At 46.8% G+C, this 57,448-nt stretch overlaps 2 protein-coding genes across 6 annotated transcripts in view; both read right to left on the reverse strand.

The window, feature by feature from the left end:
- Positions 1-2,554, reverse strand: part of TCAF2 (TRPM8 channel associated factor 2) — an 18,348-nt gene extending 15,794 nt beyond the window's left edge. Inside the window, exons 1-2 of one of the 3 annotated variants that reach the window (XM_045857631.1) lie at positions 2,349-2,554; positions 1-117 (exon numbers count right to left, since the gene is read on the reverse strand). The exon at positions 1-117 is cut by the window's left edge and continues 519 nt beyond it. In XM_045857631.1, the coding sequence (XP_045713587.1) occupies positions 1-104 (104 nt within the window). In that variant the 5' untranslated portion in view covers positions 105-117; positions 2,349-2,554. Of the gene's footprint in view, positions 118-2,176; positions 2,328-2,348 lie in introns of those variants that run through there. The other 2 variants (XM_045857629.1, XM_045857632.1) reach the window with 2 other exon arrangements.
- An 8,220-nt stretch (positions 2,555-10,774) lies between these two features.
- On the reverse strand, positions 10,775-50,745 carry TCAF1 (TRPM8 channel associated factor 1). 3 transcript variants are annotated; one of them, XM_045857626.1, is made up of 9 exons: positions 50,617-50,745; positions 28,986-29,619; positions 20,976-21,970; positions 20,590-20,687; positions 19,337-19,550; positions 18,791-19,030; positions 17,640-17,977; positions 15,920-16,170; positions 10,775-13,323 (listed from the first exon to the last, which is right to left on the reverse strand). In XM_045857626.1, the coding sequence occupies exons 2-9, from the start codon at positions 29,603-29,605 to the stop codon at positions 13,314-13,316; spliced, it is 2,766 nt and encodes a 921-aa protein (XP_045713582.1). In that variant the 5' UTR covers positions 29,606-29,619; positions 50,617-50,745; the 3' UTR covers positions 10,775-13,313. The 3 variants fall into 3 exon arrangements, with proteins under 3 accessions (XP_045713582.1, XP_045713583.1, XP_045713584.1); XM_045857627.1 differs by lacking the exon at positions 50,617-50,745 and adding an exon at positions 38,075-38,221; XM_045857628.1 differs by lacking the exon at positions 50,617-50,745 and adding an exon at positions 35,951-36,080.
- Between the last annotated feature and the right edge of the window lie 6,703 nt (positions 50,746-57,448).

The raw sequence follows: 57,448 nt of genomic DNA on the forward strand, positions 1-57,448 counted from the left end.
TCTCCAGTAAGAAGCAGTTCGCACGGGATGGCACTTTGGGGGAAATGCCAGCTGGTCACTCCATGCATAAGGGCCTCGAAAGCAGCAGCGGGAGTCATCGCCATGGTTGGTCAGCTACTGCAGAGGACAGCAAAGATGCAGCGGGTCAGAGCAGGTGAAGCAGCGAGAGAAAGCACAAAGGACCGATGCATTCACCTGCTTCTTGGGTCCCCACTGTGAGCCAGCACTGGGGGTGCAGGGAGGAACAAAACAGACAGGGTCCCCACTTTCATGAATCAAGGATTTTAGAAGGGGAAGGACCACAAGTCAATAGGGAGGCAAGCAGATCGGTAACATGCAGCAATTATTGTAATAACTGTTATGATGGAAACCAAACAGTGATGTGCTATTGAGCGACTGGAACGCTACTGTAGCCTCGGTGACAGGAAAGGCGTATGTATATGAGACAGTGACATGGAAGCTGAAACCTGACAGAGGAGTTGAGACCCCACGTGTTGCAGGAGAAGGCGGTCCCACAGAGAGAAGTGACTGGGTGGCTGGGGAGGACAGGGCAGGGAGGGGCCGGACCTGAGTGGAGTGGGGAGGGGCCCCTCCTGCAGGGCCCGGGAGACCAGTGTGCCAGGAGCTGACACAGGAGTGTTTCGTTTTCCTGGACAGAAAGGTCAGGTGACCTTTCAGGAATTGCATTTGTTCTGGCAGCTTCCAGGAAGCGAGTGGGACACGCCTCCCAATTTATCCTGTCTAACCGGGGAGTTTGCCCCCTCCGTTTGGGCAGCAGCCTGTGCTTTCTGGCGCTCTTTCCAAATGCGCTGCTCCTAAAACAGCTCATCACCCCCTCAAAGCAGCTCCTCTTGGAGAAATTAGTTAAGCCTCCGTTTCCCTATTTGTGAAGAACATCATACACCTCTCAGAGGGCTGTTTCTGAAGAGTAAGAGAATGCATGTGAAAACGCCTCGTCCTGGGCTGGGTGCACACAGTGGGCACTGAAAAAAATGTGTCTGTCCCTTGGCCGCCCGCTGCAGCTTCCCCGAGGGACAGGGGCGGTGTGGCAGATTCTCCGGGTGACAGTGCCCCGCCCACTCGGCCCACGTCTGACTTCAGTTGGCTGTCTGAGATGCTTCCTGCAGTCCTTGAGGGTCCTCAGAGGGACCGAGCTCCAGCTGCCCCCAGTGGAGAACAGCTCAGCAGTGCGCCCTTCACTGCCTTTCCCTCCTTCCCCGTCTCCTCCTCCCCACTTCCTGACTTTGAGTTCTGGGCTCACTTCCTAAAAAAAACTACCTGCACCCAGGCCCTTCTCCCAGGCTCCGCTCTGGGGAAGAATGTGAACTAAGACAGATGCCACAGCCCTCGGCCGCGCTGGCCACCTTCTTCCCTCTCTGCTGCTTCCGGGTGAAGCCAGCCAGCCACCTCATTTGTTCCTCTTCCTTCTTTCTCAAGCCGTCCTCCGCACATCTCTCCCCAGAGCCCTCCAATTCCATCCACTGCCCATAGGGCAGAAAAGCTGATTGCCTCACTCTGCATCTTCAGGCCTCCAGGGTCCGGGCTCTCCAGTTTTCTGGACTTTTATTCCTGCTATGTGGGTTCTCCAAGAAATCTCTGGTTGGCTTGACCTGTATTTCCTGTAAAATTGCCCCCAGCCCCGTTTTAAAAACACCTACCAACTCCTCAGTATTGCTCCAAGGACAGTGCATTCACAGCCATTCCCCAGCTGGAGCTGGGAGCATTCGGGGTGTGACACCAGCCTTTGGGTTCAGGAGTGAGAAAGGCGGGAGAGAGGTCAGGTACCTGAGGTCGGGATCCTGCTAATTACCTCCGAGAGGACAGGGGAGGTCTTTCACTAATCTGGGCAGCCGAGTTTTACAGGAAAAACAAACACAAAACCAGAAGATGAACAATATGTTCTCGAGATTCTCACACCAACTCTCTAGACCTAACTGAGCATATACTGAATCTTAATCAAATTCTTGGCTTAACAAATTCAAGAGGCGAGACAAAAGTGTTTTGAGACACACAGGAATAGCGTCAGGCCGACAAAAGAAAAGAAATTAAGACCTGTGGTAAGAAGAGACAGACACCCTGATTGAGGGAAGGTTCTCGGGCTTGCGTCTGGCACCCAGGGGTGCACAGTGTGCCAGGGGCTCGGCCCACCCACCAGGAGCTCGGATTGAAAACTTACGCTTGGGTCTTCCGGTCCGAGGTGCAGGCTCCGGCTGGGGGCTAAAGCAGAGGTGGCCAGCGAGGCCGGATAGGCGGGACCGGGCGGGAAGCGCCCTGGAGCCACCTCCCCGAGGTCCCTCCCCTGCTGACTGCACTGGGGCGTTGCCACCGACGGGCAGTATCCCACTCACCTACGCCCCGGAAGCGTCCCCAAGTGCGAGAGGGTATTCTGCAAAGTTGCTCTCACACTGAGTGAGAAACGCACGCGCCAAGTCTCCAGGTAACCAGATTGGAGGCAAACGGTGCCCCAGCAACAACGTTAACTCGTGGCCAAGGGTGGAATCGGGAGGCTCAGCGTAGAATCGGCTCCCTCCCCTGCGGTCCCCCGGTGTGGCGCCCCAGATTCCCCCAGCTGCAACGTCACCGCTGCCCCGCAGCTCCTGCGTTGAGGGCCTGCCCCCTGGTGGTCACAACTGGTCATGCAGCCTGTGTTGGGAGCGGTTCGGGGTGGTTCAGGGAACTCAGCAGAGAGAACTGGGACTGGGATTGTACACCATCACGCCCAGGGATACTGCTGTTGGGAAGGAAACGTGCCTGTTACATCTCCGAACACACACGCCCGTGTCTGGCTGCAGACAGTACAGCTGACGCCATAGCGCTATAGCGTGGCTGCTGCTTGAAATTCACCTAGGAGGAAAATCAAGGCAGGAGAGCCCCAGGAGATTTGCTGCGAATCTGATTTTGCACAGCCTTGCACAGCAGATACGCTATTTTTTACTTCGATGCCCCTTTATTTTGTTTCGTTTTCAGGGAGAGAGCAAGGATACAGACAGTGGTAAGGAGGTGTTATGTATGACTTGAGGGTGATTATGGAGAAGGGAGACCCCTTTTTTCTAAAGCCCTCTTAGGGGCTACCTTTGGTTTTATTACATGTGAATCATTGCGCTGGTTATCAAGTTACCAGATGTACCTGTTTTTATAGGAAAGGTCTGTGCCTGTCTCTTCATCGGCATGGTTTAAAGGCACTGGCAGTTATTCCACAAACACTAGTGGACTCTTCACCCCTGCTGGCTCTTCTGTCTGGGTGCCTGTCCAGACTGGTCTCCTGACCCACTGCACTGGGGGCCCGTCTTCTCTGCAAAACAGAGCATCTCCCCCAGGGTCCTGCTGTCCAGTCGCTCTCCTTGTCGTGTTTTCATTTTCCATCTTCTGCTGATTAAACTCTCAGCAGAAGAGTTGGTTAAATTCCCTTCCTTGCCCAACCTCGCTATAGCTGGTGCCACTCCTCCCCCCCGGGGTCCACCCTCTCCCTTGCCAAGAGTGAAGTTCAGACCTCAGCAGTGCAGCTTCTGCTCTGCAGCTGTTTCCTTCTACGTCACCAGGGGGCTCCTTTCCAAGTCCACCCTCCCCCCTCACCTCCTCACCTGCAGCGCACACGCACACTTTGCTGCTGGTTCATTTGCAGTCTTTTCTCTCAGACTAACATGGTGGTGTACTATTACTGTATTTCTCTTTGGATCTTTACCAAAACATACAATACTTTCGGTATTTTGAAGTAGTTGTTTTTTTTTTTCTTTGAGAGTGGGGGCAACCATGAATGAAGTGCTGATTCTCTCTCTTTCTAGAAAAAATTTATTTATTTACTTTCAGAGAGAGGGGAAGGGAAGGGAAGGAGGAAGAGAGGGAGAGAACATCAATGCACAAGAGATACATGGATTGGTTGACTCTAGCTGTCTCCCAAGTGGGGACCTGGCCCAAACCCAGGCATGTGCCCTGACTGGGAATCAAACCGGAGACCCCTTAGTTGGCAGGCTGGCACTCAATCCGCTGAGCCACATTTTAATACATCTTGTAATGCTTCTTGTTATGGACCGATTGTGTACCCCTTTCCCCCAAATTCACATGTTGAAGTCCTGACCCCCAATACCTCAGAATGTGGAGAGGTCTTTTAAAAGGTGATTCAATTAAAAACGATACCAGTGAGGTGGGACCCTAATCCAATGACTGGTGTACCTATAATAAGAGGAAGAAATGCCCAGGATGCCGCACGCAGAGGAAAAGCCATGTGAGGACGGGGCAAAGTGACTCTTCCTAAGTCAAGGAGGGAAGCTTCAGGGAACTTGGACCTTGAACTTCCAGCCTTCGGAACTGTGAGAAAATTCATTTCTGTTATTTAAGCCAAAGACAACTCAAAGTTACCTAACCAGTAATTTAGCCACTATCATTGATAGTTTGAACTTAAGATGAAACATACAGTGGAACTTTCTAATGGTTAAATGGAATGAAATATATTTGCAAATACTAATGTTGAAATGTTTGCAAGTTTAATGTTTAAATTGTGTGGGTTAGTGTATATATGTGTAAGATTTTGTTAACATAGAAAAAGATTTTATACAGCCCATCTCCCTCTCTCTCTCTCTCCCTCCCTCTCTCCCTCCCTCTCTTTCTAAATGCATAGAAAATGTCTTGAAATGTTTTCAAGGATTTCAGAACTTGATAACCATGGTTATCTCTGGTAAGTGATTCCACTGTGTTTGCAAACAGAGAGTATACTTTTCCTTTTCATTTTATACTTAAATTCATGTTACTCATATCATTAAGAACAAAGAAAAATATGTATTTCTGGGAAGAAATGGTCACATACAACTTGGGCCATTGGAGGGCCATAATTAGACTTCTGAGAATTTTCAGTGGTTTGTGACGCCGGGGAGAAGTTAATAATATTGCTGGTTAAAATGACCAGAATTTGACTGTGGCTGCTACGATACAACTCCCGAGCAGCACACCTAAGGTGGCGGCATAGAGTCTGTCTGCACCCACGGGCAGATCCCGTGTCCCGGCCTCCGTGGGCTGCACGGTCTCTGCCACAGTCAGTCCTTCTCACCACCGAACCGTCTGCCTCCGGAAAATCTCTTGTGCTTTTCTTCTTCCATCTCCACACCCTGCTTTCTGCCAAACCTCGGGCGTTTCTCCTGCTGCAGCAGCTGCCCCTCCCTGAGCTCCCTGCACCCCCACCCCCAATACCATTCCTTACCCATTCTTCATGCTGCAGCTAGTGCTCGCTCTGGCGAGGGGAGCAGACGTAACAACAGCTGTATCAGCTCAATTGATGGAGATGCCAACATTGGTCGCAAAGTATGTTTGAGGGAATGGGACGGAAGAAACAATTTTCTCTAGTCAAGCTCTCAGAGAAGAAGTTACAGAGAAGGTGACACTGAAACTTAGCTTTGACAAAATCTATGTGACCTTTGTGGGCAGAGAGGGCATGACCCTGGAGGGCTGTGGCATCGTCACAGCTCGGCGGTTCGGGACTGAAAGGCTTGATTTGAGAAGACAGAGAGCTCCTGGTGACCGAAACTCATGAATAATACTCATGGGGTGCTGGCTCTGAGGGGGCCTCGGGCCCGGGTTTGAGGGCGCACTGAGGGGTCCGCGTGGTGGTCTGCCGTCTGGAGAAAGGCTCTTAAGAAGTGTCACGTGGGAAGTGACACTCTGTTCCCTACTCCACCCTTATTGTCCTTTCTAACCAAACCCCAGCTCTGCCCAGAGAATCCACCTCTCCCTACTGGATGCAGGCGGAAATGAAGCCACTTCCAGCTTCAAGGCTGGACAGGAATTGGCCTCGGCTGTGCATGCGAACGCACACCCTTTGCACGGCACTGACTGGTCTTTCTGGGCGACAATTCATAAACGTGCATAAATCATACGATGCTTGATAGTGCAGCCAATGCTTGATAGTGCAGCCGATGCAAGAGGCACACACAGATCAGGATTTTTATTGTAGATCCGTCCACTCTTGTCAGAGGGAGGAACATCCCTTCAGGCGTTCTCGCTACGCCAAATGCAGGGGTCCCTTCACAGCTACTTTCCAATTATGGGCTGACACGGAGAATCATGGGCCTCCTTCTTCGCTTATTTTTAGCTGGGAGTTAAGCCTTTGTGCCCCATGTGTTCTTTCCCCGAAGGCCTTCAAGGACCTGGAAGGGATTAGCCACACTCTAATTTAGGAAGCGAGACGGATGAACCCACCTGTGTGCATTTACTGGCATGAGGCCCTGGGGGGACTAAGTCACTATTTACGACGGCCCAGAGCAGGTGCCTACAGCTGTTTTCGGAGTGAGTGCTGTGGCGGTCGCAGGAATGGTGTGCCAGGATCTCCCACTGCAGGGGGTGGGTTTGCAACTGACAGACGGCCCCAGCTGGTGGCTCTGGAATCCTGGGTGCCAAGGCCAAGCTGCCCAGGGGCCCAGTGATTAAGTGTGATGAGGGTGCTAAGGTGGCCCATTCCTGGGAGACATGGGACTCTTCCAATGGGCGACTTTAGCTCAAGGACTCCCCATTGGCCTTGACCATGTTTCCTGAGGCCTGCACTGCAGTGTGAGCCTTTCCTTCCTTTGCTCGCTCCCTCAAAAGGGCTGAACCCATACCACAGCCTCACGGCTCCGCAGCTCGACTCTCCCAGTGATTTATCTCTTCTTGGTTTCTGCCTGTTGGAGGGCGGGGCTGACACAAGTACTGCTATAGTTATAGCTCCTGACATTAAAATGCTCGGGTGTGTATTTATTAAATGTGTGTTGTACTAGGAATACGGAGCAAAGTCATTAACCTGAGAATGTTTATGAACTATTCACTACACTTTTCATTCTCTAATATGTGTCTGATGGACCTTTATTCAAATTATAGCACGGGCCCTCTTTAAGGGCAAGTTCCCGTCTGCCTAGTTACGTAAAACAATGAAGCTGAAGTTTGCTGCTTCTCCTTCATTGGGACAGCTGGCCAGCCCTAATTCAGAGTTATAAAAACTTTCAGATTCTCCTTTGGCGTAGCTGCGAACTTAACCTGGGCCTGCGTTTTCTTCTTGGATCGTATGTATGGGCAACATACGTGCTAGGAGTCCACACCATTCCAGTCACGGAGAATGTCTGGGAACTTGTCACTGCCTCTCCAGAGAGGCCGTGCTGAAACTCTTCCTCCAAAATGGAATAAGGGCGGGGTCTTCTGATATTTCTAAACTCCTCCCACCCGCAGGTTACACACCAAGTTTGGTTTTGTACTGAAGACTTCAGTCGCCTGGAAGTCAGTGGAACTGACTTAGCCCAAGGCCGAGAGTGGGTGGTTTCCCTCTGGCTCTGAACAGTCAGACCCATTGGGTAGGCACACAGCAGGTCCAGCTTCCTTTGACAGCATCCACCCCAGTGTGGCTTTTATGCCTCACACTCAATCCTGTAAGGGTTGCAGATATCAAGATGCCAGAGGTGCTGGTGTTGGGGGCTGGGAGGTTAAATAAATGTCTGTATGACAGAATTGCTCCAGAGAAAGAATGTGTCCAAGTTCCTAGTCTTATGGCACCAGCAACATTTTTTTTTCCTGCAAATGTAAACAGTTCTTACCAAATTGACTTCTTCCAAAGTCCCTGGGACATTAAGGTCCTCCTTCCCTTTTCATTATCATCGAGAATTGTGATCCGAAGTGTCTTTTAATTGTAACTGAGGTCAAATGAACATCATTCAGCTTGGCGGGGGAGGGTGGGGAGGGTGTGAAATGAGGAGCCCAGAATAACCGAGTCTAGCTTTTCCACTGCTCCATGCATCCAAACGTAAGACTAAAACTTTCACTGCTATATAGGCAAGTTTATTCCATTGTTTCCAGATCAATTTTCTCCATATGAATTTGGTTCCAAATTCCACTTGTTACTGGACCCATCAGGCCACTGACTGGGACCCAGACTTTAGTATTTAAAAGTATAGAGTCGTGTCTCCACTTAATACCTTTGGCAGAGGCCATAGCCCCCTTTCTCCTTAGTCACAGAGAAATCTCAGAGGAGAGAAGCTATGAAATTCACTGTGACGTGTGCCTTGCTTGGCTTTGAAGTTTGAGGGCAGATGCTCCAAGGTCATGAGTTTCTTTTAGATCAGTAGCTCCTACCATGATGTGAAGGTCAGAAATCTGTGATCAAGACTTACATCTGAGCCCTGGCTGGTGTGGCTCAGTGGACTGAGTGCCAGCCTGCAAATCAAAGGGACGCTGGTTCGATTCCCAGTCAGGGCACACACCTGGGTTGTGGGACAGGTCCCCAGTAGGGGGCACATGAGAGCCAGCCACACATTGATGTTTCTTTCCCTTTCTTTCTCCCTCCTTTCCCCTCTCTAAAATAAAGAAATAAAATCTTAAAAAAAAAAAGACATTTGAGAAAGTAGCTCTTGATTGTTAGAGGAATGAAATGCATGTCTGTCTTGCTGCTTTCAATATGTTAATTATAATCATACTTTTCTTTGCATCGGATTATCTGCATGGTTTCTTCCATCATTTCTTTCAAGAACCTGCTCAAATGTCATATCACCAGTGAGGCTTTCCTAGACCTCACTATATGAAACAGGAAACATACCCATTGTGCAGCCCCCTCCCCTACCCCACCCTTACTTAGTTTTGTGTGACTTCACAGGACTTATCCTACCTGATGTGAGTTTATTTGTTCACTCTTGAGTGCAAACTGGAACATACGCACTATGAGGGCAGGAGATTTATTATGTTCATCTTGTATGTCCAGACTCTATAACAATAACTAGCATTGTTGTTGGCATTCAGTAAATGTTTGTTGAATGAATTTTTAGGTGAGCAAATAGATAGCAAGAACAAAAGGAGAAACTCTATGTAAAAAAAAACAAAAAAACTGGAGTTGCTTCTCCCATCTCTACTTACCTTGATGGAGGGTGAGGAAGGAATTCACGGTCTTTTTCCAGGTGTTTGGCTCACGTTTAGAGCACAGACACTTCACGGGTCACAGGTGTCGGCACGGGTATAGGCTGCTTTACCCACTTGGCTCTTGGACCACAGGTTGTGTTGAGGAAGGGGGAGGGTCCTCTCTCTGTCTGCAGGGCTTTTTCTGGCCCCCATGCTTGTTTTATTGTTGGGGACCGCCCTGCCTGGTATCAGAAGCAGCGCTCCTGCCAGGGAGATAAGCTTGTCTCCTTGGTGGTTTAGTTCCAAGGGTGTTCCCTCAGCCTTAGCCTTGGCAGGGGTTACAGCTTCTGATACCAGGCAGGGCAGTTCTCAACATTTTATATTGAACATTTGATCATTTTGCCTTCCCCCTCCCACCCTTCCGGCACTATCTCAGCTCTCAAATTACACTACATTAACTGTGGCAATCTGTGAAAATGAGTTTTATATCAACAAAGGTATTTCATGCAAAGTTTTTAGTACATACATGTATGTATTTTTAAAATAATTATATATGAGTTCCTGCATAGTGCAGTTGAACAAAAGGAACTTTCAGCGGCCCTCATGAGCTCATATCTGTATTAACATCACCGTTGATTCCTGATGCTCAACACGTCAGTGCACGGTTGTTTTGGAGCTGCTCTCTCATTTATTCTATATTTCTCATTTAATGAACCCTATGAAATCAACCCCTGACATGAGGCCAGAACAGCGGTAGTAGTTTAAACTGCCCTGGTTTTCCTATCAAAGCAATGCTGCTTCTTTGTAGCATTTAAATGCACAAGAGTCCCAAGTGCATGAGTAGTATTTCTGTAGCAATTCAAGAGGAACTGTTTGTGTTGCACGTGTACTTAGAAGATCTCTGACAAGTTGAGGACCACCCCCACCCTTCTCTACCACACTCGGAAGACAGACTCCAACAATGTGAGTCAAAGAAAGAAATCCTTTTCAAGGTGGAAGCCAAGGAGGGTCCAAAACTTTAAAGGAGTAAAGCACATGGGCGTGAAGTAGTCTCGAAAGAAGGCTGTTACTTTTGTCAGCAAAAATAGTCAGCATATAAGTTCACATCTGGTTAGCTGTTGCCATATTAAGTAAAAACATTAGGTGAGGCTGTGACCCCACGTGGGGACATTAGTTTAAGAATGAGTTTATCAGAGATTAATCTTATGAAGAGGAGATCGGAAAGAATTCCAATCAGTGCAACAGGTGAAGACTAGCTGTCAGGCTAATACTCACCAGAGAGCTGTAGTGGGCTGTGGGAGTCAGACCTCAGAAGACAGCAAACTAATGGAGAAGGAAGAGCCACCAAAGAATAGCAGGACACAAGGAACTTGAGAGCCTGCACATTTCTACTAGATAGTTGACCGCTTCTCCCAAACACAGGAAAAAATAGCTGAAAACAGATTATGATGTTCAGGCAAAGTGGCAAAGAACATACCAAGCAGACTGACAGATGGACAGAAATCTTCTGAGACCACCTGGCCTCATGGAAGACCAAAAGTTATTAAAACTGTCCAGTGAATTGGAGGGCAGGAAGGCCTAGAGCTCCCAAATGGCCTTGAAATGATATCAGCATAGGGACAAATATTATGTGGATGATGTGCATTCATTCACTCAACACACATGGAAAACCTGCTACGCAGTGAGCTTTACCACCAGACACACGGTGAGATCAGGGGCAGGCCTTGTTTCCTGGGGACCACCTGCAGAAGCAAGGTGAAGTGTGTGTGGATAGTGGGAGGAGGAGGTACCTGTGGTGAGACCTACAGTGTGATGGGGAGATCCGATGAGCCTGGTCACACCAAGGGGATCCAAACACGTAAGGACCTCAAAAGCCATTTTAAGGGTTTTTGGTTGGACGGTGTATTAGTCGATAGGAAGCCACTGAAGGATTTTTATTTGAGTTTATTAAAAACTTTTCCAAGTAATGCATGCACAAGGTAAAAAATTAAATAGTACAGAGAACTTGAAATGAAAAACACAGTTCCCCACCCCACCCTTTTTAACCCAATCCCATTCCCTAGAGGTGATGCGTGTAACAGTTTCTATATTTTAGATGTTCTGTTAACTAACTTCCTAACTTTAAATAATATGTTTGAACAATAATTTCTTGGCATATTAACTTTAGACAGTCTTTAATAATACACCATTACAAAAGATAAGGATTTAACTTACACTATCTCCTCCTTTCCTTTCCCCATCCTTCCCGAAAGTTTTGAGAGATGTCATTTTTAATACTTCTGTTGGTTTGACTTTTAGCTTTGAACAGCATACCCATCCTCCAGTTCTTGTTCCATTAACTGCAGACTTCCTTCTTCATCCCCACTTTAAATGCACAAGTAGCCCTACTCTTCCTTCTCCCTCTCTGCCCACAGCTGGTTCTCAACCTTTCTGCTCTCTTTTTCCTTAACTTGTCAGGATTAATTACTTTAATTTCTAATAAATTAAACCTTTCATGTTTTGTCTATAGGCTGATCAGAACACTCAGTGCCAATAAATAGCATCCACATTACTTTGGCTATGCAAATACTGTGTACTGAGGGCCAAGTAGAAACTAGAGCATTTTCTTCCATACACACCCAATATCAAGCCTGGGGCACTTGAAAGGAAATATACCTACCACCAACATCCAATCGAGTCTCTTCTTACATTCCATGAGTATTTTTGTTGTCTTTTCATGCATGGACTTACATTTTTTGACATATTTTTGTGTTGTTTTCTGTTGACTAAATAGTGTACCTTGTCCATATTCTCAAGCCTTCCAGCTTCTCAATGATACTATCTGTGGCACAGAATGTGTACCCCTCCCAGCGTGCCTGAGACTATGTACTCACAGCTGAACTAACTGGGTCAGTCTGCTGGGCGACTGTCACTCTAGAGTGAGACATCCTGTTGGATAAGTGTCACTGTGGAGTGACATATCCAGGGTGAGGTACATCGTTTCCTGGATTCTATTTCTTCTTCTTTCCTGGTTCTCATCCTCATTTTGCTGGGGAACTGCCTCAGTGAGGGTGCAAAGAAGCTAGACTTTCTGAAAACTTGCATGTCAGAAAATATCTTTGTTTTGACTTGACTGGAGAGTTTGGCTTGTTGTGGAATTCTGTCTGGGGATAACTTTTTAAACAAGCTATGTGAAGACATTGCTCCATTGGCTTCTAGCTTTCAGTGTTGCTAGTGAAAAATCTGCTGCCAGTCTATTTCTTATTCCTTTTCAGCTGAGCTAATACGATGACCCAATTTTATTTTCTCTCTGGGTACTTTTAATATCTTCCTTCTATCCTTAATTCCAAAATTACACAAGACTGTGTCTCAATGTAGGTTCATCGGGGGCCCCCTGGATCTGGAGACTTAGTTCTTTCTGGTTTTCAATCATTTTTTTCCCTTCACCTATATTTTTTTTGTTTTCTCTTCCAGAAATTCCTGATGGTTAGATACTGATTGTCTAGGTCTCTTTCCTTTCTTCATATTGTCTGCACTTTCTTTTTGCTCTATATCTAGGGAGATACCCTCAACTTATTTTCTAGCCTACCTATGGGGTATTTTCGACAATCTTACTTTACTTTCAAAGGGCTCCCCTTGTTCTCAGAGTTTTTCTTTTCTTTGTAATATCCTATTTTCATCTTACAAATATACTTCAGCTCTCTCTGAAGATACAGCTAGATTTTAAAGTTCCTTTCTCCATTTCAACTAAGTCTTCTCCAGAATTTATTGTAGTTTTCCAATCTCCTAATTCTAATTGATAATTCTAATTCTTTTTCTTACAGGTTTCCCCCCGGGTCCTCCCGCCACCCCCCAGTGCTCAATGTCTGGGAATTCCTAGCTGGCAATCTGCATTTGAGCATCAATATTAACTGTTGATTTTTATAGGAGTCGGTATAGGTTTCCTCTGCCACTGTATGATTTGGTGTGTTTTTCCATTAGGTCTCTCCTATGATTGCAAACACTTTGTTACTTGAGTAGGGGTTACTTCAACCATCAGAGAATTGGCTGATAGGCTAGGGGGCCACTTATTTCCACAAAAAGAGAAATTTCATCCTGGAGCACCAACTCCTCCCTCTCCCCGGGCAGTTTATTCAATTCCTTTATAGAAACCACAACAACAATAACAACAACAGCAACAACAGATTTTTCACTGGAACCAATAACTGACTGCCTGTATCCTATGCACAAGGGATGGGGTAGAGCGGGATGGGGTTCAATTCTACAACTGGTATAATTCTTTAGCAGATAGATTTTTCAGATACCTAAGTCTCTCTGGGTTAGGTTGTGCAGATCAGCTTACACTCTGTCTGAAAGGTACCTTCACTCTTTCATTCTTTTTCACGCTTCACCCACTTTCTCTCTTCCAGAAATTTGTCGAGGTCTTCTTCACTCATAACCAAATGCCTTCAGTTTTCTTTGCTGAGCTGTTTCTTTTGCATTTCTTGACTTCAGTTTCAGTGGGGCCTGGAGAAGGAGGGGAGGTAAACTTATATGGTCAGTTCATCGTCTTAAATGCAAAGTACTGCTAGAAGCTTTTCAACAGGGAGGTGCCATGGATAACTTTACATTTTTAAAACATCCCCAGGGCTATACTGCTGCAAATGGATCAAAGAGGGCAAGAATAGATACAAATATTATTCCAAATGACTGAGGATCTAATTTCCTTCGAGAACATGCAATGTCTGGGACTTCGGGGGTGGGTGTGCTCAGGCACTTGACCAAAATAACCCATTATGCAAAATCCAGTAAGCTAGTAGAATGCTTTCATGGTGCCCTAGAGGGAATGACTGGAACCTGAATGACCCAAAACCTGAAAGGACTCGAATGACTCTAACGGAATCATCCCAGCTCTGTCTAAAGGGAAGCTGTCAGGAGCCTACCTCAAGTTCTTCCTCTGAACTGGAATTTAGAATGAACAGAGAGGCTTTCTGTTCTGATAAAATTAGATGAGGGGTAAGGACAAGCAGCCAAAGTGCTGGCAAGTAGGAACATAAAGGCCCTTCTCTTCGCTCGTTGGTTTCTTCATTTACTCATTTATCTGGTTATCCAAAGAACTGTAGTTACTAACACCCCTACTGTAATCAGAGTGCCCAGGTTCAAGTCCCAGCTCTGCCCCTTGTCAGCGATGTAGCCTCAGGCACTTCACTTGCCCTCCATAAAATTCAGTCGGCTCATTGCCCAAAAGGGTGCCATAAGTTTCCAACTCATAAAATTATTGTGAAGATTAAATGAAACCGTCTATAAAAAGGAACCAGTCCAATGCTTGGCACGTACTCAACACCTCACTAATTGACAGCAATTATTTTAAAGGCTGAGTGAATATTCAACATCTATGTTTAAAGCACCTAGCTGAAAGATATTTTTGAAATAAGGGTAAATAATTCTATGATTGAGAAATGGAAGGACAAAAAAAACCCCAAAGAAAAACATTACCTCAGTCAAATCTTATTGTCTCTGCACTCACCCAATTTCCAATAATGCTGTATTAAAACAACTAACTAAAAAGAAGTGAACTGAAAGGGAAATGGCCAGGTGTACACAACATTAATCCTGGACCCCCACTCTTCCTTGAAACTACAAAGAAATGGGAGCTTCCGGAAACGATTAGAAGAAAATTTAAAATCTTTGAATGTGTTGTAATTAAATGAAATTTGAGTCATCTATATCTATATCTAGTTCTCCTGTTCCAAAGTAAAGATTTCTAAATGTGTGTCAACTTTCTCTGCCCAACGAGTAAGCAACTCTTGACAGCGGTATGAACACAGACACCGTCACTGAGCTGGATGCCCACTGTTTGCTAAGGACAAGCACCCTTGTGGAATTGTTCAGGGTTTTCCAGTGACCTGCACTCTTGATTTAATCAAAGGAGGAATTCTTCCTCAACGATGGAATTGAATAAAGAGACCAAACCCAGAGAAGCTTTGAAAACCCTGGGAATTTAGAGCCTTGCCTTTAGATCGTAAGGCGGCCTGCCAGGCCCCTGCCAGAGGCTGGTGTAGGGGGTATAGCATGGCACACGAGAGATGAACCGCATCTGTAAACGCTGTCTAAAAGTGAGGTCTAGCTCTCCAGCAGTGGTGAGTGAATTGGACATTAGCCATGGCAGCAGACGTTGTCTCTGTACCTACTCACTGCCAGCTACTGTTCCAGTTGCACTTAGAGACACGAAAATGTAATCATCACAATAATTCTATGAAACAGATCCCATTTTAGAGATGAGGAAACTGAGTCACAGAGAAGCTAAGGAACTCGCCCAGAGTCATAGAGCTAACAGGTGAGAGAACCAGGATTTGGACACGGGGAAGCAACCGAGAGAGGTGATGATCTTCACCGCTAGGCTGTGGGAAGCAGTCAGCTCACTGCCTTGGGGACCAGCATAAAATAAAGCAGCGCCTCAGGTGGCAGGCACTGTGTTCGCAAACCTCTCTGGAACTACCCAATGAGTTTCTGTGACAGCTCCATGGGGCAGGAAGTTTTATCCTTGCCACATACACAGAGAAATAGCAGTACTGAAACAAAACGGCATTCCTGACAGCGAACCCTAGCTATGGGCCCCCTTGCACCAGGTTGCTCTTCAAGCTCTTGGAAAATGACCCACGACATAAAATGTGTGAGTCATCGGGGAGCTCATGATAAATTTGTGTTTCAGTTGGGTCGTACGGTTGGGGTCTCTGGAACAACTCATCAAACACTGAAGCCTAGAGAGTCCTCAGGACGTCAGGGTGAGAAGCGCTCTCTATGGTCTACCAGCCGTGATGGTGAACCAAGGGCTGGCACAGACCCGAGGGCCGCAGCTCTCAGGACGGGCCCGAACAGGGTCGGGGGGGATCTGAGAGCTGAGGGCCGAGGAGCAAGACACACACAGCAGGCCTGCCCGACTGCACTTGCTTACTGTGTCCGTAACCCACTTTCTAGAGACAGAACTAGGCTATGAGATACAGGGGCCGTGAGCCCAGAGGACAAGGCTACAGCCCTAAGAGACAGAGGTCGAGGAGTGAATCCCCGTCTCTGCCTACCTCCCCAGACCTCTCTACCTGCCACCTCGCTGGGCACTCCTTACATCTGTGTGAGGAGGTACAATTTCATAATATTTTCCTTCCACTCGGGCAGATAGGCCAGGCTGGTAGCCACTTCCTTCTGGATCGGCCAGGCCCAGGCCTCGAAGAAGGGAGCCAGATTCTTCTGCACTTGGTGGGAGAACATCTTCACCCACAGATTCATTTTGTCAACGTTGTCGGTGGGCAAGTTGGTCTGGTTCCGGTACTCGGCGAAGAGACGGATGAACGGCTCCCAACCAAAGGCTTCCTGTAGCTGGAAAGAGAAAGAAGGGGCAGGATGGGACATCTGGTCTACCCCAAACCACTCTACTAAATGAACTTAATGCACTGAACCCCTTAAACATACTAGTTTCCCAGCTAAGACGGACCTGCTCTCCTGTTTGCCTGCTGGCCTCGTGCCCTACTCTCTCACATTCTGGTCTTAAGAAGGGCCTCTCAGCCAGCACAGTGCTCAGCACAAAGCAGACGCTCCATAAATGATGGCCATGGTAATAACTGCAGTGATTATTGCCAGTATTTACCACTAATATCACTATTCATGTATCTCACTAGACCGTGAAAGTGGCAACAAGATACTCCACAAGGATTTAAAATGGGCTGAAGTGAAAAAATTCTTATATCTTTCATAGTTGTAATGTTAAACCCAATATTTGGGGAACTCCTAGGCCCAACCTGACATAATCCTCACTAACCACAGGTCTCTGTCAGTTTGCAAGGTCCCTAAAATGGCCTTTGGGGAAAAAAGCGACTCCAGTAGAAGTAGAAGATGATATATATCATAGTCTAGGCAGCTAGAATTAAGAGTAAAAGATAATTTTAGGCCGTTGGAAATAGGCTGTGTTAGGTTGGGTTATAGAACTTTGGCATCAACAGGGACGTTATCGATTCCCTAGAACAGCCTCAGCTTTATTTCCCAAATGAGGAACTTCTGTCCCTGGGGTGAAGTGGCCCCAATGACAAGATTCGGTCGAGTCCCCTGGCAGTGCCACTGTCCTTCTCATGGCCGCGGGAATGGACACAGGGACTCACGCAGGTGGAAGAACTGGAATGCAGGGGGCCTGGCCTGTGGTTAAGTTCCAGGACCCCAGGGGATGACGCTCTACACAGTGAGCTGGGAACTAATGCAGTGACTCAGGAGAACTGAGGGTCTGAATGACAGGAGGCAAAGGCAACCTCCATGTCCAGGCTGGAGGTGGCGCCTGGATTGCCTGCAAGGTGGGGGAGCGGAGGCCCAGCCAAGTCACAATGAGAAGGTGGTGCACTCACCTGAGGAAAAGGCAATAGGCCCTATCCCGTATTGCGTGTGTGTGCGGGGGGTTGGGGGGCTGTTTGGGTTTAGGTAGCTGTTAAACAGCACAGTTTGGCTTCAGTCTCAGTTCTGTGTGGGTCCAACGCCAATGAGAACTACTGTACTCACAGCACTACTGTGCCTCTGCCAGGTTTTCACCGTTCCCGGTGCTTTCTGTCTATCCTCATGCACCTCTTCAAGATCGTGGGGTGAGGGTGGGGTGGGGCCGGGGTGGTGAAGCCCGCTCAGGGTCATGCAAAGCGATGCACTGAGAAGCATCATCTAATGGGACCGTCACAGCTGGGCTATGTCAGGGGCTTCTGAGGCCTAGCGTGGGAGACAGGTCCAGTGCGTTACAAGACCGTCACTGGACAATGATGCTCTGGCATCCCACAGAAGGGGGCTCCCATCACCCTCCATTTTTGCCGCTCTACCTGTAAGTATGTTTCCAGTGCTGTCCACGCATTCCAGTTCTTCACATTGGGACCCTTGCTCAGGTAGATTCTCACTCTCTTCTCCCGAACGGGGGGCCACAGAGCGATGTTGGCACGGCTTCGAGGAATGCCCAAGACCGTCTCGTGCACGTAAACACACCACAGGTTGCAGGTGGCCTCGGAGGTGTGCGGCGGGAACTCCCACTCCTGCCGCTGCTGGTTGCGGCCCAGCTCGTGGATGGGGCCCCACAGCCCCTTGGTTCGGATGAGTTTCTCGTTGATGAGCTCCTGCACCGACTCCAGGTGGCACATGATGGGGTACCCTGCGTGCATCCAGCCTGCGGACCACAGCAGGGAGGGGGAGAGGGTTAGCGTGCCCTGCACACAACTTGCAGAATCCTTCTCCGTGTTCCAGCTCCCAAAATACCTAGTAGCCCCGACAACTTCCAGAGCCCTGTGCTGCTCAGGCCAATCCAAACCCAGGCCCTCCTGGGCACCCCTCCTCGTCCTCTCCTTGCGTACTAACAACGCCTTCATCCTCAGTCTGACCCGAGAGCACGTGCTTGTTCACGGGAGGTGATGCGGCACCAAAGATCACTCTTCGGGCGACTGTTTTCATGAGAGGGCCCTGTCCGTGTGGACCTGTGTCACTGTGCTCTTGCTCGAAATGAAGAACTCGCTGAGGGGGTTCCCCTCTCATTATTTAGATGTGGAGTTGTCCACACTGATGCCACTTTATAGTGATCACCTATGTCAGCCAGAGTGAGGTCCGTGGTTCCTTTACTTCCATAGGCGCCCCCTTCCCCCAGTTTGTTAGGCCTCTTGGCCCACTGGCAAACCGCCATCGAAGTGTCTCCCTCAGTGTCTATTGAGGGTACGCACAATACGTTACTTAACCGACCCATAATTGTTCGGCCTTCAGGTAATTCCCAAATTTTTGTGAAAGGAAGTTGTGGTGTCTGTTTTTTTTTTTTTTTAATTTTTTAATTTTCCCTTTCCTTTCCATTTAATACCAAGGATTACACCTCTGTCTTTCTAGAAAAGCATTTTCACTCTGCTGGCTGCCCATCGCATGGCTGCTGACGGGAAGGCACCCCCACCCTCCCCCAGGGGCAGCGTGCACATGGGGCTGCCAGGATCAGGGCACCCACCTACTGAGATCTGCACGTCAGCAACGATCCTTTGCGGCAGCCGCAAGGGGAAGGGCTCGGCCCCCAGCCGGGCCACAGCCTGCATCACCTCGTCCCAGAGGCGGAGCAGCGGCTCGGGATTGTCCAGGGTGCGCAGGTTGGCGGTGGGCACCGTCAGGATGATGTTGTCCGTAGCCAGCTCCCCCCAGGGGCCCGGATTCTCCTGGACACGCCTCTTCCACTCCGCGTGGGTTGTCTCCCCTAGGGAGAGAGGCCATGGGCTTGAAACTATCTTTTCATTTTTTCTTGGGCCAAAACATGTAACTTGAACCCCGGGAGAGAAACACCAAGGTCATGAACAACCATGTCCCCCTCCCTACCCTTCATCTATGATGCCCCCATGGATGTGGTTTGGTCTATCTCCTTTCCCCAAAGCTGAATCTAAGGAGGTTTGCCTCCCTCCCCGCCTCTAACCCGAATCTCTCTCCTCCTGCACCAGACAGCCCCAGTGGCCTCCTCCTACCCCGCTCCCCCGGCCCCAGGGTTCACGCCACGGCTCCCACTCACCCAGCTTGTAGCATGGAGCATGCACAGCCCCCTTCACCGTGATGGGCACGGAGCCCAGCTTGCTGCCCTGGGGCACGATGATGTAGAGGAGGCCGCCCCAGAGGCAGGTGATGGGCTTCGTGGGCTTATCCAGGCAGCACCGGTTGATCACCAGGGGGCCTCGGAACAGCTTGCTGGCCCTGGTCAGGTCGTCAGTGTGGCAGCCAATCTGCACCTGGAGCAGAGGGATTCCCCCGATGGAGTCACCTCGGGGCGTGTGCCATGAGGAGGGGAGGAAAGGGGCAGTGGGCCCGTGACCCCAGCCTTCCTCCGGTCTGGGAACCGGGTGTGTTAAACCTGCATCTGGTGGTATGGACCGAAAGGTGTGTAAATATCCCCCCAGGGGATCCAACAGCTCCACCAGGGTGATGTTGACACGCTGATGGGAGGGGCACAGGTGTAACCAGAGGCTAATTCTGAGGGTCCCTGAGTGTGTCCATGACAGACAGAATCCCAGCATGCCTGTCCTATGGTGGGGACTCTGGTGTCGGTCATGGGGTGGAGCCTTTTGGTGACTTGAGAGGAGAGGAGGCCCAGTGGGGGGCTGTGTGAGCAGCTGGTGTCGTGGAGGGCTGTCAGTTCCTTTGATAGCCAAGGTCCCCTTCCTGAGCCAATGGAGTGACCCCTGTCCTTGTTGGATTGTTTTTGGGGGTTTATGCTAATGGAGTTCCAGGACAGATGCAGGCACACAATAGGTCCTGTCACAGCCACTCTCAAGGGAGACAGAGCAGTACAGCAACTTAATTTGTGACTAGTGCATGTGCAAGTGACAGAGCCGTAGGGGCACGGGACCAGCAAGGAAGAGTCTTTGGTGTCCCAGGGAGAAGCAGAGTCAGAAAGGCTTGTGCCGTGGTGGGAGGGGTGGATGGGATGGGAAGTGAACTAAGGTTTACCGAGCACCACTGTGAGCGAGGGCGCCTTCCTGTGGCCCCTGTGCTACGCCCTACTCCATGCCCTCAGTGAGACGCACAAAACTTCAGCGCAAGGAGGTGGTGAGGTCTGAGTCCTGGGCTCGGAAATGTATCAGGTCTATACATTTCAATCAGTCAGTTAGCTGTTTTGCACCTTAGCTGCCTGACTCTTACAATGGGGGTGCAAGTACATGCCCCAGATTGCCAATAGGGTTTTTATGAGGATCAAGGAAGACAGATGCCCGCTGTGGAAGCAAGAACGTTTGGGTTCCCTGTTTCCGGGGCAGAGGGGCGGGGCCTTACCTTCAGGTCTGCGGAGGCAGCAGCTTCAGGCAGCGAGACCTCTATAATTTGCCGTGAAGGTATGTAGAGCCCGGTGCTCATCCAGCAATACCGGGTGCCTGTCAGAAGCACAGGAGGACAGACGTCACCCTTCCTCCATCTCCGTGATTCCATCTCCACCAGCGTCTCCCCGCCCGTCATGAGCTCCGCACGTCCTTCCCCCTGCACGCTGCCCTGGCTCAGCTCTCGCAATCGTCACGTAAATCCCCAACCACTCTCCCCTGAAAAGCGCACAGCAAAGGGTGCACATGGCCTTCTGGAGGTGATCAGGTCCCTGAATGAGCTAAGTCATCACTCCCGAGGCCCCCAGGTCCTCCATTACTGAGCCCCCACCCGTCCTTCCGTACCTGGATTGTTGCAGTTGACCTCAACGGTGATAGGAGATTCCGAGGGGCGCAGGTAGGGGCTGCTGTACATGTCTTCAATTTCTGGGACCAACAGAGAGAGGTCACTTCCAGAGTGGGCCAGCCCCGTGGCCAGGGACAGCATGGCACCCCTGCAGCAGTCATTGATGACTGGGTTCTCTCGGGTGGCCACTGGGAGCCGGTACCGACTCAGCAGCTTCCGCAGGAGCCGATGCACAGACATGTAGGCAGGGACCTCCTCCGCGGGGATCTGCAGGAAGGCGGCGCCATCCGGCCCCAGCTTGGCCAGCCACCCCTTCTCCACGTTCCCCCTCTTCCTGCCCATTATAACCTGGAACTCGGCCAGGGTGGAGCGGAAGTGGTAGGTCCTTATTCCGGCTTTTGGGGTCCGGAAGGGCCCCGGGTTGAGGCTTTGGCTTGTGATGCTGATGCCGAAGGGGTTGAGGAGGAGGTTTCCCGGGAACCGAGCCAGAGGGGACACTCCGGGGTTCTTGAAGGCCCACCACCAGGCTTGGGCGGCTACGAACAGTCCCCCGCCCTCGGCGACGAACTCCTGCAGCTCCTTGACGCCCACGTCATTCACGGGCTCGAAGCAGTAGACGCTGGCGTCACTGGTCAGATGGGGCTCCACGCTGGCGTCTATGCCCCCCACCGCGAGCAGCCCGCTCATTGTCCTCAGTTCTGTCTGCACCACGATCTTGCCTCGGCGGCCGGCGTCCAGCCAGCGCACGGCATTGAGCAGAAAGGGGCCCAGCTTACTCACGGTGAAGAGGGCCTTGTGGCCCATCACCACCACCCGGCCCCGGCCATAGCGGGCGGCAGCGATCACACAGCCGTGGTAGGTATCCAACCCCAGGGGAAAGGCTAAGGCCCCGTGCACGAGCAGCTGGGACGGGAAACAATCCGAGTTGCTGATGTCCAGCTCCGAAATCCCGTGCAGCAGCTCCTCTCTGTCCTCGGAGAGATCGTCTTCACAGCTGCAAAGGAGACACGTGTTCTCTTAAAGGAGAGACTCGGCATATAGTGGTTCTCAGAACAGCGCCCAGGATACGACAAGCATCAGCTTTACCACTATTGCCCTTTTTGGCTCTTCCAGGGAGCTGGGAGAAGCACGTGGGCAGATCCGACCTCACTGGGTGTGGAGGGAAGACGGAGGGACTCGGCAGTAATACTGCTCTGCTTATTCTCTGCGCACACGCTCCCCGAAGGGAACCTCCGAGAAAGCCTTGCTGTGTTTATCCAGCACTGTCTGTTAAATATTCTGGATTTAAGGGTTAAAGGTGCCCTTTAAGCATTATATGAAGAACTGAATGGGAAATCATATTTTCATCCGTATAAGGAGTCTTGTTTACAAATGTCATGCAATTGATTTTCTGCAAAAAAAAACCCCTCAGTGGACAGCTGAGTTCCTGGCACTATTAGAATTACCGTCATGTCAAAATGTGGGCCCCAGAGCTGACTGGCCTCAACTCGAGTGCAACCGTCCCATTACCTGAACCCCAGATTGACTGTCTCACCCGTATTCCCGCTGTGGGAGAAGGAAAACACCCAGCTGTCCACCCCATCCATTGCCCACCCACAAGAGTGAGGCCTCTCCAAGCTCTGCGGCTTTTCCGAGCACCACGTGTTGCTGTCCAGAGTGGGGAGGGAGGCCTGGGTGCCCGCTGGGATTACTGGGGCAAGGGGCCGAGTGCCCCCCATCAGCTGGGGATCCCAGAGCTGGTGGTGCCACGGGAGTTAGGTAAGGCGGTGGCACCTGCGTGCTCAGAAAGCAGCTGCAAGGAAACCCTGAGGAACAGTGACTTTTAGCTTCTGCATTTAAGTCTAGGTCTATTTTTAATTACTTTATATGGAGCAGGATAAATATCAAGATTCACTTTGTTTTTTCTCATGAGTGTTTCAGAACCATCTGTTGAGAAGATTCTTTTCCCCACTGAATTACCTTGGCACCTTTGCCAAAAAATAATTGAGCATAAAACTGTGGGTCTATTATTGAACTATCTAGTCTGTTTCATTCATCTGTATGTTTATCCTTCTTCCAAAACCACAGTGCTTTGATTATTTTAGCTTTCTAGTAAATTTTGGTATTAGGTTATGTTAGTTCCTTTTATTTGCATATAATTTTAGAATCAATTTTAACTATGCTTGGAATTGCATCAAATCTACATGTCATTTAGGGAAAAATCGACATCTTAAAAATACTGAGTGTTCTGATCCATCAACGTGGTGTATTTTCCTATTTCTTTAGGTTTTATTAAATTTCTCTCTATAGTGTTTCGTAGTTTTCAACAAACAGGTCTACTAACATATTTTGTTAGATTTGTCCACTAGCATTTCATGATTTTGGGTCCTGTTTTAATTGATACTTTAATTTCAATTACTATTTTTTGGCTGCTAGTACATAAAAATAGAGTTGACTTTTGTACGTTGACCTTGTATGCTGCAACCTCACTCAATTATTATAGTAACTTTTTTGTAGAGTGAAATTATTTTTACATAGATCATGCTTTCTGCAAATAAACATAGGTTTACTTCCTAATTTTTAATCTATATGACTTCTTTTAGTTGCTTTAGTACAATGTTGACTAAAAGCAGTGAGGGCAAATATTCTTGTCTTGTTCCCAATCTTAGGGTGTTTCACCATTAAGTACACTCTGAGCTATAAGTTTTTCAAAGATGACTCACTACGCAGTGAATAAGTTCCCTTTTATTTCTACTTCACTGAGATTTTATCATGACTGGGTATTCAGGTCTGTCGAGTGCTTCGTCTCTGTGTGAGCATGGGTTGAATGATATGGTTCTCTCATTCATTTTGCTAATATGGTGAGTTAATTTGGTGTTTGAACCTTGAACCAGCTATGAATTCCCACGGTGGGAGAAGGAAGACACACACACATATGGAGTGGGTGGAAGAGCAGAATTCCGTGGTTGGGGATTAAAATGGGGGCATCGGTACGGATTTCGGGTTAAAACATATATATGTTTCTTGGCTCTGTCTTCCCAGGGGTCCGGAAATGACGACGGTCCAGCAGCAGCGGGCTCACCTAGGCGAGCTTGCTGTCTGACCACCACTCACCGCTGCGGGGACCGGGCTTCCCGGAGGACGTGGCTGAACCCAGGTTTGGGACAGGAAAAGGACAAGGTAAACCTGCAGCATCTGTGTCAGAAATTAAGCCCTGAAAACTGATGGGGTGTGTCAGAGGGCTCCGGAGTCAGCTTCCTGGACTTTCACAAAATACCAATTATAAATGAATGGTAATACATTTGCTTTTCTCCAAAATAGAGTCCATGAGTACAGAGTGATATGAAAACCAATGAAATTTAAAAACAACCACAGAACCAACAACAAACAGGAGGCCGAGGAGAGGGCCAGTTCCCCTGGGGAGAAGCCTGCAACCCGCCAGCTCTGGGAGGAGCCTGCCAGCAGGCCTGCACTCTGCGGGGTGGGTCCCAGGAGAGAGGCATCTGTGTGAGACAGGGCAGGAGGGGGCGTGTCTGGGGGAGGTGACACTTGCCATGGATCTTTACGCAGGGAGCACAGCAGCTACCCAAGTGGTAGAGGCAACCACTTGGGTAAATACCGACTACAGCAGAGATCATCAGTGGAGGATAAAACCATTGGGTGAAAGGCTGTCGAGCATGATATTAACAGTCTCTTGTCACACCACAGACTAAATCAGTTAAATGGGGTAAAGGCACTATTACAACAGGAAAATCTGGCAAATTCCAATTTAAATAAAATGACCAATTCAAACATCGCCAGTGACAGACAAGCTGACTTCACATCCTCCCAATTTGATAAACTGCGATAAGCACAATGTCACCTGTGTAGTATTCTTGCCAAAAATGTTCGAACTGAGTCTTCTCAGGAGAAGACAATTGCACAAATCCAAACAGAGGGGTAATTCCATAAAACAACTGGGCTGGATGCTTCAAAAATGCTAATGTCCTGAAAGATAAGAAAAGCTGGGAACTATTTTGGCTGGCTCCTTTATTGTTTACAAAGGCATCATGCGGACAATTGGAGACATGTAACTATGGACATTGGATAGTGGTACTGTATCGATGCGACCTTTTTTGAGTGAGATCATTGTGTTGTGGTTCTGTCACAGAACGCCCTCGTCTTTAGCAGACATGCGCTGAAGCATTCAGGAGCGAAACATCAGGGGGTCTAGAGGTTACTCTCCGATGGCTAGGCAAAAGAACCTGACCCTGTATGCTTATGCAGTCATGTGACCAAATCTGACCACTGGTGAGTCTAGGGGAAGGGTGTGGTTGTCATTACGCCATTCTTGCTACTTTCCCATAAGCATGGAAAATTTTAAATAAAGAGCTGGGGAGAAAACTTCAAGATGACTTTGAAAGAATAGGAAACTTGTAATTTCCAAATAGTGAGAGGGGAAAAAAATTCAAGTAATGGAAAAAACATTTAAAAATAAGCAATAAGAAAGCATAACAGAAAACAGTGAGCAAGATGATAGCAGCTAGAACAGACACCAATTTTTTTGATTATATAAATGAATTTTTCCCTTGTAAGTGACAGAGGCTCTCTGAGATAATCTGGCTGATGTTAAAAAAATTAATGCTTTCCACAAGAATCAACAACAGCAACAACAAAACAGATGAGACAGGAATAGTAAATATAATGTTAGATAAAAGAGAGTTCAATGTGAAAAATATTAGTTGCAAGAAAGAAGGATATTTTATGCTGACAAAAATATACAAACCATAAAAATTCATGTTTTTGGAAACCCAAAATATAGCCCTGAAATATATAAAGTAAATGCTAAAATAAATTCATATATAGCATCTATTTATAGTGTCTGGCAACTCAGGTTTCACAGGGGTGTCTTTCAGCCAAAGTACTTGGGGCATTGGTGTCCCAGTCTCCTCTATGCACTTCCGATGGCTCTGAGTGTCCATGCGTCACTGAAGACCGAAACCACTATCCGTGGAGTGAAGGCTAAAATCGGGACGGGGACCCTCTACTCCAACACTGTGCACTTCAAAGGGGAAGAGAGAGTTGGGGGGACATGCCAAGGTCACACCATGCAGTTGCCGGCAGTAGACCCGGGCTCCCTGCTCCACTGACACATGACACCCCAGAGCTTTGCCTACAGCGGTCACTTGTGTTTTGCGATTTCTTCTGTGTCTGCTTATTGAAGATGTTTCTGGCCCCTGATTCTTCCATCTTTGGAAATCATTTTCTTGAAATAGGAAACAATGCCTGGGATACAGAATATGCTCAATACACACTGACTAAATGAATGTACAAATGAACAAACACAGCATTCGAACTCTTTAGGGGAAGCCTGAGATTTGGGTTAAATGGAAACAAGAGCATTTTGATCCGAAAGACAGAGTAGACAAAATATTGTGATTGATTCTCCAGAAATCTCTTAAGATTGGTTATCTAATGCCGTGTTAGACCTGCATCAACTATTTTACTGGTGTGTAGTACCTGTTTTGTTAAATGCATGAAGAGGGTAGAATGTGGCAATCAGTCACGATGGTGCTGTCTCAAGTTGGGTGGACGAAGTACGTAAAAATATCAGTTTAAGTCTCAATACCTAATACAACTGGGATGACGCACACGATTTGGGGCAAAGCAGCATATGATGAATGACGGTAACTTTCAATGGTTGGGAATGAAAATTCATGACATCACACTCTTACATACCATAGCACAGAGATGCCAGAATAATTTAAGTGTTCTAGGTACTCTGAATATGTTTCTCAATTCATTCAATTCTTTTTTTTTAAAGTATTTGCAAATCATATTTCTTTTTTTTAAGATTTTATTTATTTATTTTTAGAGGGGAAGGGAGGGAGATAGAGAGACAGAGAAACTTCAATGTGCGGTTGCTGGGGGTTATGGCCTGCAACCCAGGCATGTACCCAGGCTGGGAATCGAACCTGGGACACTTTGGTTCCCAGCCTGCACTCAATCCACTGAACTACTCCAGCCAGGGCTGATTCATTCAGTTCTTGCAATCACCGAAAGGTGGTCATTATTCACCCCACTGGAGAGATGAGGCTTAGAGAGGTTAGCCGAGGCCCCAGGTTTTAGAGCCAGCCCCAGGCCGACCTGGCAACTCACTAATGCCTGCCTTCTCTAAATCTAAAGTCTGTGCTCTTCCCAGGGCAGTGAAACCCTTTGCTAGGATCCTGAGCCCTGCAGGGGGGCTGTGAGTACTTTAGAACAATGGACCCAGTGTTCGTCCACGTGAAACATCAACACTTAATAAAAAAGAAGGTGGGACTAGTTCTGCACCTGGACGAATTGCTCAGGAAACGGGCTCAGGCGGCTTAGAATACGGGGGCTAGTGTCTAACTGTGGACTAGACGCTTTCTGGGCGGGAAGGTTGGGCGGTGCCTGAGAGGCTCGCGTCCTGACGTCTGCGGCCGTTCCCACCAGGCTAAAGGTAGAGCCCATGGCTTGTTTTTCCCCATCATAAAAGTAGTAACTTCTTGTGATACAATTTGATTCATCTTAATAACACCTGTGTGCCCTGGCCAGTGTGGCTCAGTTGGTTGAAGTATTGTCCCATACACCAAACGATTGTGTGTTTGATTTCTGGTCATGGCACATACCTAGGCTGTGGGTTTGATCCCTGGTTGGGGTGCATCCAGGAGGCAACCAAACGATGTTTCTCTCTCACATTGATGTTTCTCTCCCCCTTTCTCTCTCTCTCTCTCTCTCATCAATAAACTTATTTTTTTTTTAATTCTTTAAGAAAATAAGACCTGTGGAGTCTAATTTTAAAAGGCTGGGAGGGTCCCAAGATCTTGTTTAAAATTTAATTTAGTAAGAAATGTGTGAGCAATGAGGTTAAAGGTTAATTTGCACGTATGTTCAAATGAAGGTTTAAAAATAAATAACAGGACACTCTGGCAGTGATAAAAACATCTTTTAAGGCAACTGAGGGCAATTAGGCTGGTAGGATGTAGCGCTATGGCCACGTTGTACCTTCCCATTCCTTAGGGTCAAGGTCATCAGTGAGCTGAAGTTTGATCAATCCAATCAACCACTCTGCCTCTGACTAACTGTCTCTGGTCACTGCACCCGTGAGAATGGAGCTGTGGGCGGTTCCAGGAGTCCCTTGCCCGGGAGAGGCCACCACTCATCCATTCCCGCGCTCTCTGCTAACCCTGGTGTGCCCTCCTCACCCAGTCCTACCTTCCTCTGCTCATCGGTCAGAAAAAAACTGCCGAAACTTTTCATGTACAAGATAGGGCTTGGCCTGGTGCATTTTTTCTACTCCTGGGACTTCCCCCTTCTCATCTCTCTCATCCAGTCATCCATTCGGTACGTGTTTACTGAGCACCGACCAACCTGCTCTACGTTCGGCACCGCGGGACGCGCGAGAGCACTGTGTGAGCAGAGCAGGCTGGGCGATGCTGTCAAAGACTCTCGCGCATCAGTCTCTGAACCTGTCACCTGCCTCCTTCACTCTCCACCATCAGGTCTTCCATTCCCCAGAGAGAAAACCCTCGCCTGACTCCTAGGTTTGGCATCAATAGCTTGTGCCGTCTTTTCTGCTGTCTCTACCTCCTGCTGCCATCCCAGTCCCATCTGGCCGGACATTTGAACTCCTCTGCCACAGCTCTCCCGGCTGCTCCGGGGTCCCTCCTGTCCATTTCCCCTTCCCTCACATCTCAGTTGCAAGCAGCCTTCTGCTGTGAACCTTCCCGAAGTCGTCGCGCCAACTCTGGGATTCAGCAGTGCATTCTGTCAAGCTGGATGCCGAGGGGCACTGAGAAATTTCTCCCCTCCAGGAGCTAAGTGATTTGGTCTGAGGAGGTGGCAGCAACGGAGACCCCGTCCCTCCTGTGACGCACGGTATTTTTAAAATCTGGTTGATTTATGGTGCATCCACGTCTGAGGGCTAAATTCTCTTCCGTTAGCCTGGGGCTAATCTGCACACAAGAATGGTGTCGGCTGGGACCATCCCCCGCCCCCACCCCGGGGTGGGTAATGAATGCACTCACCTCACTAAGACTGGGATCTTGGGCATCTTCTTAGACACTTTAAAGAAACTCGTGTCTCCTTTGTTGTCAGTGAAGTACACGCCCGCCACGCTGGTCACGAGGTTCCCAGGGAATGTGAACAGAACCCTTTCATCGTCGCCCTGGTTGGCCCAATCCCAGGCCTGGCCTCCAATGAGCAAGCCTCCTCCACGTTTCATAAACTTGACCAGCTTTTCGGTCATGGTTTCATTGTAGGCATCAATGCAGTAAACCCCCAAGGAGTCTTCCACTTCCGCCTCCAGCTTCGCCTCCACCCCGGAGCCCTCGAGGATTTTGGCCAGAGGTGCCAGGGATGGGTGCACACCTATGGGAGCCCCAGGGGAAGAACAGAGCCACCCCACTGCATTGAGGAGGAAGGGGGTGAGCTGGGCCTCCACCAAGTAGTCCTCGTGGGCCGCCACCACCAGGCGGCCTCGGCCGTAGGAGGACGCCGCAATGAGGACCTGGCCCATGTCATTCACCATCACTGGGAAGGTGGCCTCTCCAATAAGAAGCAGTTCACATGGGACGGCATCTTCAGGGAGATCCCAGCTGGTCACTCCGTTCATAAGGGCCTCAAAGGCAGCCGAGGGCGTCGCCATGGCGGGATGGCCGTCTGCAGAGAGGAAAGCAGAGACACAGCTTAGTGAAGAATGGAAGGATACACGAACCAACGAACCAACAGGCCAAGCAATTCATCCCTCCACTGGCTGGTGCAGTTCTTCCCATCACACAGACGAGGCCGACCTCGTGAGCTGACTCACGCCCTCACCAGGGTGGCAGTGCCCCCCATCTAGGAGACCCCATGGCACCCTGTCCTCTTAAACTCTTGGGGTCAAACTGAAAGGGCTCGATGCTTTTCTGTCACCAAGGAAACAAACAGAAGTGAAGAATGTGTCCCCAAAGAGCTGTGTTTAAGCAGTAAGACCCAGTATCTGTGAATGTGACCTTATTTGGAAACAGGGGCTTCGCGGATGTGATCGAGCTAAGACGGTCACACTGGATGTGGGGGGGCCCCAATCCGATGACTGGTGTCCCAAGGAGAGGAAATTTGCACACAGACATGGACAGGGGAGAAAGGCGATGAGAAGACAATAAGGGGGGACCGGGGCGATGCACCTGCGAGCCAACAGACGCCAGGGTGCGGGCGGACACCAGGGCTGGGAGGAGGCACGGAACCGATTCTCCTCCAGAGCGTCCAGAAAGAACCAGCCTTGCCAACACCTGGACTGAAAACTCTTAGGCCTCCGGAGCCGTGAGAGGGTAATGTTCTGCTGTTGAAGCCTCTGAGTTTCCGGTGACTTGTTCCGGCAGCCCCTCCAGACCAGAACCGTGGTGCAGCCTGCCATCCCCCGGCCGCACTCCACTCCCCCACACTCGGCTCCCACGCTCATCTTGCCAGTCCCAGCTCGGGGAACCTCAGCCTGCGAGGGCTGCGTCCTCGGGGAAGGAGCTCTGGCCACAGGCACAGGCTGGGCAAGAGGAATGAAGTCCCCTGTGGCTGGAATCCAGGTGCCAGGCCGCAGAAGGTAACCCGGGACGAAATCATGGCCGACTCTTACCTGCACCTGTCCAGGTGCAGGAAGGTGTGTGTGTCTGCGGACTTGTACTCACAAAACCCACCGCTTCTTCCCCGTGAGCTCCCCACTTAAGGACACTCTGTAGTCTGACCTGCACTGTAGGCGCTTTGCTGAAACAGTTCCCCAAGGGCAGATGTGTCTTCATGCTCGGGACAGCCAGGGCTTGTCATCCTCACCGGCCACTCCACTCGGGGGCCCCGGGCAACACTGCTGTCCTGGGCCCAGAGGGCTCTCACCACCTCCAGCCTTATGACCCGAGCCAACATCACCTGCCGCCTCTTGAACCACTTACTTTCTACCTTCCTCTTACCGCTTCTGAAAATGCAGGGATTCCTTATGATTTTACCTTCAGCTCTTATCTCTTTCCTATTTCCTGTGTCAGCGCACATGCTCATTCTCAAGGTTACACGGCACAGTGATTACAAGTTCAGTCCTGGAGGTAGGCTGGCTGGCCGGCCCTGAACCTCAGCCCTGCTGTTACTGGCAGCGAAACCAGGTACCCCATCCCACACCTGGCTCCCGCACTCAGGAAGGAGGGGTGGTAGGATCCACCATGTCAGGTTGTCCTGAGGACTGAAGGACATAACACAGGCTCAGTGCCTTTCAATGATTTATTATGTTAATGAGCATTCAGTCATTTATTATATATATGCACATATATAGCGATATACACATATACCCATGTATATGTGCTTATAATTATTTTGTCAAGTGTGAACTAAGTATGTGCCTAATAGAGAATTCTTGTAAATGAAAAACCTAACCTCATGCTAGATTTTACACACACCGAATTAAGCATTTACTGATTCTGATTTTACAGTTTTCGCAACTTTGGGGTGAAAATTAATAATAATTAGTATTATATGGAGTTCTTAGGTATTTCCACGGGCCCCTGAAAAAGCCCTTGGCCCGGGCACGTGCCTTCCCGGCCATGATGGACGCAGCCGGTGAGCCCAGAGCCCCTCCCGAGAGGGCCACGCCCCGATGGGCAGCAGTCTCTACAACCGAAGAGGTTTCCCACTTATTCTTTTCCCTCCAAAGGAGCTCCTCGTAGGTAAATGACCTAAGCTCGACGTCCCTGGTGGTTGCCAAGGGTAACCTCCACCTCAGAGAACTACGGAGGACACACAGTCAGCAAACAACTGGGTAATGAGAGCTTCTGCCCTCCCTGCTCCTCCCGGTGTCCACAAGTAACCAGGACAGCGAGCCACAGGCTCACAGTCGTGTCCCTTCTCCCGCCTGCTCCATGTCCTGTCGATGCCTTTGTTCACGACTGCCAGTCACACTGCCGGCCATGAACCTCGTTCAGGCCTGCAGCACTAGACTGATCCCGTTTCTCCGTCACTGGTGTCTGTTCTCAACTCTATCCTTTCAACACCACCATGGGGTTATTTCCAGAAGAGAACCGCTGGACCTCACCGTGGCCCACAGTGGGGGTGCGGGGGGGGGTGCGGGGGTGGTGGGAGGCCGCCAGGGCTGGGGGCTCCTTACTTTTCCAGCCTCTCCACAGCTTCCAGAACACCTGGCGTCCCCGGACCCCCCAGACATGCCCTCCTTTCACGTTAGATTCTCTTCCCATCCTCGTCCCTTCCTGCTCCCTCTCCCTCACCTTTCTGTCTACTGAAATCCTGTCCTCCTGCGAGAAGGTATTCACAGAAGAGGAGGTGTATATGGCCAATTAGTATATGCAAATATGCACAATCTCACTAGCCAGACACATAAAAATATAATGTCTGTTGCCCATGTTGTCAAAAAAGAAAGTGGTGAAGATGGAGGAGAAGGTGGAGAAGAAGGTGAAGCAGAGGCAGCTAATAATGTCCAATGGCCACCAGGCTTTGGGGACAGTGTCACATCTGCTGGAAGGACTGAGAGCCTGACAACCACCTGATGGTGGTAGCTCCGTTTCAAAGTGTACCTCTCCGTAGGCCAGCGACCCCTCTTCCAATAACTGTCCTGGGAGAGAAGAGCAGCGGCACTAAAGACGTACGTACAAGGATGCCCAGTGCCACAGAGACAGGCCCAGAAATGGAGGGAGATAAATGACAGGGGACGTGTCTTGGAAGCAGTTTGGCTCCTGTGGTTAGAGGATCTCTAACCCAGAGCTGTGTATCCTGCCTCGATGGCCCATTGTACTGCAACATACAACCCCGGGGCCTGGCCCTGCACCCCCACCGCCAGCCACCCATTTGCACCCCATGAAGAGCCACCCTTCACACCCCTTCCCTCTGGGCCTATCTCACTGCTGGTGTCGAAATTCCAAACATACCCTGAGCAGGAAACTCACATTTTTGTCCCTCTGGTTGTACTCTGAGCTAGCTGCTGGGAGGAGAAATCTCTATGCAGTGACAAAGGGATGGGCAGGTGGCCTGGAGAGCTGCAAAGCAGGGGGCCAGGGGGCCAATGAGAAGGGTTTTTCCTGGCAGGTCTCCTACCTTTCTCCTGGGCTGGCCTGCAGGCCCGAGGCGAGTGGGGTTTGGCTGGGAACGCCTGAGCTCCCTCTCTCTCTGCCACTTTCCCCTTTTCTGCACCGTGAGCGAGGCTGCAGGGTCAGCCCCGGTCTGACACGGACACCGTGTGCGTGGCCAGAAGACGTTTGAGAGGGCGAATGAGTCGACTAGAATAGACTACACTATGAAGTGTCACACAGCTATTACAAAGGATGAGTTACATCTACTTTGCATCTACCTAGACGAATGTCCTAGACGTATTTTAAGTGAAAATTTCAAGTCGTCATACCACATAGGACACAAACGCATTTTTGTAAGGATGGAGACAAGGCTGGTAGAACTAGTCATTTCAGTAGAAGTGATGATGAAACAGGGCTCACCAGGTTCACGGCATTATTGTAAGTGCTTCACATAAATTATAATCCCGACAGTAAGCCTCTGAGGTATGTATTCTCACTCTCCCCATTTTACAGATGGGCAGAAACATAAAGAAAACGAAAAACCTGGCGGCCGGAGAATCTGTCACTTAAGTCACACAGGAGGTCACGCTGCATTCGGCGTCCAAACCCAGGAAATCTAGCCTGGAGTCCACGTTCTTGAGTACCAGACACAGATACGCCTCATAAGCACCTGTTTCTTATACACACAGAAAGCCGACGAGGCCACATTTCAGCGTATGAACATTAGGAAGGGGCGAGGCGAACAATTCTTCCTCTTTATACAAGTTTGCATCCTTTTGAGTTCTTTTCTGCATTGCTATTACAATGAAAAATAGCACAGGTAATACCGATTTACTGAACCAAGTAAACACACATGAAATAACTGAGAATACAAGGGTACAAATAATTAAGATGAACCGACCCCATCTTACTCGTCCAAAAATGTCTTCCTTCACCTCCCAACAAGTTCTACACCTGCCCACCAGTAAGTTTTTTTTTCTCCACTGTGGGTGTTCCTTGAGCTTTGCAGCTGGTTCTGTTCCCACCTGCACTGGCTGTGGGTAATGCCGACACTTGCGAACCAAATTCCTCCTCTCTGTGCCCGAACCCCTGTTTGCCCTCCAAGCTTGGTGAGCTCAGACAGACACAGCCTGGAGAAATCCCTTTTATTTCTCCCCTGAAGTTCCTCCTCCTTGGTTCTACTTGCATGGATCCCGCTTTCTCTTCCCCAGGCCCACCAGTTTTCTGGAACCCAAAGCACCCCTCAAGCAGAAGGTACGGCAGGCACCACTTGTGACTCAGGGAGAGAGCTCTCCAAGTCCCCCACCCCCGCCACAAAGCGACCCCACAGTACCTAAGTGGGCTTTCCCTTAGGAGATGTTGTTACATGGACACAAAGGAGGGTCGTGGGCCGGTGCTGCTCAATGCACTGCATCCTGCATCGTATCTTGATTCCAAATTCTCCAAGTAGGGCGAGTGTCTGCAGTCAAGTCCTTTGGATTTCCTGGGAGCTACTCTGCAGGTGGAGGACTGACTGATGGCTGTAAGGGGTGGGCTAGGGTCAGGATGACTTCTTCAGCAAACAGCTACCCTGGCCTCGAAAAATGGTGCCCATCAGAGGCATCCAATTCTGTAAGTCTCCTCTTCTTCACGCCGTTTCCTTCTACGAACCCTTTTTCTCTTTCCTTCTACGTCCAATGCCTTTTCCAAAGTCCATCACCTTTTCTTAAGCCAGAATTAGGGTGGCCCAACCTCTTCTTTTGCATTCTGTCTGAAATAGTCCCCACTCAGTCTTACTTGATTTTTTTTTATTTAAAATGGTTTAATTCATACATTTAAAAGGTATGTAATGCACGTGAAAGGATGTAGGTGGTAAAATAAAGATTTTTAAAATTAAACCGACTCCCATTTACTACTGCCCAGCTTAAAAAACAGACCATTATTTGTTATCTTTGAAGGTCTGCTTGTAGCCTTCCGGAATCACTCCCTCCCCCATCCCCATAAAAGTCAGCTCGCTTCAAAACTTTGCTTTTCCTGTTTCCCCCATTTTGATCTTACCACCCCCCTTCTTCATTCCTGAGTCCACCCCCCACCCCCCCAGCCCCGCCCCGCGCGCTCCGTCTTTCTCCAGCTCATGTTTGCTTCTCTCTCTGTGTGACTCCCAGCAGGACAGCAAAATGGAGGACCACCAGCGCAGGAGTGAGAGGGCCTGCTTTGTTTCCTAAAAAATCCCGGGGCTGCCTCAGGGGTGTTCGTGCCATCAGGGGCACAGTGCTGGAGGAGGGACGGCCTGCTCACCGCAGGGCTGTCACTACTGGGCTCTGCCATGGGCTCCCGGTCCCCGCTTTCCCCTGCAGGCCCTCGCCCAGGCCCAGAGCCCGTCCACAAAGAGCAAATCGGTGACGTCAGAGGAGGAGTGGAGGGGGCGTAGGTTGGGGGGTGGGTGGGCGGCAGCGAGGAGAGGAAGGGCGCGGAGCGGAAAAGGTGGGGTGGGCAGGGTCTCCTGCGGGCCTGGTGGCACGGAGGTTTGGGAGGGAGCATTGCGAGCGGGAGGGATATTGGCCCCAGACACGGTGTTTGCAAAGATCAAAGGACAGTAGGACAGAAGTGATGCTCCGTCACCAGCCACCTGTGTGACCCTGAGCCAGCCCGTCCTTCCTGGGCCAAGGTATTCTCATCTCCCAAGGCTGCAGATTAGACGCCGTTCCCCTAGGTCAGGCCCGTGCACAACTCGACGACACAAAGCAGGCACACATCACAGGCAGGGCCCCCAGAGGAGCGCTGCGGCAGGCGCCACGCAGAGCCCGAGCGCCAGCGGCCGCGCGACACAAACAGCGAGGGAATCTGTCCCAGGTTTGGGCCCCCGCAGTTCCGACCGCATCCCCCTCGGCCTCCGGCACCGCCCCCCGCCCCCGCCCCGGCCCGATCCGCCGCCGCCAGCCCTTTTGCAGCCTGCGGGGCATTCGGAGAGGGCCGCTCACCTGATGGCCCTGCAACTCCCGAAGGGGCAGCTGGAGGGGCAGGGCTGGGCGCAGAGAGGGGTGCACGGGGCTGCGGGAAAGGGGCTTCCCTGCTGGCAGCGCGGGGCGGCGAGCGGGAGCGAGGAGACGGGGCGGGAGCGGAGGAGGGGTTCCAGCGCAGTCTCCTCCTTCCCACTTCCTCTAGGCCGGATCGAGCCCGAGGGGCGGCGCTTGGCAGGCGACAGCGCTTCTTTGTGTCGCTGGCCCTGTCAGCTGGCCGCTGCGGCGTCCCCCCATCTGGATGGCAGTGGGACCTGCCGTTTTATTCGACATAAACTTCTCTATTCACTGATAAGGGCAAGGCTGAACAAATTATAGGTCCCATTCTATGGAATATTATTCATTTCTTACGGAGAGCTCAGATCTCCATTGGGTTGGAGGAATGTGCTTTAAGTATTGCCAAAGGCAAAATAAAATCTAGAAATTGATCAATATGCTTTCATTTTTATAGTAAAAAACAGCCCTGTGTATATTCGTAGTACGGTGGGAGAGGGGAAGGATGCATCTCTATCTAGTAATACTGTTTAACCAGAGAAATGGGGGAGGAAACTCACAGTTCTACGTTGTTTGCTTTGCATTGTTATGTCACTTTTGTAATTAACAATGTTTCAAACAACAGGTAATTAACATTTAGCCTCCACTGTACATTTCAAACCCTATTTCTTTTCCGTAAGTCCTCTCTCACGATCTGTCGACAGCTGCTCCTCCCTTCTCTGATTTGCAAGTTCCTACTTTGCGCGGTGACTTCACCTGTTCAGGTGCTACTTCTAGCCTGTGACATCGGGGTAGTGCAGTGGTTAAAACCCAGACTGTCACGAGACGGTCAGGTTCAGATCTAAGGGCTTCATTTAATGGGCTGAGTGACTTTGAGAAGTGACTTAGTTCCTTATGCCTCAGATTTATTACCTGTAAAATGGGGAGGATGAAACGAGCATTTATATGACGGATGTACTGTAATGTTTAAATTAGGTGAGTGAATACTTGTAACGGTCTTCCCCCACTGCCTGGCAGTGTATGACTGTTAGGTAAAACAAATCTTCAGGTCGTCCTAAGAATCAACACTTTATATTTCAGGCAAATGTGTTATCTTTTTATCCTGATTAGGGTTTGGGTCCCAATCGATGTCCCATTTCTTTTCCCCATCTCCCTTCAACCCCTTTCCCCCAAATTGACTCAGACGGACAATACTCAACAGGCAATTGTGAGTAGGTGAGTTCAGTGGCAGGCTTTACATAGAAGGAACGCCAGGAAGAGAAAGCAAGAGAACCCAAATTCAGGATCCGGTTCCTCTGAGGACAGTGAGCAGGCCCTTGATATTCCCCAGGGCTGAGAGTTCGCAGATAAACCAGGAGGGCTGGCGACTTGCTTGCTAAGTCCCTTTCAGGTCTGAACCACTAAGACTAATAGCAAGGAAAGGGAGAAACCCAAAATATGGTTTTACCAAAAAAATAAAAAAAAGGTAAATCAAAACAAAAACGCACATATTGCTTACATTAAAAATAAATAATAAAAAATACACACATGGGAAGGATACCACCTGACTTACCTCCGAGGAAGGGGGGGATGAGATTTGGTGGGGAAAAGGTCTCAATTGTCAGGTTTTGTTTCTTAGGAAGGAAGAAACACACAGTCACACACACACACACACACACACACGCAGAGCTAAAGCAAAGGTGATAGAATGTTAGCATCTGGTACATCTATACATCTGTTATATTATCTTCTGCACGTATCCCTAGGTTTGAAATATTTCTGCATGAAGAAAATGTTTGTAAAGGACAGGGATATATTAGACTCCTGCTGGTTAGGTGCCTGGAGAAGATACGCAGCACGCAATAATTAAGAGCCAAAGAGGTAGGGAAAAAGCAGAAACAGACATGGAGAAACCACAGGCAACCTTTGAAAGACATCTGCTTCCCGAGGCCCAGGCGTTCTCAGGCCCCGAACCGACCCTCTCCGCGGGCCCCGCAGGCGCCCCAGCCCCAGTGCGGGCCTGAATCCTCGTCTCCCACCCGGGATCATTGCACTGGGTCGCTGCGCCCCGGCCTGCTCCAGTTCCAGAAACCATCACTGAACAAGACTTACCGGTAGTCCAGCAGTTTCCACACCGGGCTCCTTCCGAGGGGGGAGGGATTCCTCAGGGGAGACGTGACAAGGAGAAGGGCCAGACGGCTCGGGGATTTGGAAATTGGTGGCGGCGTTGGCAGGACCCCCGTAGGCGGAGGTGGTCTGTGGTGCAGATTGGGGCAGGGAGGGGGCCGTCCCGGGAGCTGATTGGCAGCCGCAGCGGTGGGGGCGGGGCCTGGACGCCCCCACCTTCGCTGACAGCAGAGGCCTGGCTTTGTGTCAGTTTTTGCACGAAATCTAGGATGGGCTCGCTGGCGCCCGCACGGAGGGCGCGGCAGGGCAATTTGTTGAAAAATCAATCCGTGAGACTATTTACCAACAACGGAGTGAGTGATAAAGTATGATAAATCTTTAATGTAAACTAAGACACAACTATTTGCAAGAACGAGTTACATCTCTGTATTTGCCAGAAGTTAGGCTATATTTATATATCATAGTTTAAATAAACATTTAAGGTGGTAGTAAAACGGAGAGTGTGCATTTTTGTACAAAAATGCAAAAACATTTTATATGCTCATGTAAACATACCAAGTATTTGAAAAACATACGTCAAACTATTAGAATCAGTACTTCAGACAAGAAAGAGTAACTTATTTTTTAAGTATTTTTCTTCATATAGCTCCTAAAACTTTTAATGGTAGTAGGTATTATTTTGTGATAAAAATAAATTCAATCAACTAAAAATAGAAAAGTATCCTTGCTCACACAGCTGGTAGTGACCACTCTATATATACGGTTTCTCCCTCTGTGTGGGTTTCTTGAACTTTGTTCCCAGTCCTGACTCATTTTGTTCGAGCAACAGTGGAATCCAGCACTGACATCTGAGACACGACCTGGCTTTATGCCTGGCCAGGTCCTGCCTTGAATCTGTGTCTACTCATCCAGTTTTAAGAGCTCAACTTCAGGACCTGGGGGAAACCACTTGTTCCTTTTTATGGTTGGCCCCAAAACCCCGAATGATTGGTGTGGTTGCTGGACATTCTCTGGTTTCCTCACCCCTCACCCCTCCCAGCTCTGGCGTCTGTTCTCCGGACACCCAGGGAGGTCTCTAAGCCCAGGCCAGGCGGGCCCCATGAAGAGATCATTAAAAGGCTTTCTCCTGACCACAAACCAGTGTCCAGGCGGACCTTGCATGGAAATGTGGATTCAGTGGTAAAGGGGATGGAGTGCCACATCCTGGAATTACTTCAGGGTTTCATTACAATTTTTCAAACTGGAGGAAGTATAGGTCAAGGGTCGTTTGTTTTTTTTTTTTAAGCCTTCTTTCAATTCTCCACTTCATGTGGCCATAAGCAGGTGCCCCATAATGTCTGCTTGATGGAGTGGTGGACAGAATAGATGTACGGTATGTGGGCCGAGGAAGGCAAGCCTAGGTCACTCCTCAAAAAAAAAAAAAATAACAAAAAAAACAAACAGCAACTTGATGTAGACAACTGATTAAATGATAGATTTCCTGTATTGTAAGTTTTCTTCTCGTTGTGCTCTTTGCTTTTCATTTTCTCCCTTAACCATTCTGTTTTCTTTTTATATCTCCCCAAATTTCAGGAGGGTTTATCCTCTCTTTGTTTCAGACTTCACATTACTAACTCAATTTTAAATCCTATATCCTGCCCTGGCTGGTATGGCTCAGTGGATTGAGTGCCAGCCTGTGAACCGAAAAGTTGCCAGTTCAATTCCCAGTCAGGGAACATGCCTGGGTTGTGGCTGGGTCCCCAAGGTGGGAGGGGGTGTGTGAGAGGTGGCCACACATCAATGTTTCTCTGCCTCTCCTCCCTCCCTTTTCCTCTCTAAAAATAAATAAATAAAATCTTAAAAAGAAACAAATCCTATATCCTTCCGTATTTCTAATTCCCCTAGAGTTTCTGTTTTTCTTTCCCGTTTTTGCCCCGAGTAATAGAGACTTCCATGAAATCATTAAAGTACTGAAATAACTTTTGAGATATTAAGTTATGTAAATACTCAGTAATATAGAAATGAATGCACAATTTATTAAAAACCCATACTACAAAACATTATGAGGTTCTTAAAAAAATGAGCTTATCATACCTGAAGAATGCTTTCAATCTATATTGTCAATGAAAAATTTATGATTCTACTTTTTAATGTGTATCTAACAGAAGAAAATAAAGCCATTTTGGGGGAACTTCAGGAAGTGAGAAGAATTGACCAGGAATTTTTTTCTTTAGACATTTTGTACTTTTAAAACGTTATAAAAGTCATTTTAAAATAAAAAAATAGGGCCATTTGGTAATTCTACCCTTAGGTCTATACGCAGTAGAAGTACAGACACACGACACCAAAAGACAGGTACCGAAGGGTTTGTTCAAAGCTGCGCCATCCGCCTGGTCTAAAACCGGACGCTACCCAGGCCTTGTCCTCCCCGCTTTCCACCTATAACGCCACCCCGGCGCTACCTTCTATTGCAAGATTCTTAAACATTTTATTCTCAGACCAACAAATACTGAGGGGCTATTATAAAAGATCTGCTTTGCAGAAATTCTAAAGGATGTATCATAAGAAGACATAAAATGGTCTTTGATGATCTGAGATGTCAGACAAAACAGCGAGAGACTTGCAGTTCTGGCCCCGAGAGAATACCTTGTCGGAAACAACCCTCCCAACCCTCCCACCGGAACACATCAATAAAAGTTGGACAAAACACAGGGAACAATGGAAGACTCTGAAGAGCCGACAAAACAAGCAGGGCTAGAAAAGCTCGGATCCTGAGGGAAGGCAACTAGGGTTGGAGCGTCACACCTGCTGTGGCCTTTTCCTTCAGGGTATTTTTCAGTTCCTAGTGCAGGGTAATGGGAACGGAGGCCAAAAGGAAAGTGTCGGTTTTACGGGCTTCAGATATCACCAAACCACAGGAACTCAGAGAGCAAACTTCAGAGAAGAAGAAATCTCAGAGAAGTGAATCTAAACATCTATGTCTAAATTCCCCTTAAGTCACTGGCTGACTCCTAAGCTATGCAGGTTCAGGGAGGTTCTCCCTCCACCCTCACCTCTGCAAAACCACAGAAAACAATGGCTAAAATCCTGTAACAACTGAGCAGACATTTCAATAGCTGCACCGTCCAGGGATAAGGCAGTGGAAGTCAACTCTCACCAAAGTAAACAATTCTTATCAAAACACTCTGCTTTCGGTTGAGATACAGTAAATTCCATTGCCTATGAATAAGAATGATGCCTTCGGAGTAAGGACTATGTTCTTGGATAAAGGAAAAACCTAAAACAGACCAATTCTAAGAAAGCTTTAAACAGGCCTTTGATAGTATGAAATTAATCTGCTGATACTTTATCTGTCCCCCACTCCTGAAAAAAATTCTGTTTGAAAAATGACAACAGCAACCTATAACTTCTCATTGCCAAGGTCCTGCCTGCATCCAATGAAAAATTTAGAGGGAGGCTAAAAATCAGGCTAAGTTGCCAGGAACTCAGGAAAATAACAGACAGTAGAAACAGACTCACGGGTGGTGTCAGACCTCGGAGTTGTGATCAGCGGCTGGCTTTATCACAACTGTGGATACTATGTTCAGGTGGGACAGAAACAAGGCTGGAGGATTTCAGGATAGATGTAAAACTCATGAGAGAGTAAAACGGAAACTTAAGAAGATAATCATTGAAATCAGGAATTCAATAGTTGACTTTAACAGCATATTAGACACAAATGACCAGAGAATGGGTGAAGTGTAACAACGTTGAATAGAAAATATTTGAAAATGACACAGGGAAGAAATCATGATGCACAAAGAGATGAAAGGAGGTACAATACAAAGGCCATAATAGAATATTAAGACATGGTAAGAGGTTGTGGATCACGTGTGTTAGAGTCCTAGAAGAAGAGGGGGAGAACAATACAGAAGCAATATATTAACAATTCATGACTGAAAATGATGAAAAACATCGAAACTCAAATTGAAAACCTCTACATTCCCTAAGCGGACTAAAAACAAAAGAAAGCTACAGTGGGCACATCATAGTCAAACTGCTAAAAACCACATTCAGGGAGGAAACTGAAAATCAGCCAGACATAAAAGAGTTTCCCATTCAGAGGCACAATAATATAGCTGGCTTTTCATAAGAAATGATGGAAACCAAAACACAATGGAATTGCTTTAAAAAAGAAAGATAAAATCTGCCAACCTAAAATTCTGTGCACAGGAAAAATAAATGCCCCCTAAAAAAAACCCCAATTAATTATAGATAAACAGAAGCTGAGAGAATTTGTGGGCAAGACAGTATAAAAACTACAAAAAGGAGTTCCTTGAGATTAAGGAAAAGTATTCCAGATAGGAGCCCCTAACTACATGAAAGAACAGAGAATACTGAAAAGAGTAAATGCATAGGCAAATATGTTAATATTGACTGTTCAAATACACAAATGTAATGTCTTCTGGGCTACAGGATCATACAAAAATAAAGTAAAATATATAATAATAACAGCACAGCTGCAAGATGAGGGTTAGTAAACATACACTGTTTTTAAAGTGATTGCATTCTTTGAGCCTTACCCATACCCTGATACAAAGACAGACAAAGGATACTGTGAGAAAAGAAAATTATAGGCCAACATCTGTGATGAACACAGATGTAAAAATCCTCAACCAATATTACCAGACTGAATTAAACAGCATATGAAAGGACCGTACCTGATGATTAAGTGGGATTTATTTCAGAAATGCAAGGGAGGTTCAATATCTGCAAACCCACAACTGTGCTGTGTACCATGTGAGCAAAATGAAGGGTAAAATCATATAATCATCTCAGTAGATCCAGAAAGAGAGTGGGAACATAGACAACAATTTTTATGATAAAAATTCTCAACAAACTGGATATATAAGAAATACATCCCGATATAATAAAGGCCATGTATTACAAACCAACAGTTGACATCAGACTCAAGGATGAAAAGCTGAAAGCTTTTCCTGAAAGTTCAGGGACAAGACAAAAGGCCCACTCTCACTGCTTCTTTTCGACATTGTACTACAAGTTCTACCCAGAGCAATTAGGCAAGAAAAAGAAATAAAAGGCATCCAACAGGAAAAGAAGTTAAATGGCTTCTGCAGACGACATCATCTTGTCTATTGAAAACTCTAAAGACTCCACCAAAAATCCTGTAAGAACTAATGTACAAATTCAATATGGTTGCAGAATACAAAACTAACATAAAAATCAGTTGGGTTTCCATAGACTAACAACAAAGTATTTAAAAGGAAAATTAAGAAAGCAATGCTATTTATAATAGAATCCAGTACAATAAAATACTTAGAAATTTAACCAAAGAGGTGAAAGATCTGTACATTGAAAACTATAAAACACTGATGAAAGAAATTGAAGACACAAATAAATTAAAAATATTCTGTGTTCATGAATTAGTTGAATTAATACTGTTAAACTGTCTGTACTACCAGAATCAATCTACAGATTCAATGCAAACTCCCATCAAAGCTCCAATGGCATTTTCCACAAAAATAGAAAAAAAAAGCTTAAAATTCATATGGAACCACGAAAGAATTCAAATAGCCTAGGAATCTTAAGAATAAAATTTGAGACCTCACAGTGCCTGACTTCAAACAATATTACAAAGCTATAGTAATCAAAAACAGTATAGCAGTTGCATAAAAACAGACTTATAGCCCTGGCTGGTGTGGCTCAGTGGATTGAGTACCAGCCTGAGAACCGGAAGGCTGCCAGTTTGATTCCCAGTCAGGGCATATGCCTGGGTCGTGGGCCAGGTATCCAGTTGGGGGCGTGTGAGAGGCAAGCAATCGATGTATCTCTCATATGTGGATGTTTCTCTGCCTCTCTTTCTCCCTCTCGTCCCTTCTCTCTAAAAATAAATAAATAAAATCTTAAAAAAGAAGAAACAGATTTATAGTCCAGTGAAACAGAATAGAGAGCCCAGAACTAAACCCACACATTTATATTCAGCTGATCTTTAACAAAAGTGTGAAGAACACACAATGGCGGAAAGGAAGTCAGTCTCTTCAATAAGAGGCGTTGGAATAACTAGATACCCACATGCAGAAAAATGCATTTGGGCTCTTACTTCACCATGTAAAAATCAACCCCAAAATTCATTAAAGATTTAAATGTTTGACCTGAAACTGTAAAGCTACTAGAAGAAAGCATAGAGAAAAGTTTCTTGACATTGATCTGGGCAATAAAATTTTTGGATATGACCCTAAAACATTGGCAACAAAAGCAAAAGTAAACAAGTGGGACTATATCTTGTTTAGTAAACTAAACTAAAAAGCATCTGCACGTCAAAGGAAACCCTCAACAGAGTGAAGAGACAGCCTACAGAACAGGAGGAAATATTTGCAAACCATATACCCAATAAGGGGTTAACATCCAAAGTACACAAGGAACTCAAACAACTCAATAGCAACAAAACAAACAACCCAACTACAAAATGAGTAGTGGACCTGAACAGACACTTCTCAAAAGAACACATACAGACAACCAGCAGACACATGCAAAGGTCCTCAAATCCACTCGTTATCAGAGAAATGCAAATTTAAACCACGAGATACCACCTTACACCCGCGAGAAGAACCAATGTCAGAAACACAAGCGGTAACAATTGTTGGTGAGGATGTGGAGAAATGAGAGCCCGTGGCACTGCTGGCGTGCATGCGCATTTAACAGTCGTTGTAGAAAACAGTATATATAGAGGTTCCTCAAAATGTTAAAAAATAGAACCATATCATCCAGCAGTGCTACCTGTGAGTATATATTCATATGAAATAAAGTCAGTACCTGGAAGTAAGACTTGCACTCCGATATTCACTGCAGCATTATTCATAGATATGGAAACAACCTATGTGTCTATCAAATGAATGGATCAAGAAATTGTGGTACACACATACAATGCAATTTATTTAGCTGTAACACAGAAGGAAATCCTGCCATCTGCAACAAGATGGATGAAACTTGAAGACATTATGCTAAGTTTCAAAGTAATTCAGACAGAGAAAGGCAAATACTATATGACCTCAATTATATGTGGAATCTGAAAGTCAGATTCATAAAAGCAGAGAATGGCATCGTAATTACTAGGAGCCAGGGGGTGGGGAAAATGGAGAAATATTGGTCAAAGTTTGCAAAGTTTTAGATATGTAAGATGAATCGTTCTGAATATCTAATATATAGATAGTATAGTGACTACGGTTAACAATATTGGATTATTATGTATTTCACATTTGCTGACAGAGTATACCTCAGTTGTTCTCACCAAAAAAGGGGTAAACTGTGCAAAGTGACAAATATGTTCATTAGCTTGATTGTGGTAATCATTTCACAATGTATACATATATCTAAAGATCATACTGTACACTATACATATTTTTATTTGTCAATTATATGAGTTACGTATATTGTATAACTAGAGTAATCCTGAAACAGTCAACCTGAAACATCAGAAGGTGTAACTTCCAAGTAAGAGGAGAAGTAAAATGGGGAAGCAAAGAAGGAGAAAAAAAGAGGGAGGAGGAAGAAAACAGAGAGCAGAAAAATGAAAAGCAAACAATAAGATGGTAAAAATAAATCTAATTATATTACTAAGTACAGTACATTTTACAACTAAATTATTTAATGACAAGTTATAAATGATCAAACAATAATTTAAAAAACCCAGGACTGAAAAAATACAGATAAGTTTCTTGACATATATTCCTAAAACACGGATTTAGAAAGATTTAAAGTCCAAGGATGATGTAAATCAAGGACACCTTAATTTAATTCTGAACAAATTAAAAATTTAAAACAAAAGGTGTACCAAATTGGTAGCCATAATATTGTATCCCTACATTATGATAAAATTTTTGATTTACTCCAATTCACTAATAACATAGCCTCACAATATATAAAGTAAAAACATACAGATCTCTAGTGAGAAATTTCAAAATCAACAATTATAGTGACAGATATTAATACACTTCTCTTTTGTAATTGATAATTCAGGTAGATAAAAAATTGGTGAAGATATGGCAGATCTGGACTGCATAATTAACACACTTGTTTTAAAGGCATATGCCTGGCTCCTGTCTCAGTGGGTGGAATGTGGGCCTGAGAACCAAAGGGTCGCTGGTTCAGTTCCCAGTCAGGGCACATGCCTCGGTCGCAGGCCAGGTCCCCAGCAGGGGGTGTGTGACAGGCAATCACACACTAATGTTTCTTTCCCTCTCTTTCTCCTTCCCTTCCCCTCCCTCTAAAAATAAATAAATAAAAATCTTTTAAAAAAGTATATATAGGCAGCCACATAATTAGAGACTACACATTATCTTCAAGTAGACAAAAAAACCTGACCATATGCTAGGTTATACAGAAAACTTCAATCAATCTAAAGGAATTGGTATTAGATATTCTCTGACTACACTATAAATTAGTTAGGCAACACTTACTATAAGATAATAAAAGAATCTTTAGGTGAGTGACTGCAAATTGAAATACACACTTCTTAAAAATTCATAGTCAAATAAAAAACCATAATGGGAATTATAAATAATTAAAGCTATGTAATAGAAAATACTCATATAAAAACTCATGACATATAGCAAAAAAGGTGATATCAAGTTATAGCCTGAAGATCTTATATAAGAAAAAAACTCAAAATGAATAAGCTAAGCATATACCTAAGACCTTAGAAAATAAATAACAAAAAAATTCAAAGATAGGAAAAAATTTTAAAATAAATAACAACTAATGAAAATAGTTTTTTTGTATGTGAAAGATCTAATAAAGTAGTACAAGTTCTGACAAAATTAATCAAAACAGAAAGAGAAAGAATATATACACATATTAATAATGAGAATGCAATCATAATACTAGATGAGGGAAATATATAAACATGTAACAAGATATTATGAACAATTTTATTCTATTTTGAATGTATGTATTTATATGAAGTGGTTAGATATCTATGAAAGTACAATTTCTGAAAATGGACTGCATAAGAAAACCTAAACAGTCCTACAATCCTTAAAGTAATTGAACCAATAAGTTTAATATCTTCTGACAAAATAGTCTCAAAGTGCTCAGGGCTTTGCTCGTGATTTGAGCAAATATTCAAGGACCAGATAATTCCAATCTTGCACAGATTTTTCCAGAGAATAGTAACAGTGAGAATACTACCTATCTTATTTTATGAGGTAATATCATCAGCAGATAAGGTTAGTACCAAAAAGGATAATTAGAGGCCACTCTGAAGTTGCATATATATGCAAATATCTAATGCTTATATTTATATGTATACATAAAAGTTTTCGCATATTAACCATAGAGGGTTTATTCCAGGGATGTAAAGTTGACTTAATATTAAAAATTGAATCCTATAGTTTACCATATTAACATATTTAGAGAAAAATTATTTTAAAAAATCAATAACTATAGGAGTAATCCATAAAACATCGCATAATAAAAGCATAAAAGTGCTTATCATAAAAAGAACTGAACTTTCTTATCATGTGATAAAGTTATGACATCACCATAGTAATTGCAACATTTAAATTTGATATAGTGAAATTTTTCTCTTTATTATCTTAAGGATAAAACAAAATGCCCTTCCCTACTTTTGTTTACATTATACTGGAGGTAATAGTCAATGCAGTAAGACAATAAAAGGCAAAAGAAATGGAAGTTATAAGGATTGGAAAGGAAGAAACAAACCATCATGATTTTCAGATGATATGACTACTTGTGTAGCAAATATGAAATATTCTAGGTAAATTTAGAATTATTAATGGAGTTTATTAAGTTTGATATGTAATCACTATATAAAAGGCAATTGCTTTTCTATACACCAGCAACAAAAAGCTACAAAATATAATTTTTATAAAAGAAAACATTTATGGCAATATAATAATTTACTTATGTAAATACATTTAACAAGAAAAGGAAAACAATGAAAAATATTACAAAACCTTAAAGTAAGCTAAATAAATAGCATTATACACCAAGTTCATAGGTGGAAAGATTCAACATCTTAAAGAGGCTATTTCTCCTCATATTGACTTATAGAATTAATTCAGTATCAAGCAGAATTCTAGCAGGTTTATTTGTGTGTTTGTTTCTTGTTTTGTTATTTAAATATTAATAGGGAGGATCAAAGATCCAAAATTGCTAAAACAGTCTAGAAGAAGAATAAAGAGGCAGGAAAATCTTTCTTTCTAGGTTGTAAGACTTATTATAAAACTCTAGCAGTTAAAAATAATTTAATATCGGTGCAGAGTTAGACAAATAGGCAATGAAAGAGAGCAGGGAGCTCAAAACAAATTCTCGCATATACGAAAACGAGATCCATGCAGATCACTGGTGATGGGACAATCACCCACCTGGAACAGAAACTGTAACAATCAGATTCCAGGTAGATTAAGACTGATTGCCAAATGCAAAACTATAAAAGCTTTCAGAGGAAAGTACAGTAAAATTAATTTACTCCCTTGAGAAAACAATTTTCTCAAACAAGACAAACTATAAAAGAAAGAGTACTGGTCACTTAAAAATTCAAGACTTAGTTCATGGAAAGAGACAGAGAGAAAGAAAAGCTAAGCATCAACTGGAAGCAGATAACTGCAGCATATATAGCTAACAAAGGATTGATTAGCATTCAGTTTTTAGAAAGAAAGCATTCCAGTGCTTGCTTGGGCAGCACATACACTAAAATGTATATATATACTAGAATGAGTCAATAATAATAAAACAAACAGCCCAATATAAAAATGAGAACAAACAACCCAGGATTAGCACAGAGAGAAAGCACCATCGCTTTTCAACATGTAAAAAGACGGTCAACTTCATTACTGGTCAGAGAAATGCCAATCAGACTCACAAGGGAATGTTCCCTCATGCCTGCCTGAGTGGCTAAAAATGAAATTTCATAATATGAAGTTATGACAAGTATGTAGAGCAACAAGTATGTAGGGATTCTCATCTCTTGCTAGAGGGGGTGCAGAATGGCTTAACATTTTGAAAACAGCTCGGAAGTAACCTAATAAAGTTGAACCTGCGCAAATCTTGTAACTCAGTAGTTCAACACTGGTGTATACTCCAGAGTAACTCCCGCCCACGTGAACCAGAAGTCATGTACGAGAATGCTAGAGGACAGCGTTATTGGTTAATAACCCCTGTAATAGGCAGCCTTTAACAGGGGCCCCCAAGTACCCCTGCCTCTGGGTATTCACTCTCGTATAACCTCTTCCCCTTGAGTGTGAGCTGAAACTAGTGATTCACTTCTAATGAACAGATGGCCAACTGATGGGATGTCACTTCTGAGATTGGGTTACCCCTCTCTCTCTCTCCCTTTACTCTGGGGGAAGCAAGTCCATGTACATAGGCCCATGTGGCAAAAAACTGATGTGTCCAGTAAGGGCTGCTTGAACACCAGCACTAGGATGGCTGGCAGTGGATCTTATGGCTAAGGCATCTTGGTTAAGACCAATAGGGACCGCGCCAGATTTCACCAAGCTCCTCAAAACAGCCTGCAGTTTTAAAACTTATGGATTGCTTATTTCTGGAATTTTCTATTTAATATTTTCAGGCCGTGGTTGAACGCGGGTCACTGAAACCGCGGATAACGGAAACCACGGAACTGCAGGTAAGGGGAACTACTGGACTGAAATGATATCAATTGACAAATAAATAGTTCGGAGTGTAAAAGGATGGATGGACAGATGGATGGTCACCTAGACAGATACTATGCCCTTTAAGTTTGATTAGACCTGCTCTTCTTCCAGTAGTTTCGGTGATTGTTCCGTCAGCAAATCTCTTCTACTCAAGGCCTTCTCCCTCCACTGCAAGTTGAGTCAATGCAGAGGCCAGCTTAGGGGGCTGTTTACTGGGTAACTTACCTGAAGGCCAAATGCATTCCAGACTAAACATTCCACAGGATTCCCTGCACCCACTCTCACCACCAGCCCTCCTCCCACCCCGCCCCTTGCACCTCCCTCCCCCACCACAGGCAGTCTGGGGCCTCACGTCCAGCACTGGGGTAGGAGAGGACTTTAACCTTGGGGGAGGGAGGGTTCTGCAGGAGTGGGCTACACTCATACAGTTCAAGCATGAGTCCCAGGAGGTGAGATGACTTCGCCTCCATGCTTTCTTTGAGCTCAAATCACAATAGATCCTGCGGAGCGCACCGCCCCCCACAAACAAACAAACAAACAAACAAACAAACAAATAATAAAATTACAAGAAAAGAGTGGGTCTTCGCCTCCTGCCGAGCAAGGGTGAATAACGATGTAGCAAGACAGAAACAGAGACTGAGCCACAGGGAGACACCAGAGTAGGATCCCAGAGGTAACAGCAAGGAATGCTGCGTGGAACACGTCTGCCACCGCCCATCCGAGACACGCAGAGGCCCCACACAAAGTCCCCATCCCTGCTGACCCCACAAGCGCACAGACAGCCTCCTGGGCTTTCACCACACCTCCCCCTCTCCCGCCCAGGCCATCTCCAAGCTTGGTCCAGAATTATCGCTGACCCGACCCCCAACTCACCGTTTGCCCCGTTTATCCCTGCAGCGGGGTTTGGGTGCAGAGAGGACTGGCTAGGAGGAGGCGGCGGCAGTTCCCAGGGGGAAAGAGCTTCTCAGCAGAGAAGGGACTGGGCGGTGGACGAAACCTAGGACGTGGACAGCTGCAGGGGGAAGGAGAGGCGAGGTGGGCGAAGTTCTGGGAGCTGATTGGCGAGCGCGGCCTGTGGGGGGCGGAGCCAGGCCGGCCACCTCCGGACGGCAGAGGGCCCGCTGGGTGTCAATTTCAGCACGAAGATGCGGCCCCAAATCCAGGCTGGAGGCACCGGCGCCCTCCGCGAGAGCGCAGCAGGGCCGTTTGTGGAAAACTAAACCCGTGAGGCTGTTTATGAATACGTGAGAGGTTGCCAAACGACAATATATTTTTATATAAGATAACGCACAAACATTGCCAAGGACGAGTAAAAAATCTGTGGGTCCTAGGTACACTTTTTAATTAAAAGAATCAAGTTGTATTGAAATGGAGCATATGGCTACATTGTTATAAAAAGAAGATTGTGCGTTGCTTATATCAAGGCAGGGCTAAGCGTGAAGAATTGGCTATTGGTACCGATCTTCGTAACTACCGAATTGTTTTCTAAAATATCACATGTATTGTTTTATGCATTAAATAAAACAGGAGGGGGTTAAAATGTCTACTAACAAATAAATAGGTGACAAATATTAAACGCGAGGGAGAGAAAAGGTGTGGCCCTTACCCGGAAGGCACTGTGGTACCCTCTGCTCACCGGATGGGAAGCGCACGCATTTCCTAGGGCTGTGGTAACAAAGGACCCCAAACTTAGTGGCTTAAAACAACACATTTATTGTCTTTATCATCATAGAGTTCTGTAGGCCAGAAGTCCAGGCAGTGTGTCTTGCTGGCTAACATCACGGTGTAGGCAGGGCTACGCGCATTCTGAAGTTTCTAGGGGAGAATCTCTTTGCCTTTCCCAGCTGCTTTGGCTTGGGGCCCCCTGCTCCAAGCCAACAACCTCATCAGCCTCAGGGCCAGCTGTCTCATGCTGTGAACCTCTGCTTCTGCTGCCACGTCTCATTCTCTGCTTCTCCTCTCTCACTTATTTTTGAGCAAGTTTGACCTGTTCGTTACCTTTCCGTCCCGGATCCAATAGGCCCTCAATTCTAAATCCCACTTCCGCTTTCATGCTCATTGCTGCAGGTCTTTCTGTTCATCTTCTGTCTTCTGCATGGTTCATCTCCGTCCCCCAGGTAGTTGAGTTCTTTGCAGGTAGGAAGTGTAGTGGGTGGAACACCTTAGCAACAGCACACTTGCCACTGTCCTCTTATGCCACCTGAAAGTCAGGTGCTTTTCAGAGTTGTTGAAATACACGAGAAAATAGGTGAGAAAGGACGTTCGGAACTCTCAGAGGCTGCCAGTACTAGGTTCCCAGTCTGCGTGGGCTCCCCTCTCCCCACTGTCCTCCGCAGGCTCTCACCCAGGCCGTGCTTTCCTCCCCAGTTCCAGAGCCAGTCCACAAAGTACAGGTCGGGTGACAGCAGGGGAGGAGGGGCGAGGGGCCTAGGGTGAGGGGAAGCAGCTGGGAGAGGAGAGGAACTGAGCAAAACAGCCTGGCCCTTACTGGCAGGGAATTCGCTGGCTGAGGTCTGTCGCCTGCATGTGCTCGCAGGGTGGAGAAGGTCTGCAGTCCGCTCTGGCCCTGTGTCCTCCCAACCCTTCACACACACACACACACACACACACACACCATGCATGACACATGCGTGAACACGGAGCAAAGCCTAGGGGACTCACCAGCATTCTGGCTTTTGGGTTTTGTACTGACAGCACTGGAGCCTTAAGTGGGCATCTGAATGTCAAGGTCATGCTCATCTCTGCCTGTGCTAACCCTTTCTGCTGCTTGCATGTCAGTATTCCATTTTTTCATGAAGGAAGAGATTGGATGATATGTTTTAGCTCTGAATCTGTGACCAAATGCATAGGAAGAACAAGACCAACTAAAAATGGTGGGTTCTGGGGATGTGTCTGAGAGAGAATGGTGGGGCACGGGTATGTCCTTGCTCCCAGTTTCTGAGAAGAAGAGGGGTATGGCAGGAGAGAAATCAGCTGTCTTGGCAGAGGGAATGAGAAAGAGGAAATGCTCACCCCAAGGAGCCCCAGTCTTTTAGGAACACTCAGTCTGCAATCCCTAAAGCCCCACAGGTTCCCCTGGACACCCCACTCAACTGCACAAACTTGCCCAGACATTGGCTCTGCCTTTCACCCTCAAAGGATTTGTAGTCAGAAACTAACCCTCTGTGCCTGGGAGGCTGGGTTCCTCTGAAAAATGAACCCCCTGTGTCTGCCCTCCAATCTCCTTGCTGGTGGTTCTCAGGGAGATTAGACTTTGGCAGGGAAGTGAGTGAAGGGCAAAAGGATTTTGAGAGTAAAGCAGGTGAGGGAGAAAGAGCAGTGGTTGAACAAAAAAGTGGACTCTCTGGTCAGTAAGAGGATTCTTCTACCTTTAAACTGGGACATTTTCCTCAGACTTAGACAGAATATTAGTTCTTCCTGGGTCTTTAGCCCATTGGCCTTCAGACTGGATTTACGCCATCAGCTCCCCTGAGTCTCCAGGTTGCCAACTCAGCTTTGTTGACCCTAAAAACAAACATAATCCAGCCAGTTGTTTTACCAGTAAAAATGTTTTTGTTAGGGAATGGCAGAGAAATCGGAATTCAGGACATGCAAGCTATGGCAAACCATAGGCAAGTCCAGAGAACAAAGAACCAGAAAGTTACTTCACAGAGAAAAAAAGGGAGTCAGGAGGACCTGGTGGGGTGTTCAGTAGGCTACAGTATCTTTCCAATACTTTCCAAGGTTGCAGTCCTTGGTCAGGGCACATGCAGGAATTAACTGTTGGGAACCACCCTGCAAGGTTTCAGAAGCTGTAACCCACCAATGCAAAGGCTGAGTAAAGAGACTTTGGGACCATAAGCTACTTAGGAGACAAAGCTTACCTTCCTAGCAAGGGCGCAGTCTCTGCCCCCTTTCACTTCACACTGTTTGGCTCTGGGCAGTTGACTGGTTAGCCAATGATGGGTAAGATTCCTCAAGTGAGGATGACCTAAGACAGGCATGGTTGAGAAGGGACCCTCAGGGAAGGACTCGGGGGGCTATAGAAAAGGGGATGATGGACCCTTGCCCCTTGGCTTTGACATAGCCTGAGTCCTCACTTTATCTGCAAGAAGTCTCCTAATCTCTTGGCTGCTTTACTTCACCTGCCTGACTTAAGCCTGAAACAATGCGGGAGGTGGGTGCAGACCTGTGCTGGAAAGGGTGGGTTCCCAGGGTGATCAGGCCTAAGAAAGGATGCATAAAATCCCGTGAAACCTGCTTTGCTAAGACCCTCAATTTTCTGATAAGTGTCCAAGCATGAAATAAGTTTGTCTCCCAAAGTTTTATGGCCCTTTAGCTAACTGACCCTGACTCTGAATAAGCCCTCATTGTTCTTTGAATGTTATCTACTGTTTGATCATTACTGCCTGACAATGATTGATGAGCTTTACCTGTATTCCTGTGCAAATTGAACCCAATAAAAGCCCAATGAGGAACAGCTCATGGCCCTTCTCCTCTGAGAGACTGGCCACCTCTTCTCCCCAAGCAGATCATGTCTGGTAGACTTATTCTCATCCATGGTGCATGGGGGGGCTCCACCCGTAAAGCCCCCCCATAATTAACCAGTGAGTACACACATGAATGTGTGGAACTGTGAGTCGAACTTTTTGTCTCTCTCTCTCTGTTTCTTCCTCTCTCTTTCTCCCCTCTCTGTCATCAATAGAAACAAAAATGAATCAACCAAGACATAAAGGTGGAACAGCAAATCAATGTTTCTCTCTCTCTCTCTCCCCTCTTCTTCCTCTCTCTCTAAAATCTATATATACATATGTATGTATACATATTTTTTTTAAGAAGCCACTGTTACCAATAATGTCCATTGTAGGAAAACAGGAGGTAGAAGTGTAAGTGGCTTCCCACTGGTAGAGTCACCACAGTTTCTCATTGGCTGGGTCTGTTGCTAGGCAAGGAGAAAAGTTCCCATTGCTGGAGTAGTAAAGGAAGATTCTTGCTGTTAGAGGAGCCTGCGAAATTGATGAGTGGCAATGCCCGAGAGCTCCCCATTCAGAGCTTCTGGACCCCATGTAAAGTGAGGTTTCCTTTATTTATTTTCATACCCTACAAGTTTCGAGACTTGCTGGCCTGCATAATTGTGTGAGCCAATTCCTCATAGAAAATCTCTACCTATCTATGAGTCATTGGTCTCTCTCTCTCTATCTATCTATCTATCTATCTATCTATCATCTGTCTATTTATCTATCTACCCTAATGGTTTTCTCTGGAGAATCCCAATTCATACACCCCCCTAGGTTATTCATTTGGAATATTCATTGGAATATCAGGTTGTTGGGAAATTAAAATACAATTTTGATTTTCAAAAGAGGAGGAGTTGATGGGAAGGTGCAGAGGAGATGGGACAGCGAAGGTGGATGGGGGAGGAAAAGTTGCGTCAATACCTGCCGTCACGAGAGGAGACTGCTCCCAGGTCTGGGTCCCTCGTGTCTGAGTGCTGGGTGCCAATCCCCACCCTCTGTCCCTCCAGCTTGTGTGCCCAGCTCCAGGGGCTGCGGAGAGGGAAGAGCAGGGGGAAGGTAGCGAACTTGGGGACTTCTGCCTGTGCTCTGTCATCAATCCCTAGCGTCATGCTGAGAAATCATTTTTCTTCTCCGGACCTCACTTTTCATGTCATGGAAGAAAAAGCAGCATATGAGAACTGTGGACCTCTGAGATGAGAAGTAAGGCACAAGAGTAACAGTGGGGTAAAGCGGAAACAGAAAATCAGCTATGAAAGTTTTGCCTCCTTAGGAACCGCAGTGTCTCTGACTCACAGACAGAGCGTCCTAGGTTTCACACGCCCCCCAAGTCGTGCTATTGCAGCCACAGGCACCTTCAAGACTGCTTCCCTCCCGCCCCACCCCAGAAACTGTGTGTCCATCTGCTGTCTACTCCACGAAGCCAAATTCCAGAAAGTCTGAGAGGTAAAAGCACCCTCATTTGTGCTACAGTTTCCGCTCAGAACATGCTCACAAGGAGATTTTTGTCTAGAGAACTGATGAGGAGATACACAGTTTGGAGGTTTAGAAAGTCGGACAAGAGACTGAAAGGGGAATTATTGCTCATAGAAATCTCTCTTCTTTCTTCCGGGCTTCTCTGGAGGGCCGGCGGGGTGGGAGCTTTGCTGCAGAGGCTGACTCAGTAGCGTGCAGGGCTCATATGCTTGGAAAATTCATGGCTTCGAGTGAAAAGAAATTGTAAAATCATTTGACATCTTTTTTTTTTTTTTTAGTTTTGTTAAAATGTACTTTTTATTTCCTTTGAAAAGATCGAGTTCTTCCCTAGGTACTGGTTCTGACGCCGCTTTCTCAGGGGAGTGCGCCCCACATCCTGCACAGCTGCAAGTTCTAGTTCTGGCCCATTTTTGAAAACGATCACTGAGGGGCTCTTAGGTAAAGAAGCACGAAGGAGAAGGAAGGAGGTTGTTTTTCATTAAACTAACTTAAAAAATACAATCTGAAAAGCTGAGCTGCCTTCTAGGAATGGAAAGAATTAGCCACAGGCATGGGTTTGCCAATGTATTAGGAGCATCGTGCCCTTGCCTGCTACCGGAGCTTCTGTTCCTGGTCCAGCGGGTGGGGCGAGGAGAAAGCATTGCCTGTAGGCAAATTAGTTAAACAGACACACACACACCCACCCACACCAAATCTGTTCTTTCCTTGAGTTTCAAATGCTGAGCAAGACAAATGGACTATTAGAGCAGCTGAAGGCAGGCAGTGTAGAAAGGCTGTCTAGAGAGACCACTGGTGTCAGAAAACCCCAGAACAGCTTTGTTAATCATCCACGTGGCTCACTAAATTCCAAGGCCCTGCACATACTTAGTGCTCACTGGGGGCGTGGCCTAGGGGCCTGGGGTGAGGGAGGGTCGATAGCTTTAAGTTTTCAGGATTAGTTGAAGGCCTCCTTCTGTAGTAAGAGAATTGAAGGATATCTAAGAGAAAAAAAAACAAAATTAAAACCTAAATTTAAAAATTTTCTATGGAGAGTTTAAACATAGAGGTAGAAAGATTAAAAATAAATCTCCCATTATGACAAAATCCAAGAAAACTACTCTTAAACATTTTCCTTTTTAAGTCTCTATTTTAAAAAACATAGCTGCAAATTGGGCTTAATCAATCAATTAAATCATTAAGCAATTAAAACAATCTTTGCATTTTGAAATAATTATAGATTCACAGGAAGTTGGAAAGAATGTACAGGAAATTCCTGTGTACCCTTCACTTAGTTTTCCCTAATGGTAGCACATCTTGCATAATGAATTGTGCAATATCACAACCAGGAAGCAGATGCTGGTGTAATCCACAGAGCTTTTTCAGATTTCACCAGTTTTTTTTTTAAAGATTTTATTTATTTATTTTCAGAGAGAGGGGAAGGGAGGGAGAAAGAGAAGGAGAGAAACATTGATGTGAGACAGAAACATCGATAGGTTGCTTCTCCAGGGACCCAACCCGAAACCCAGGCATGTGCCCAGACTGGAAATTGAACCGGTGACCTTTTGCTTTGCAGGACGATGCCCAGCCAGCTGAGCCATGCTGGTCAGAGAGACATTTCACCAGTTTTATGAGCACTCATTTTGGTGCACGTATACATGCTTCTCTGCTGCCTTATCATGTGTGTAGATTTGTGTAAGCAGCACAATCAGGATACAGAACAGTTCCACCACAACAAGGCCCATACGTACCCTCACAAC

Source organism: Phyllostomus hastatus, unplaced genomic scaffold (genome assembly GCF_019186645.2).
Source record: "Phyllostomus hastatus isolate PE091 unplaced genomic scaffold, TTU_PhHast_1.1 phas_scaffold_142, whole genome shotgun sequence".
NCBI lineage: Eukaryota > Metazoa > Chordata > Mammalia > Chiroptera > Phyllostomidae > Phyllostomus > Phyllostomus hastatus.

Coding starts and splice junctions, on each gene's coding strand:
- TCAF1 (XM_045857626.1), bottom strand. CDS start 29,605: ATGGCGACGCCCTCGGCTGCCTTTGAGGCCCTTATGAACGGAGTGACC. Junction 21,971..28,985: donor AAGATCCCAGTCTTAGTGAG/GTGAGTGCATTC, acceptor TCTCCTTTGCAG/CTGTGAAGACGATCTCTCCG. Junction 19,031..19,336: donor TGCTCCATGCTACAAGCTGG/GTGAGTGGGAGC, acceptor CTCTCTCCCTAG/GGGAGACAACCCACGCGGAG.